The sequence below is a fragment of the Narcine bancroftii genome, chromosome 11 (assembly GCF_036971445.1).
Source record: "Narcine bancroftii isolate sNarBan1 chromosome 11, sNarBan1.hap1, whole genome shotgun sequence".
Classification (NCBI taxonomy): Eukaryota; Metazoa; Chordata; class Chondrichthyes; order Torpediniformes; family Narcinidae; genus Narcine; species Narcine bancroftii.
This window is the reverse complement of record NC_091479.1, coordinates 92061028-92133116: the sequence shown is the minus strand read 5'-3', so window position 1 is coordinate 92133116 and position 72089 is coordinate 92061028. Positions and strand designations below refer to the sequence as shown.

At 39.1% G+C, this 72089-nt stretch overlaps 1 long non-coding RNA gene across 2 annotated transcripts; it reads right to left on the bottom strand.

Moving 5' to 3' along the window:
* Nucleotides 1-49998: 49998 nt before the first annotated feature.
* LOC138745620 (uncharacterized) lies at nt 49999-65037 on the bottom strand. 2 transcript variants are annotated; one of them, XR_011346369.1, is made up of 6 exons: nt 64956-65037; nt 59500-59585; nt 58970-59117; nt 56344-56728; nt 51945-52048; nt 49999-50050 (listed from the first exon to the last, which is right to left on the bottom strand). It is a non-coding gene; the product is annotated as an uncharacterized lncRNA (long non-coding RNA). The 2 variants fall into 2 exon arrangements; XR_011346368.1 differs by lacking the exon at nt 56344-56728.
* Between the last annotated feature and the right edge of the window lie 7052 nt (nt 65038-72089).

Below are 72089 nucleotides of genomic sequence, written 5' to 3'. Positions count from 1 at the left end.
CTCTCATTAAATCTACTGTATATTTTGGTGTATAAGTCAACCTTCAGATAAGCCAGGTCACCATTTTCATGCTTTTATCGTATATCAGGCATATAAGTCGACCCTCCCCCAATTTTCTGCAAGGAGCATGCCGGAGACTGGTGCCCAGGCCTCCCAGTAACAACCTAAACTTTCTTACAACACCCCAATAACCAAGTAACGAATCTGTAAATTAACCAAGTCAAAAAAAAAAACTTTGCTTCTGGCTGGGAAGCTGCCAAATAGTGCTGGGTCCAAGTCTCCAGCATCAGCTACAGCCGAAGTCGGCGACAGTGATTCCATTCTCAAGATTGGATGCGGTAGCAATCCGCATCGAAGACATCCTCTCGTTGCCCAAGTATGTTCCTAGGATCTGATCCTTTTATACCAGATATCCATTAAATGTCTTAATACTAGCAGTTTATACTTTTGCAGAAATGAAGAATTCCATTTATAGATAAAATGTACATTATTTTTAGCTATCTGAACCAACTCCACCTTTGCCCATATTGGGGTTGATCAACATCAAACATCCTATTGATAAATCTTTACTGTGCTGCTTCGTAATAATTCTGAAAACGTGGTAAGTGAGGTCCACCTAATTCATACCTTCATGTCAACTTCTGCAGGGAAACCCTTGACAATTTACTCTTCCATAAAAACAATTGAATTATCCTATTTAATTCCTTTTAAAAATTCCTTGGTATAAAACATGGAATAGGCTGAAAAAGATATTGAACGCGAGGATATTTATTCATTTTAATACAATTTACTCGTCCAGTCAAAGCTTTAAAGGCAAATCTTTCCATCTATTTAAATCAAATTTGATCTTATTTAGTAATGGGACATAATTCAAGCCATACAAATTTTGATATTCTCTATCTGCTATTACCTCTATATATTTATTAGACCATCTAAACTTTACAATCTGAATAATCTTCATCTGATATCGGTAATATCTCACTTTTATTCCAGTTAACTTTATAACCTGAAATTTCTCCTTATTGATTCAACAAATTTTGTTTATGTTTCTAAAGAATTACTGGGATGTGATAAATATATCAACACAGAGTTGATAGTCTTTTCAGGAAAAATCTTTCTTCAATTCAGGTAACAATACTCCTAGGAACCTTTGATTCTTGCATGTCATTTAAATGAATGTTAACAAATTGCATTTAAAATGTGTTTCATAACAGACCATCAAACCTCTGAGATGAAACATATCTCTTTGAACTATTTAGAGCTTCATAGTCTAGACTGGCCCATTACCTTACCTTTCTTGACAGTATTTTATTATTCAGAGGTCAACTACTGGGATTCAAAAATTCATCAAAATATAAAATTAAAGATAATGCAGTCAGTTGGCTTATCATTTAATTCATAATCAGCACTCATTCAGAAAAATGACAGTGCAGTAACAATCTCCTTGCAACTTGTCAATTCATTCCACAAGGCTATCGTAAAGTGTCAAGAGCAATTATCTCCAAAAGACTGACCTGACCAGCTGCATATAAAGTGTTTTTTTGTTATGGTCTGTCGCTTCTTGTGCTCTAAGTGTTGATATTCATTTCCTGTGGAAAATCTCTTAAATTCTCTGTGAAATAACCTGCTCCAATCACAAGCCTGCCTCAAGTAAATTTCTGTTCTTTTGTGCCAGAGACTCATGGTAATTTGGCTTCCTCTCAGAGATACAAATCTATTTAAAATAATTTTATTACGAGTCTATTTGAAGTCTTAGGCATTTAAATCTCAGGATCATTATAAAATGTGTAAGTACATACTAATCAATCCACTCTGATATTACAGATGGGAGCCAAGACCAAGCATTCTCTCGAAGTGAAGGATGGTGAGACAATTGGAGTGCAACACAAATCAGTCAATCTGTCTCCATTTCCTTTTAACATTACAAATTTTGACCTAATTGCTACAATTCCTTTAAAAAATAAACTGCGCAAATGTATAATGAAAGCCATCAGCAAGCTTGTCATGCAACTAAATTATCACTGGTAGGTAGAGTTAATGGTTGTGTGATAAATTTATCTTGTGAATTTTTTTTAAAATTAACACAGATATTTAGAATGATAAATGTTAGCAGATAATGTATATAAACCATTGTTGTTTGTCATATATATCAATGATATTGATGATAATGTAAATTGGATCAACAAGTTTGCAGATGACACTAAGATTGAACATGTTTTGGATAGCAAAGACGCTTTAAAAGCTTGCAGAGGGATCTGGACTAACTGGAAAAATGGTCTGGAAAATGGCAGATGAATTTAATGCAGACAAGTGTGAAGTGTTGCATTTTGGAAGGAGAACTCAAGAAAGGACATACATGGTAAATGGTAGGGCACTAAGGAGTGAGGTAGAACAGAGGGGTCTTGGAATACAGATACATAATTCCCTGAAAGTGGCATCACAGGTGGACAGAGTTGCAAGAGAGCTTTTGGCATATTGACCTTCATAAATCAAAGTATTAAGTACAGAAGTTGAGATGTTATGTTAAAGTTGTATAAGACATTGGTGAGGCCAAATTTGGAGTAATGTATGGAGTTTTGGTCTCCTAACTACAGGAAAGATATCAATAGGATAGAAAGAATGCAGAGAAGATTTACTATGATGTTGGCCAGATTTCAGGAACTGAATTATAGGGAAAGGTTAAGGAGGTTATGATTTTATTCCCTGGAATGGAAAGAATGAGGGGACATTTTTACAGAGTATTTAACATTATTAAGGGGATAGACAGAGTAAATGTAGATAGGCTTTTTTTCCACTGAGGGTATGTGAGATACAAACCAGAGAACATGGGTTAAGAGTGAAAGGGGAAAGGTTTAGGGGGAGCATGAGGGGAACATCTTCACACAGAGGGGGGTGGGAGTGTGGAACGAGCTTCCAGTTGAACTGGTGAATGTGGACTCAATTTTAACATTTAAGAGGAATTTGAACAGGTACTTGGATGGGAGAGGTATGGAGGGCCATGGACTGGGTGCAGGTTCGTGGAACTAGGCAAAAGAAATGGTTCGGCACAGACTGAAAGGGCTGAAGAGGCCTGTTTCTGTGCTGTAATGTTCCATGGAACATTAGATACCACAAACCAATTTCCTTTGAGATTGAGCACAAGAGGCGAGAGGCAACGGGTTCAGTTTTTTCTCCCTGTGTTTGTTGCTAGCAAACCTCCTCTATTTCTTTGGATTTTTTTTACTTCTTTGTGTCACCATCTTTTATTTATTTTCTTCCTTTTGGTTTTGTTGGAGACAACTGACTGGTTCGCTGAGGAGGTGGGTGAGTGAGTGAGGGAAATTCCCTTGCTATTCCCATCCAATCATAAAGTGCTAAATGGTAGGCAACAATGCCATCATACAAAATTCGTGGGAATAATTATCCCAAAGGAAAAATGTACAAATATCTTTTCTATCCCATAATCCACCACACATCATGAGGCTTAACATTGACTCAAAATTTGATAGCCATACATGTAAATGCATATTTACCAGAGCAGGTCAGATTACCTTGGTAATCTGTAACAAGGTATGCCAGGAGTTTTTTTCCATCTGCTTGTATGGGTGCATTTCCATCATCCCTTAGGAAGCTCTCAGCACAATCCAAGCAAACTAATCTGTATTTTTGGCATCTTACTCAGCACAATGATTGACCAGCTGCAAGTATTCCAACAACAAATATGATCCGATGCTGCCCATAAGAAGTTTGCAAATTTTCCCTGTGTCTGTGTGGATTTTCCATAGGTGCCCCAGTTTCCTCCCATTTATTGGGCGATAAGGGTTCAAATGGCCAAAATTGGCTGCTACTGTCTTGTAAAAAAGAATGGACTGTAGCTACTCTCCATCAACAGGACCTTCACATTTCATTTTGATCATCCGGACTTGGGAAATATTTATTCATTTGATCCTTCATGGTTGCTGGATTACAATTCTGGAGCTCCCTATCTAACAACATTGCATTGTCATTGTCTGCACTTAGTTTATCAGGGTGGATTTTACCAATTTCACATGGATATATCAGGACAGTCAAGAAATGCTGTACTTTTCAACAAAGTTAAAATAAATGATTTAAAATTTATCCTCATGCTCCTAGTTCCCGATATTTTTATGGTCTATTGAAGTACAAGCAGCAACCTTCCAATGTCTAAACATTAATGCAATGAAAGGTCAGATGAGTTGCCATCATGGCCATCAATCACTGTCTGCAAAGAGAACATCAGGGGCTCTTTACAATCAGAGGAGTGGTAGTGGTCCCACTTCCATGCTTCTCCATCCACATGAAGTCTGATGCCTGGTCATCTTGGTAAGATCCTCTTCAAAGCTGAGGTGATGGAATCTGCAACGGGGGCATTCATTGTTCAAGGTCCCATTTATGATGGGACAACTTTTCTGCATCATTTGGGGCAGCACGATAGTGGTTAGTGCAACGCTGTTACAGCAATCAGGCTGGGGTTCAAATCCCATGCTATCTGTAAGGAGTTTTTACATTCTTCCAATATCTGCATGGGTTTTCCTCTGGGCATTCTGGTTTCCTCCCACCCTTCAAAACATATCAGGGATTGTAGGTCAATTAGGTGTAATTGGGTATCAAGGGCTTGCTTGTGGTCTGTCACTGTGCTGTATGTCTAAATTTAAAGAGAGGCTAGGTATAATGCAGGTCTGTGGGTGAATAGATAATTGGTCATTTGCACTAGCGCGAGTTCTTCATCCTCCTGGTATCTTCCTTCTACAACTCCTCCTCTAAGATCCAGCATCTTAGTTTCTCACCTGCACTTGATACCAACACTTTCCCCTTATGATGAGGCAGGTGCTCCTTCGAAACAAGCCAAGCAGGAGAAGAGATACTGACATATAGTACCATTGTTTTCACAGTGGGCATGTACAGTTTATCATGAAGCAAAACTAAATAGTCAGCTGTTACCATTTGGTATGCATGGTGACTTGAAGGCAACTGGCACGATTACTTGCTGCTGAAGGAAAGGTTTTTACAGCTGCCTGGTTACTGATAACAATCTATATGATTTGCTACCTCTGCCCGCTCTCCAGCAGGCACTGGAGGGAGTGAACCCTTCTTTGGTCTTGGTTTTGTCAGATTTTACAAGTGTGCAATCAATAGCATTCTGTAATATGGGAAAGCCTTGAATTCTAGAAAAGCCATAGACTGTATCTACCAGTGGAGAATAAACACCATTATGCAACAACATTACAGCGCTAGCAACACGGGTTCAAATCCAGCACCGGGTGCAAGGAGATTGTAAGTTAGAACATAGAACAATACTGCACAGTACAGGCCCTTCTTAAAAAAAGGTGATAAATCGTCCTTAACCCATAACCCCCTATTTTTCTTTCATCCACGTGCCTGTTTAAGCGTCTCTTAAATGCCCCTAAGGTTTCAGCTTCCACCACCATGCCTGGCAAGGCATTCCAGGCACCCACAACTCTATGTTAAAAAAATCTACTCCTGAGGTCTCCCCTAAACATTTCTTCCTTAACTTTGTACATATGTCCTCTCGTGTTTGCTGATCCAGCCCTAGGAAACAGGTGCTGACTGTCCATCTTATCAATGCCTCTCAATCTTTTAGACCTCTATCAAGTGTCCTCTCATCCTTCTAAACTCCAAAGTGAAAAGTCCCAGATCTGCTAAACTTGCCTCATAAGACTTGTTTTCCAATCCAGGCAACGTCTTGGTAAATCTCCTCTGCACCCTCTCCATAGCTTCCTCATCCTATAATGAGATGACCAGAACTTCCTATATTGAAGTTCTCCTCATGTCTGCATGGGTTTTCTCCCACCCTTCAAAATGTTCAGGGTTAAGGGTTAATTTGGGTGTTTGGACAGCATGGGCTTGTCTAAATTAATTTAAAATGTAATTTCATTTAAATGTGCCTCCTCCTCATTGTCTGGATCACCTCATTGCTGGCAAACTGTGAGAAGTTGAAAATAATTCCCCCACAACAACCTTAATAGAGCTGGGTGCAGTAAGCCCATCTTTTTTTCACTCTAATGAAGCATGTCTGCTGGAAACAAATGGCAGCTTGAAACAAGCATTTCCTGAGAGAAGCACGGACACTTACATGGTGCTGCTTGTTAATGTAAAATCACTCCCCAGATTCAATTTCTGAATATAGCCTCCTGCTGAGAGCCTTTACCCCTCCATCTCAATTCATTTGCTATGTTCTCCATTTGTCCCATTCTTGCTGAGATCCGTAGGAAAACATCTCGTGATGCAAAATGTCTGAGAGAAAGTATTGCTGCAAAAGCCTCAAAAGGTAGCAAAGTGTCTTTGTTCCCTAGTACATCAATCACTCTAAAAGGTTTCAACTTGAAACTAACAATGGAAAGTATCAAAGAATTGTGCAATCATACCAAAAACTAGACGAATTCAATCCAAAGGAATCATAAAAGCTGGTGGCAATCCCTTTGAGCACTGGTGAAGAATCCTTCCTGTTACTGACATGTGTATAAATCTGCATCATTTGGAGAATTTAGGAGATAGAGCACTGAGCTCAGAAACTGATGATGCTACCATTCAATTTGCATTGGTCATGGATTGGCAACTTATTTCCAATAGGCATTCATTATGCCTTGTGTTACCGCACCACCTGATGTGGCTTCTGGTATCGTTCACTGAAGGTGCCCAACTGAAGACCCAAAAAGCATATGTGGCATTCACAAAATGAGTTCAATCGAGCCTAGTTACCAATCCTGCTTGCTGCTCAGGTCAGAGAGAAGCATTAAGTGGTAGCCCCAAGGCACCCTACACTTTGGAAATTTATTGCTGAACCAAATTTAAGTCTGGTGAGAGAAATTCAATGTTTGTAGATGATTAAAATACTGGCCAAAAGAGAGGTTAGCAGCAGACCTCAGGAGTTATCAGTTGGGTGGTAAAATTGGTTTACTACTGTACTGTAAGTTGAATCTATGCAGCACATGGTTTAAGAAAATAGCAGTGTGGAAATATTTCTGCTGTTCATTCTAATTCATTTTAGTCTCAGTGAGTGAGAAAAGATATATAAAAAATACTTGGAAAAATATTACCATAAAGCATCAGATTTATGACTTTGAATCATGTGGTGCTTAGAATTATTGACATGAATTTACATCAATTCCGAAATGACATGAATTCAGAAAATTTCCCTTGTTTGCACTTTTGTGTGGAGGCAGAACCATGGTAATGTGCAGCAGATGTTTGCCAAGTGAACATAAAACTGCCAAATGTTTGCATGGAGCATGAATACGTGCGAGTTAAGTTTGCCCAAATTTCCTTGCCCCAGAAATCGATATTACGATAATGAAATAGATGGATTTTATATTCCTTATCTTTTATTTTTATCTCTTTAATTTTATTTTCTGTTCTTATCAGTTCTGCCAAGGGTTCTATAGCTAAAGCGAACAGTGATGGAGATAGTAGACATCCTGCCTAGTTGACCTGCTTAAGTTAAATTGGTTCGATATATATCCATTTACTGTCACCTTCGCCAATGGTCCCTTATATAATGCTTTAATCCAATTAATATATTTCTCTGGCAGGTTGAACCTCTGTAGTACTTTGAATAAATAATTCCATTCTACCCTGTCAAAGGCTTTCTCTGCGTCAAAAGCAACCGCTATTGTTGGCGTCTTATTTCCTTGTACTGCATGGATTAAGTTAATGAACACAGATATTGTCCGTTGTTTTTCTTTTCTTAATAAATCCAGTTTGATCTAGTTTTACTATTTTTGGTACACAGTCGGCCAATCTGTTTGCTAATAGTTTTGATATTATCTTATAATCTGAATTAAGTATTTTATAGAATTGTTGATGCTGAATAGCCTGTGCAGTCCCATTGCAAAAACTGGATTCTAGTTACTCATTTGAATTCTAAACCACAATCTAGTCTTCCATTTCAAAACAAACCTAGTTTTGGGTAAGAACACACACTTGGTTAAGTGATGGGGTGACTGGTAGCTGCACCAAAAACATACCATGTCTTCATCCTGTAGCAATATATATGTACTTTGTCATTTGAGTATTATGGAGATCTATATTAACTTGTTGGAGATTCTGTAGCAAAGCTGCTCAGTCCCATTCACATCTCAGTACCCAAATTTTCCCCTAAAAACATGTTTAATGATGTTCAGCGACCAATTTCTGTGTTCATCTAGGCTGCTTGGCTGTGGTTGAGATGAGCATAGAAAGTGTTAAAATATCATGCTGGATGCATTTGTGTGTTGCCGCGCTAGAAGTGCAGGACCTCAGACCTTCATGTTCTGCGATTTTATGATGTTACCTAACATCATAATTCTAGGAGTCTCAAGTTATCCAAGGTTTGAGTTTGACCCTGAGATCACGAACCATTTGATTCAACTCAGGATGTTGTCTGGGGACGTGGGGGGGGGGGGGGGGGGGGAGGGGAAAGGGGGCTATTAGGGTTGTTGGTTGAAATTGAGTTATTGCATTAATAGAGAATTGTCCTTCTGTCAGGATATAAATTTACTAGATTTCAGATTCAGGTTTCAGATTTATTTTCAGAATGCATACATGATATCATATACAACCTTGAGATTCTTTTATCTATCTAGGCTAGCCTTTGTTGTGTTTCATCAAGAAGAGTTTTGACTCATCCAAAATTCAATGCTGAGGTTATAAAATCAAACCAAATAAGCACAATTTCATTGTTGATCAACAATAAAAAGATATTGGAAGACAATGTGATCAAAATTGTTGCAGGCTGAAGAAGCATGAAGAAGTGCCAAATTAGAACTGCTAAGAATTTGATTTATTCTTTTGCATCAGGACAGTCTAGTATTCACGGTGAGCTGCCTTGCCAAATGGACAGCTTTATATAAAAAGGGATGAATGAGGAGCTGGATGTCCAGAGCATCATGAAGCCCAGTTACTAGGGATAGCAGGTTGTAGATGGATTAATGATTTTCATGGTATGGGGAATTGATGAGATGCAAGGGAGGTGACAGTAACTAGGGTGTGAATGATGTGGCAACTAACATGGAGCCAGGAAAAGTAGGTTGAAAATGAATTGCATCAGAAGAGGGCTAATGAATGAAATTAACTTAAAAAAATGTGGAGAAAGAAAAGCAAGTGAACCGGAGACACACAGGAAACGGCAGATGCTGAAATCGGAACCTGGAGGAGCTTGGTGGGTCAAGCAGCATTCGTGGGGGAAAAACACCATCTATTCTTTTTCTCCCACGGATGCCGCTCGACTCGTTTGTTTCTGCATGCAGATTGTGTTTAGTTGAAGAATGAAAGTAACCGAGGTTTGTGTTTGAGCCTTTGATAAGGATTCTATCTTTTGATAGGTTAAGAGGTGAATACCTCGATGGATAGCTTTCATTTGGATGAAACCTGGGCTAGGATGCTCTCTGGGTATTTAGAAAGTTGATAATGAAAGTATATTTAAATTTTCAAGACGTGTGGCCAGCAAGATGAGATGCTGCCATTGTATTTCTGCATGCACACTCCATGCAGCCCCAACTCTTTCTGGACCTAAATTCTAAATTTAAATTTAGACAGAGCAAGCTAATAGGCCCTTCTGGCTCATAAGCCTGTGCCGCCCAAGTACATCCAATTGATATACAACTCACGGTGCATTTTGAACGGTGGGAGGAAACAGGAGCACCTGAAGGAAACCCACGCAGACACATGGAAAATGTACAAACTCCTTACGTACAACGCTGGACTCAAATCCCAGTCGCTGATGGTGTAACATCGCACAAGCCGCTATGTTAACTTTGATGAATAGGAATGTCTTTACTAGCATGTGAAGCAAAGTCAGAAAAGGATATACAACAAAATACACATGGTTGTTAATCGTTCTTTTCCTGTAGGCTCATTCTTGTTCCTCTTTTTACAATATAAATTATTGTGCCCTTTTTATCCCATTGACTTACTGTGTTCTATTGCTCAACATACAGTTAATTTGGAGAACCTCGCACTCCTTTCTACCTCTTTGAATTGTGCAAGCTTGAAATTGACATTTAATAGCCTTCCCTTTCAGACATTTTTTGTTCTCAGAATTTTAATACCTCTCTTGATTTTTATCAATTCTATGACCATCCAACTGATTTTAAAGCTAAGCCCCACTTGGACAAATTGCAGCTTCCTGATTCAAGTTATTTTCCCTGGTGCAAACAGCTTTGTTGGGAGTTTGTCCATCACCACAGTTACTCAATACAAGACCATGCATTAATGCAGAAAATCAGCAATAAAATGAAACTGGGATATCTTTGTATATTCTTGTCTGAGGAGTTCTATCAGGGTGTCGTCGTCATTGGCAATGTTCATCAGAAGCCCGTTGAAATGCCATATTAATCATAATTTGCAAAAATGTGGTACTGCCAATGGGCAGTTTTTGTGGTGAAACCTTCCATCTCTAAATGCTGTTTGGGTTTCTCTACAATCAGGGATACATTTTCCCTTATTCCATTCTATCCCTGCTGTAGAGATTTTTACATTTACAGTAAAATTCCTGAAATCTGGAATTCGAGCGACAAGTAGGCTCAACCAACCAGCAGAAAAAAATTGCGGAAAATAAATGGGTGGAAAAAAAATTAAGGAAGTTTAAATTTGGTGCGCCTTTCCTTCAGTTCTCCATTTGTGCAACACACAGTCTCAAGTAACCAGAAAATTCACTTATGCGGCATCTTCCAGGATACAGGTTTTTTTTTAACTGTATATTAACCCACGCGTAGATGACAACTGAAGTAGTGAAGCTACCTTCGCAACATCATTAAAAACTCAGCTCCACTTTTAATTGCATTTTTAATAGGTTTGCCTGAGAATGTTAGAAGTAGGAGCAAACGCAGGCTCTTAACACTTGACTGCCATTCAATTTTATGGGTGATCTTATGTCCAAATTATTTTTTTGCCCAGTTCCCACATACTGTAATTCATACTGCTTCCAAAATTCCATCAATCTCAGCCCTAAATATACTATTTGACAGAGAGCAATAAATAGAGAGTGAATTTAGTTTCATCCATGACTCAAATAATTACACAAATTAAGCAGCATTATTGATGGAAGTAAAACAATAAATATGAGTGATGCAAGAGATAAAATGAATGTTAGTAAGTTAGAGCAAAATAGATTTTGTGCTGCAAATGGCGCGATAATGTGGTAAGACCCGAACTAACTCATGGTAGCTTTAGCATTCCCAGTCCTTTCCAAGTCAATTCTTTACTTTCTTTTGGAAAATAAATTGGATTCTTAGTGATAGTTATGAAAAACATCCAACTAATTTGCTTCAATTTTGGTTTTTTTTCTAAAACTATGGAAAGCTAATTCCAACACAGAAATGTTCTTTCCTTAAAAAAACATCGGAATGTAATCTTCCAAGGCTGGAAACTATACCAAATCATAAATTTCTATTGTATGAAACAGTTCAACCCACAAGGAGGACATTTCATCTGTGCTATGTGTTAAGTACACCACGGCTCTTGTTGGATGATTTGTTATCTGAATTGCACTGCCAGCCCACTCAAAAAGGCAACAACATAAACACAAGGATTACAGATTTGTCATATCTCTCAAAAGATAAAAATGGCATATTTTTCTACTATGACCAAAATGTCTGACAGAAATTTAAATTTAAAGTATTACATTACTTTTTTAAACGAAAAACAAAAGGTTCAGTTATTTGAACCATCGCCGATTAATTCAATACATTAATTAGAAAACAAAGTACAGTAAAACCATTGGTATCTACGAGGATTAGTCAATACCAGATAAGTGAATTTTCTGGTTTCTTGTGATTGTGTATGGCATGGATTAGTGAACTAATGGCAAGGTTTGCCAGTTTTAAACTTCTGTATTTTTATCTATTTATTTTCTGCGATTTTTTTTTTGCTGGTTGCTTGAATTCTGGATAACAGGGTACTACTGTACCAACTTTGGCTTAGAATTCTCACCATGTAAAAGTGGATTATTATATCTAATTTTGAACAATTTATCTGCAAAGCATAATGAAATGTGTTTACAGATTTAGGTGAAATGTTAATGAGTACATTGGCAAGTTTATGTTTCCTATCCTCCACGTCTTTTCAATCCTCTCTCAAAACTCTGGATGAATACAAATTATACACTGACAAAAACAATTTCATAACATAAGACCACAGCTGTAAATTTGCTGAAAAGTTTGTTTGAAAGGATGGATCATTTCTCTTCGTCATGAAAATTTCCCAATCAGTGGACCATGATTTGTAACTTATAGTTGAAAGCATTGTACGTTTTCCAGGCTAGTTTCCTGTGTGTGTGTGTGTGTGTGTGTGTGTGTGTGTGTGTGTGTGTGTGTGTGTGTGTGTGTGTGTGTGTGTGTGTGTGTGTGTGTGTGTGTGTGTGTGTGTGTGTGTGTGTGTGTGTGTGTGTGTGTGTTGGGGTGGGGGGTTGTGGGCCAGGGGAGTGGATAACAAAGGAAGAGGAAGGAACAGCTGAGATACTTTAGTGGATATGAATTTATGACAATTCATGCTTTTTAATATAATTCAACTCCTTGTTTTACTTATTCTAGCATTTTTCAAGATGATTAACTGTATTTTTTCAAAATTTTGTATTTGGAAACTTGCCTGGAAAGCATATAATGTGCCATAATTTTGTTCTGGTTAACAGATTTTCCATGTTAAGATCACAGTTACAGCAATATCTGTTATACTCCACTGGAAAAGTACTACACTCATCAGTTGGAAAACATTAATGACACCTCAAGACTTTTCATTTTCATTTCTTTGTCAACCACAAATTCTAAGCAGGATTACTAACAAATTGTATGTTTTCTTAGAAAAAAGAAATATTATCCTAGATTTCCTTCTGAGTAATTGTTATGGCATTAGATATGAGTAAGTTTTTCCATTTACAATATTCAAATCAGTATGGCATATCATTCGTGTTTAGGGATAGCATATTCTTCATGTTCAACTTTAACTTAAATTTAATGGTCTATATTCCCACATAGTACAATAAATAAAATGTGTATCACACACACACACACATAAATTATAGGCAAAAAAAATATCAGCCTAGTTTTTTTTTCTCACTGATGTTCATATGTATGTTAGAGGTAATAGATTGGATTCATAACTTTAAATACAAAACAAAAGTAAGAAAATTAAATATTATCTTTAAAACTATTCTTATTCATTAGAACTATGTGGTTGGTGAAGTGATAGGTTTATTCGGTAAAATTATGAAAGGTTTAGAGCTGCGAGAAGCAGAATGTTTCCATAAGTTTTAAAAAACACACACATGCACATGCTGCTGGATGGACTCAGTGAATTTGTGAGAGGAAAGTAATGGTTAATTTTTTGGGTTGAGGCCCTGCATCAAGGGATGAGGATGGAGAGGGAAGGTAGCTAGAGGGCGAGGAATGATAGATGAACTGAAGGGGGGTGAAGGATGATGGACAGGAGCCAGGTGCCGGTGGGTGGAGTTGAGAGACAGAGGCAGGTGAGTGAGTGATGGAAGCAGACCGAGAATGAAAAGGTAGCCAGACACAGGTGGGGTGAGGTGGGGTGGTGAAGGTGGAAACAGCAGCTGGAGGGTGATAAGCAGACAAAGGTTCAAGGGATCTGAAAGGCAAGGAATGTGATAATGAGAGCCATTACAGGAGATGAAGGGTAGATGGAACTAGGTGGGGAAGGCATCAGCGGGTGGATGGAATCACAAGGAGCAAGGGAAGAAAATGGGTGTTGGGAACTGCAGGTATGGGAAAGGGAATGAAGATATTAGGTCCAGAGGTAGATCAGAGAGATAACAAGAGAAAGAGAGACCAAAGACAGAAAGAAAATAGAAGAGAGAAAAAAAAATCGGAAACTGGATATTCTGCAGATTGTGTCTCACCTCTCGACTACCCAAAGACTCTCCGTCATTTACTAAAGGAGTATACTGGAACAAACTCCAACAATGAAACTTCCTCCAGTGAAAATGAGGAAAAAAGTAATCTTTTGGCAATGTTACATTTGTATTGCGACCAGAAAGAATAAACATGCGTTGAAAAATCTACTTCATAAGTCCTTTAACTTTCAGATTTTCAGCAAAGCTAACTATAATTGCATACTTTTGAAAGGTTGTTGCAATTATATACCAAATTGGTCACGTAATAAATCTTCAGACTAAATTGTATTAAAAGCAGCAATCATCTTGTAAATTTTCTGCCATTGTTCTAAAGACAATCACAACCGCTACATTTTTTTAATATAATGAGGATGTATAATTAAAGTTTAAATGTTTTGATTTTTCCCATCGGTGCTATATCAAAACTAAGCATAACATTTCCAGTTAGTGATTTTACCTACAAGCACACTTTCTGAACACAATAAAAAATGACATACAAATTCCATTTGAGATTTTGATCATGACCGTGAATAAAACTAAGATGTCAAGATAATAGTGAAACGGTTTTAAAAAGGATTATAATCAGCATATTGAAATGAAAACTAAAGGTAGTGGAAATGTTGAGTGCCAGGCTGCATCCGTGGACTGAGAAATAGAGTTGGTATTTCAGGCTTTTCATCAGTTATAGGAAAAGTTTGAGATAAAGTTCAAAGAGAGAGAGTGAAAGATGAGAGAATCAGAGAGAAGAAATCAGAAAATCTTGATAGGATAGAGAACAGAGGAGATTTTATGACACAAATGGTGAAGGTCATGAATAACAAATATGTTTACAGAGGGTATGAACGAGAGGAAGACAAATGAAATCTGACTTTATCAGAAGAGGAGAGAGGACAGCAAAATAAAATGTAGGAATTGTGAGATACAAGCCTGGGAAGATGATTAGGTGAAAACCCTACCTTGGCTTTGAAGGCGGAAAGTGATAAATTGTGGACATCAGAGCAGACATGACTGAAAACCTTGTTAATTTTGATGGACAAGAACACCCCATGGGTGTAGAAGTAGGAAATAGATCAGAAGTACTAATATGGAAGTCATCAAAACAGGTATGACAGAGACAACGTGGGAGAAAGCAATAGAAATGTCACAATAAGTGTTAACAATGTAGCAGGACAGTCGTGAAGAAAGACTGATTAAACCTTTGTCTGAAGAAGTAAAGGGTCCCTCAGAAATGTTGAGGCTATGGATGCCATGGAGAAAGCTGGTTGAGGTTAAGGTGGCAAGAGTGCAACCAAGTGCAGCAAAAATGTTTTGGATGTTCTGGTTGTAATGGATTTTGTAGAAGATGCAGCAAGAAGCTCAAAGTATGAAGCACATTTACACACAAGTGGCTTATCATTTATTGGCATCCCCACCACCCGATGTTAATCTATCATTCTAGAGACCAGAGCCTCTGAGACCACATAAAATTATTTTGGGAGATGCTACAATAACATGAGATCCTTGCTGGTGCTCCAATGCCGATCCATTTCAAGAATTTATAGCGTTCAATAAAGAGAGGGGGTAAAAAAAAAAATCAGATACTGCACTTTCCAATATCCAAACTAGTCTGCTCTGTCCACAGAAAGGTAATAGAAGTAATAGCTCACTTCAGCATCAATATCATCCCCACCCACTAAAATACCATCTTTCTCACACTCCAATACTTGTTCTTTTTTGGTGATGAAAAATACTGTAATCACAGCTGCATATAACCAAAGCAAAATAATTCAGAATTAGAATTTATTGTCATGAGCCCGTCACAAAATTTATTGTTTTGCAGCAGTATTACAATGCAAACATTCCTCTAAATTACTTTTCAAAATAAATAAATAGTGCAAAATAAAATAGGAGAAAGTAGGGTAGTGTCTATGGTTCATTGTCCATTCAGGAATCTGATGGCAGAGTGGAAGAAGCTGTTTTTGTGCCACTGGGTGTTTGTTTTCAGGCTCCTCTACCGCCTTCCTGATGGTAGCAGCATGAAGAGGATGTAACATGGGTGATGGGGGTTCCTTCTTAAGACACCGCCTCTATTAGATGTCCACAATGGAGTGAAGGCTGGTGCCTATGAAGTGGTTGAACAACTAATTTTCCATAAAGCCAGAGATTAAAATATATCAGAAAAAAAAATACCAGGAAAAAATATTAGATGTATATTTTCTTTTTGGAGTGCACCACATTAGTATTTTAAACAAACTACAGAATCATGTAAAGAGTTAATATTCCATTCTTTATAACATACAAATATTCCTCAATAATGTGTTAGTAATTTCCTCCTTACATACTGCTACACTAAAAATTAGAATTCTGAGACTGGACAACACTTCATTAGAATCCTAACATCTCTCTCTCTCCTCTCCCCACCCCCAACAAGGCTCTAAATTTAACCCATATTGATGACAGAAAGCATCTTTGTCCATGTCCCTATTGTTAGGTCTGCTTTGTTCGAGAATGAGTGAGTCTTTTACCTTACACTATCAATGTCTGAAATTCATTTATCCAGTCACACAATCAGGTTTTCAGAAACTTCAGGGAAAAATGAACTTAATTTGTCTTCAATTAGCATAATATTGACAGTGTCTGAGTTCACTGATTGATGTGGTAAAACCAACATTTCATGCTAATACAGCAAGGAGTTACTGTTCTGGTGGGTGGTGAAGCACGTCATTAGCTCTGGACTTGGAAGCTTAACCTATTACTAATCCATGAAAAATCCCCAACATGAGTTGCTTCTTGCTGATTGATCATCCAAAGAAAACAATTAAAAATATCCAATATTGTTGGCTTGCCCAAAACTTACAATTTGTTGGTGAATTGTAAATTTCACGAGGGATTTTAACAGGTGCACCAGAGGTGACAACAATAATGTTTGGAATGCAAAATAAATTCTCAAAACTAATCTATTATTGTTAACATAATATCTAGAATTTCCCAAAATTACATTCACCCAGAAATTACACCAAATTCTTCGGTGATCTCACTGATTGGAAGTTTCACTGATATTTCTTGTGAAGCAAATTGACTTTTACTGCAACACAAAATGAAATTCACTTAATTAAGGGTAAATACAGTATTACCATGGGGGGGGGGGGGGGGATCAGTCAATCTCTTAAGCAAATAGGCTTCTCTCTTGCCACATCTCTATAAAACCCATTACAAGCAGAGCAGGTGCATCCTTATTTTCTCATATCATTCCACCTGCCTTCATTCCCAGAGCATCAAGGCTGATAGCTCTATTTAAAAGTGTTGTTTGACGCAGTATGATCTTATAGAAGAAATTTCACTATCAAACTCCAGAAACCTTCGTGGCCCTGATGTCATAAGCAGTTCTGCAGGAAAAGATTTGGCTATACATCTATACCAGCCCATTATTGACCAATGATGGTTCCAAAGGGGTTTCCACATCCCCTGTGGTTTCCAGTACTCATAAACAACATGGAGCAAAGTACTTCCTGTCATATATCAAGTTTTTCTGATGACATTAAGCTGTGTAGCAAATGACTGGTGTAAGAAAAAATGTTAGAATGTAGCAAGACATGGACAAATTAAATAAACATAGAAGACAAACAGATTTTAACATGGATAAATGCAAGGGTTTCGAATACGCAACATAACAAAAGACACATGTCCATTAATGAAGATGGTAAATAAATCTATACAATTAAATTAACAATCTAATGACAGCATTCATCCATTATAAAACCATTGCTAATAAAGATAATCCTACTCTGCCAAAGATTGCTTGAGGCTAATAACCCAATTTAAAAGGGAGTTGTAGGATTCAGTAAGATTTTATAGAATAAAATTCACTATCAAACTCCAGAAATCTTTAGCCCCTTTTACACAACCTCTTCAAGGCAGGAATAAGTTAGAGGATCCATTATTGTCATGTAATACTAAATTTAGAATGTAGCATATATGAATTTTTTTTTAACTTTTGTCGACTGAAAGGCAATCAGAGAAACCTCACAGAAACCAACAACGCCTGGTCTCCCCTCCAAGTACTGTCCAGTCCTGAGTCTGCTTAGCTTCTGAGATCAGACAATCTCAGGTGTATTCAGATTATTAGGTGCTGTAGGTAAGTAATATTGCGTCACACCTGCCATTGTAGTCCTGCCTTTAGGCCGGCAGTGGAGGTAGTCACAGTGCCAAATCGCATTGTTTGGTTCAGTGTAAAAAAGCAAAGCCTGCTTAATGATGGGTCTTCTTTATGGCAGTATTGCAGGATCTCTGTGTAACAAGGGCTTTAATTGCACTGATGTCAGGTGACTTTAAGTGATTCTTTATTTTAATTTTAATCTTTTTAACACTTTTGCACATGTTGACACACTGAGATCTCATGTTGTGCCATCAATTGACTGCTGAGTCATTGGGGGAAATCGGTGAAAATCGATGCAAATGATCCTGAAAACTGGCACTCTTATGAAAAGTGAGCCACTAAATTTATTTCCGTGAGGAAAAAAAATGGAAGGGAAATATTTTTCAAGCCTTTACATAGTGAAGAAACATGGACATCGTATCTGAAAGCAAATTTGACAAATTATGATTGTAGAATGAGGATTAAAATAAGCTGGTACATTTAGCATGGCAGTTTGAGCAATTCTGCTTCAGCGCCAGCAACCAGGGTTCAAATCATGCGCTGTCTGTACATGCACATTCTCCCCACGACTGCATAGGTTTCCCTCGGGTTCTCGCTTCCTCTTACTTTTCAAAAATGGACAGAGATTGTAGGTTCATTTGAGTAGCTTGGGCTTGTGGCCTGGAAAGGCCTGTTATTGTTCTGTATGTCTAAATTTAAATCAAAATTTTAGCATTTGTCAAAATTTCCTAAATTTTCTAAATGATGCTGTATAAATATTTATCTTTCTATTTGAAAATTATACTAGTGCAACTAGTGCTTCATTAGTGGAAGGTGATTTATTAGATTATTAATATATTGATCTTGGGAAGGCGCCTTCCCAAGATCGTGTTCTATGGCGAGCTCTCCACTGGCCACCGAGACAGAGGTGCGCCAAAGAAGAGGTACAAGGACTGCTTCAAGAAATCTCTTGGTGCCTGCCACATTGACCACCACCAGTGGGCTGATATCACCTCCAACCGTGCATTTTGCCGCCTCACATTTCGGCGGTTAGCAACCTCCTTTGAAGAAGACCGCAGAGCCCACCTCACTGACAAAAGACAAAGGAGGAAAAACCTAACAGCCAACCCCAACCAACCAATTTTCCCTTGCAACCGCTGCAACCGTGCCTGCCCGTCCCGCATCGGACTTGTCAGTCACCAACGAGCCTGCAGCAGACGTGGACATACCCCTCCATAAATCTTCGTCCGCGAAGCCAAGCCAAAGAATATATTGAACATTTTCTAGATTATGAACTTTAAACTTGGATAGGCAGATCACATAAATTTAGGTTTCAGGAATCTTGCCCATGGATGATTGGTTCCCCCTGCTCATGTGGAGAATTAGTTTTATGCTTCTGAGTTAAGTAAAAATGATACAGTTAACCATTAACAATTTAGAGATTCTAATTTAGTCAGGACTTTGATCAAGATGTGCCATTGTAATTTATCCTACTTTCCTCATCAGATTGAATTTTGATGTTCTGAAACATGCAGAGTGGGGAGTTGGCCAAGTCAAACCTTATGTAGCACTGGTTTGGTATCTGTTGAATGAAAATGAATGCAAGCAAGCATGAATGAGAAGCAGGGAAAGGTCATTTAGCTCTCAGAGTCTGTCCTGCCATTTCATTGTCTCGACTGATCTGATTATAACTCAACACTGCATTCCCGCACTCCTCTGATGTCCTTTTACCTCCACCCCCTTATTAAATCTGCCTTTAAAAGTACTCAAAGAAACTTCTTCCATCACTCTTTGATGAAGAGGATTCCAAAGTTTCATGGATATCAGAGAGAGAGAAAAAAAAACTGGCCTCATCTTTGGATAAACTTTTATTTTCAAGTAAATTCTCCCACAAGACTCTGTCAAGACTCCAAACCACATTACAGGAAGCCCGCTGTGAACTGCAGAAAGAAACCATCCAATGCAAGTTGTTTAGAAGTTAACTGATATTAGTTACATGTGTGTTTGATAGGGACATTTAAGCTCCACACAGACAACATTGGAGGTCAGGATTGGGGCTGATTTAGCGGCCCTGCTGATCGTGCCACTGTGCCATCCTCTTAAAATGGAGCAGCCCATCACGCTCATTCTGGAGATTGGCTGTGGGCTCCATATCTCATGATCTTGATGTAGGGCTCAAGCCCAAAACATCAATTATGTATCTTTATCTTTGCTATATAAAGGACACTTGTATAACAAATATATAGCACTTAGAAAGGAAATAAAAAGCTGTGCAAAATAACATCTACAAAAATTATATTTAAATTATTCTCTTCTACTTGCAAAGTCAAAGTCAACAAACTGAGGGAAAGTATTGTTTCCTTCAGTTATCCAAATAGCCAACCTGAAAAGTAAGTTATCCTTTACTTCCTATGAATGCTATGTGACCTGCTACTGAGTTTCTCCAGCACATTTAACAGCATCTGCAGACTTTATTGTTTAACTCTATTACTTATGTTAATATTTCACTCAGTGCTGTACCAGTCACTGAAGCATGGTTGATGGAACTGTTTTTAACTATCAGTGGAAGAATCCTCAGATAGTCTTAGAGAATGACCTCTAATTCATAAGAGCATTTATGGGTTGCCTCTTGATCTCTTCCTATCAATTCACGTAAAAACACAGAAATGCTGGAGAAATTCATCAGGTCTCACAGCTTCCATAGGAGGTAAAGATATACAACTATCGTTTCGGGCTTGACCCGCTGAGTTTCTACAGCATTGTGTTTTTACTTCAACCGTAGTGCCTACAGACTTTTGTGTTTTACTCGTATCTAATTCTGGGCTGGATTGAATGCTGGTTTTTCCCCCACGAATGCCCTCTAACATTTCAGGCAATCCTACCACTGTAACAAACCCTCCATTACCTGAGTCCTGTGGAAGATAACCCACAGTTTGCCCTCAAGGAAGCTCTCATCTGAAATACCTGGCTGCAATCTATCCTACCTGGTTATTGCCACATCTAAAATACAGGGTATATGCTTCAAACCAATTTAGAGGTTCTTAATTTAGTATTTTGATCACCATATGCCCATGAAGGCAAATATCTTCTTCCTCAATATCTTCTTAATCTGGCCAGAGCTATTAAGATTCTAAAGGACATTAGGATTGAGTTGAGAGGCTGTTCAAGGGGAAAAGTAAGTGGTGTTTGTTGACTCATCTGTACTGTGTAAAGTATAAAAGACCATGGGAATAGAGACTTTTGAAACATCACATAAGGTAGATATGAGCATACAGTTGAAAATTCTGTCCCCTCCCTAACCACTACAATCATCACGTCATAGACTACGGCAGCTTTCATGAACCAACACTTGGGATTTAATGAAAGGGTTTGTAAACATCCACCTCCATGCAAGATGTCTATAGCATTACATAATGCCAACTGAACAGATTGCTTTAATTCACATCCAAATAACTTGAAAGTAACTAGAGAACTTTAAGTTTTTTTTTGCATTTCCCAATCTATAGAAATGCCTATATTTAATGAGAACCTGATGTGATCCTGAATACCAGAAGAAAATGCTATTTATTGCTATGCTCCCGATTGTTTTTAGTACTCTCTGCCCGTTCAGAGGGGCATGGTTGCAGGATAAGTAGTTCAGGACAAAGGATACACTTCCTTATGCAGAGGGTTTTAAATCTTTGGAGTAGTCTACCCCAGAGGGGTTCTGTTAGCCTACTCCCCATTCCTCCTCTCTCTTCTCCATCCTTCTGCCTTCTAGCCTCCAGCTCTCCACCCCTGCCCTCTCCATTCACAGATCCATCCCACCTCCCCTTGTTTGCTGGTGTGGCCACTCTCCCTTATTCATCTATGACCTCCTGCCTGTGGTCCTCCCTTGCCCCTCTACCCATCATGTTGTTCAGACACCTGCCCACATTTTGTCCTACATTGATGAAGGGCCCAAGCCCTTTAAATATTTACTATATTAAAGTACACTGTTTGTTCAGCTGAGTTTCTCCAGCATTGTGTTTTCACTATCCCAAAGGGAATGGCGTATTTTCAAATTGATAGATCATTTGGTCACTTAAACAAATTGGTGGGTAGTTGGTCAGGAACCACAGTATGAAGCATGATATCCTGGGTAGTGAAGCAGGCTTGAGAGGCCGCTTCTGGTCTTTCATATCTTCATATGCTCTCCTTTAAAAGAATCAACGATTACACTCAACAACAATTTTGTTTTCAAAAATTGCTTCCTGAAAAATGATTTTCAGATTACGATAAACTACTTCAGATAATTTCAGATTTGCTCTATCATGTAGGAAGTTGGATAAACTAACTTTTATTGAATTTAGCATATTTAATCGCATAATGATGCAGACACATTGTCATCTGACTTAAAAATGTTATGCCACTGACTTTCGTTTCTACTCAATATTTACTCACCAAACAGTTTGCTTTGTGAGCAATATATTAGTAGATATAAAATATGACAAGAAAGCACAAAAATAGGTTTCTATCTATTCTATGTGATAGAAAAATTATTTAAATGATTTTTATGATCAGCCACCCAAAGTCCACAAAATACACCTAAAAGCATCCAGGAAGCAAAATCTTCACTGTCCAGTGTTATTTATGCTTCAATGACTGGAATCATATCCAATGACTATGGCATATGAACTAAGAACCACAGATTCATGTGAAAGCAGAGAGCTGAGAAATGAAGATAAATAATTATGATGGCCATCTTTAATAAATATTCCATCTTGCCCCTTGTTCAAAGGGGTATTTAATCACAAGGCCAATGTCATGGAGCTGAGCTGAAAAATCAGGCATTCGGGAATGAACCTCAAATGATGTAGTGACCAAGCTATCGACTGGGATAGTAGAATCTATTGGTACCACAGATTGTTCACTCAAAGAAGGACACCTTTTCCCAATAGAGAGCCAGGCTTATTGGCTGGAAGCTGATGCATCTGATCTACAGTTCTTGAAAACTCATCAATATATAGTAAGACCAAAAATCTGGACCACATGAGAAACCAGACTTTTAAAAAGCTTTCAAACCTTTTAGATTTAGCGGGCTTTTGTGTGCGTGCATGCATGCGTAAGCGCCACAGAGACTTGTTGACTTTATGTTTATTTACAGCTGCTCGTTTTGATAAATTTGAATTTTAAAAGTACTGCCCGAGAATCGGTATAATCTGAACCAGCCCATCCGCAAGCAGTCCAAATTTTCAGACTTCTACTGTAGATCCTGCAGTTGATGAAGGAGGAAAGTGAATCCTTCCTGGGTACTTGGTGGTGTATTGACCGCTATGAGAAATCTCGCATTCATTTGGGACCTATCCCTTCACCCTGCTACCAAAAGGGATTTCTGTCATCCCAGCTTCAGGTTCCAGATGATAGTCGTAGAAATCCATGCGCAAATTAGCCTTTGAGGTTCTATATCGGGCTCCATGAATGCACAGCACAAAGTATCCCAAATAGATGCAACTCACAACATCATAGAATCACAAACTGGTTTTGGGAAAGAAGGAGATTGTTATTTCTGAAATCTTTTGGAAGAACAACCCAGCTAGAATCAATTTTTTCCTCTTTCCGATAAGTATCCATCATCCTTTGGAATGTTACTATTGATTCTATCAGGCAGTGCATTCCAGTCCATAACCAAAAATTAAATAAAGTTTCTCCTTGTGACCCTTTGGTTCTACTACCAATCATAGAGATTCTTTGTCTCCTGGATCTTGACCATTCTACTAGTTAGGATTTCCCCTCTATCTATATCCTTCAAAACATTAAATATCTCTATCATTCACATTCTTTTCCATGGAGAACATACCCAGCTTCTCCAGTCTAAACAGCCTGGAATCATACAAATAAATATTTTATGCACCTTCTCCAAAACCTTTAATGCCTTTGTATTTTTTAAAGGATGGTGCACAAAATTTGACACAATACTCTAAAACTATGTTTAGAGCATAGAACACTTTAGCACAGTAACAAGCCCACAATATCTGTGCTGAACATGATGCAAAATTAAACTAAATCTGTTTGGCCTACTCATGATCCATAACTCTACATGCCCGCATAAACATATGCCTATCTGTCTTGGGTAAATTTATACCTCTCATTTTGTTCGTTTTAGATTGGTCACAGTGTTTGAGCTACCAAAAGAAAATAGACACACACACCGAGAGCAGTTTAGTTATACAAATGTTTATTACAAATTCAAAAGCTGATTTCAAACTACAATATGCAAGCCCTTCCCAACTATACTTAGCAACGCCTGGACTGGTCCCAACTGCCGAAGCGAGGCAACGACTGTACACTTGTAGTAGATGTTCAGGGTGCCGGTAGCAGCTTCTCCACCTCCCCCAACCGGGACATTGGCTGGACTCTAGAAGTTCTTCTTCTTGCTGAGAGATGTTGTCACCTCTCGGAGAGTCTCAAACTTCAGCAGCGGGACCATGGCTTATATTACCCAAAAACTGCTTACCCAAGCACCTATTCCCAGCACAGCAAGAAAGATAAGTGAGCAAGCTAGCATGCAAGGCTTCTATCGAATAACATAATCTTCAGTTTATCACTTTGAATACAATGGTTTATTTTGCATCAAGGCTAGGCCTCTGACAGTCTGTGACCAAAACAAGCAGGAAGATTAAATGTTCTTGGTACATAGATGTACTTTCGTCAGATAACTGCATCTCTGGCCCCTCGATGGAATTTAGCTTATGTCTGCTGATTCTAAAAAACAAGCAGGTTCTCAGCCCTGCAGAAGCAAAGGCTGCAAAAGCAAGAAACACGGTTAGAATCTTCCATTACACTATCCAAAGCCGCTTCAATGCAGCCAGCTCCAGGCACCTCCCAGCCTCTGTGCAAGAAATCTGCTTTTTGCTTGAAAGTCATGTTTCCCAGTAGCTTTATTACAGTTTGTACTTTGTTAAATAGTTTATCTGTTTTAAATGGTTGTGGAAAAACCTAGTGTACAAAATAGACAGGAGATTGAAGATTGAATGCTGGGTAGGAACAGTGTTGAATGGAAGACATTGCTACTGACAGTTTGGCTCGATCAGAACGGAATCAGGAAGATGCATTCAGTTGGACATTTATGGGGACGATGTCTCTCAAGTGTATACATGTCAATGCAAGGAGCATGGTAAGTAAGGTGGATGAGCTTAGAGCATGACTGACACATGGAAATATGTTATTGTAGCCATCAGTGAAACTTGGTTGCAGGAGGGGCAAGTTTAGCAGCTAAATGTTCCAGAATTCTTTTGCCTTAGGTGTGATAGAACAGGGGAGATAAAAGGTCGAGGTGTCGTATTACTTGTTAGAGGAAACATTACAGTGGTGCTCTGGTAGGATAGATTGGAGGGCTCATCCAGTGAGGCTATTTGGGTGGAAGTAAGGAATGGAAAAGGCATGAAAATACGAGCGGGAGTGACCTCCGAATGGACTGAGAGAATCAGAGGTGCAAATTTGTAAGGAGATAGCATATATGTGCAGTAAACATTCGGTGGTAATTGTAGGAGATTTTAACTTTCCACACATTGACTGGGACGCCCAAACTATAAAAGGGCTGGATGAGTTGGAGTTTGTCAAATGTGTTCAGGAAAGTTTTCTAAATCAATAAATAGAAGAACTGACTAGAGAGGGAGCTGTATTAGATCTCCTATTTAGGGAACAAGATAGGTCAAGAGACAGAGGTTTGAGTTGGGTAACACTGAGTCTAGTGATCATAATACTTAGTTTTAGGTTAATTATGGAGAAGGTTAGGGTGGGCCTAAGGCTGATATTCTTGATTGGAACAAGGCTAATTTCGAGGAGATGCAAAAGGATTTAAAAGATGTGGATTAGGAGAATATTTTCTGGGAAGTTCAACAGATAAATGGAGGATATTCAAAAGAGAAATTGTGAGATTAGAGTTGGTATGCCTATGTAAGTATTAAAGGAAATGTTAGAAAATATAGGGAGCCTTGGTTTTCAAGGGATATTGGGAATTTGGTTTGGAGGAAGAAGGACATGTACAATAAGTATAGACAACAGGGAATAGATGAGGTTCTTGAGGAATATAAAGAGGGCAAAAAACAAATCTTAAGAAAAATATTAGAAAGGCTAAAAGGAGATATGCTTTAGCAGGGAATGTAAAAATAAATCCAAAGAGCTTATATAGGTACATTAAAAAGTAAAAGAATAGTGACAGATAAAATTGGGCCCCTTGAGGATATGAGGGGTTGGCTCTGTGAGGAGTCAGAAGAGATGGGGAAATTTTAAATGTTTTCTTTTCTTCAGTATTCACTAAGGAATGGAATATTGAGTCAGGTGAAGTAAGGAAAACTGGTAGTGAGGTCATGGAAAATATACAGATTAATGAGGAGGCAGTACTGGCTATTTTAAAGATAATAAGGGTGGATAAATTGCAAGGTCCTGACAAGATATTCTCTAGGACTTTGAGGGAGGCTAGTGTAATGGGGGATCTGACAGAAATATTTAAAATGTCATTACTCATGGGGGAGGTGCCAGAAGTTTGGAGGGGAGGTACTGTTTAAAAAAGGCTCAAAGTAAACTGGGTAATTCCCTGAAAATGGAGTCACGTGTAGATAGGTGAAGAAAGCTTACGGTATGTAGACCTTCATAAATCAGAGTATTGAGTACAGGTGTTGGGATTTCATGTTGAAGTTGTGCAAGGCCAAATTTGGAATATTTTGTGCTTTAGCAAGGGAGGTTTTGGTCACCAAATTATAGGAAGGATATCAACAAAATGGAGGGAGTGCAGAGAAGATTGACAAGAATGTTTCCTGGGTTTCAGGATTTGAGTTAAACAGGGAAAGGTTAAACAGGCTAGAATTGTTTTATTCCCTGGAGTGTAGACAATTGAGGGGTGATTTGATAGAGGTTTTTTAATTTATGAGGGGGACAGATAAAGTAAATGTGGATAGGCTTTTCCATTGAGAGTGGCGGAGATTCAAACAAGAGGACATGGATTGAGATTGAAGGGTGGAAAGTTTATGGGAAGCATGGGGGGAAATTATTTCACTCAGAACGTAGTAGGAGTGTGAATGAGCTTCGAGCCAAAGTGGTAGATGCTGGCTTGATTTTAATATTTAAGGAAAAATGGGATGGGTATATGGACGAGAGAGATATGGAAGGTTATGGACTGGGTGAGAGTCTAGCGACTAGGTGGGAAAAGAGGTTCGGTATCAAACTGTCCTACTTTTGTGCTATAATTGTTATAAGGTTAAAGGCTGCAGACAGATTTTAAAAAAAAGCAAGAAGGAATTGATGAGAAACCATAACAATTGCACAGAATGTTTTTCAATTAAGAGGCTTTTCAGAGTTCTGCCTGGGGTAAAAGACCTGCCTGGAGGGAATAAACAATGCATTTGACCCAACAAAAGCAAGGCACAATCTCAGGAAGTTATCATCAATTTAAATATAATATAGGCCCACAAGTCCATGCTGTCAAAATACACCCAATTAACCTACACGGCCAATACATTTTTGAGGACTTTGGAGAGAAAAGGAAAGTGAAATATGGGAAAGATTAAGTATGGAAAGATGCAGGAATGCAGAGAAGGAAGGTGAACAGATTATTGGGAATGGGGAGGAGGAGATGGATGGCACTGTTCAAAAATTGCATGAGGAAATGCATTAGCAGAGAGACCAAATGATATTTCGAGGGCCCGATCTGAGAGAAGCTGGAGCCCAGTGAGCTAGGAGGTACGTGGGATGCAAGAGAAATACTCAGCCAGCTAATTTTGTTCTTGAAGGAACAGAGATGGCAGGGGAGAGGACGTTAAGACGCCAACTTGTGGTAGAGGAAATGAGCTAGTGATTATTTTACATTCCAAGCTGTGCTGGATGAGTTCCAAAGGATTAAAGTAAGAACCCATTTTTGTTTCATGTGGTCTGAACACATCTAATCTTAAGTGACCAAACCGCCGATTTGCCAAATCCTTTCTGTCGGGATTGCTAGACAACATTGGATTTCCTTTAGGAATTGTGTGGAAAGCAGGCACTAACACAAGCAAGAACAAATCTTGAAAAAAAAAATGAAACCTGTTCAAATGTAAACTACAAGCAGTAATCAGTTCTGAAATTAGAGGACAGCTTTGTAAGCAAACAGTACAGGCTCTGAAGAGCAGACCCACTGTAGGAGGGCACTCAAGAGAAATGGTTTGCAAGCTGTCATACACATGAGACATTCTTGTATCCATCAGCCAAATGCAAGTCTACTATGTTAAATGGCTGACATCAAACCAGGCTTCAGACACTACCACTAAATTATTTTACATCATTATGATTGAAATTAAAGAAGGTTCCAGACGGGACTAATATTTGTAACTTAGCACATTAAGCATGGCAAAATGCATATTTGCTCGATTAGTAATAGCATATCTGTGTACTCAGGGAGTTATCCCTCACAACACTAAAAATGATTATCTGTCCCATAAGGCAATAAGATATAGGAAAAGAAGTAGGTCATTCAGCCCCTTGAGTCCTCTCTGCCATTCCCTCATGAGCTGATCCATTCTGTCACTCCCCTGCCTTCTCTCCATAAACTTTAGTACCCTGACAATTCAGATACCTATCAATCTCTGCCTTAAATAATACCAACAACCCTGCTATTATCACTTCTTAAGAGACTGAAAACTCAACGAGTTCATAGCTATTCTACTGTCTCCGAGAGGATGAATGAATGAAGAGCATTTACCTCAAACAGCTTCAGTATCCAGAGATTAGTCACAGACACAACATTTGGGGGCTCGATTGGGATATATTTGTGACCAATTATGTAACCAGCGACCTTAGCAGTTTTAGGTATTTTTAAGTTGCTAACAGGAATGGAAAAAGACTGAGGTTTGGTGCAAGGGTAGGTTAAGTATTTGAGAAGTCTTGGTAGCCAAGAGGTGTGGATTGAATAAAAAGAAGACAGGATGATAGGGAGATAAGTGGGAAGCCAATCAGAAGGGGCAAAGAAATTTGGGTAATAAAAGCAGCAGACTGAGGATTGGAATACCTGCCATGCCTGTAAGGGAGTCCAAATAAAATATTGCCAGATCTGGTTATGTGGGAATTATTACAGCTTGGAGGAGAACAGAGAATAAAAAGTTTTTTTTTTAAAAAATCAGTTATGGCAGGTTATGGTATTTTTGGATCTTCAGATATTGCAAGATCTTTATTATTGTCAAATACTATGCAAAGTTATGGGGAAATTAGATCAACAAAAGAGCCTCAATCACAACTTGTACAAACAGAAACTAAAGACAGAATTGTGTCTGTTCTGTGATTAAATATTTTCATTCGCTTTGGAAAAAAAAGCTGTAAGTGAAACTGTTTTCTTAGCAAAATATATAATGGAATATTTATTCATGGCAAGAATCTTTATTAATTGTGAAGCAAGACAAACAGGTCTCTTACTGATACATAAAACATTTATTTTCACTTAGAATTAACAATTCTTTAGGAAATCCTGAAACGGTTGAAAACAAACCTAAAATCAATACTACCTGACCACCAGGGGAATTAATAAACCAAAACAATTCTGAATTCTTACAGCTTGAAACTATGAATATTCTTCGGAGCAAACAAAATTGCTTGTATGAAATGTTCTCAGTGTTTAAACTCACAAAATAACATTTGTCAAAATTACAATTTTTTTTTTTTTGCTTTCATAAATGAGGCTCAATTTCAAATTCAAATCAAGATTCTCCAAACAGTGTTAGGGTTAAGTCCAGATTTATGAGTCATTGGGCTAAAAACTCAGTTAAACTGTTCATATGATGACCCAGACATTCCCTCCAAGTGGCCACAAAGCAAAACCAAAATAGGGTATCTTTTTGTCGTAAATAGGCTTACATGCACACAAAAATAAAATGGTCCTCAATATGAAAAAAAAATCAAGTGCATATGGGCAAAATAAAATGACTTTAGGACAAAAGCAAATGCAAGACCTCTCGATGTAAGAAATCCAAGCTGCTCTATATGTAAACAGATGATATACAAAAGAGACAAGCTTTCACACAAAACCTTCCAAGAATAATATGAAGAGAAACTGCTCTGGTTGTGATATGAAGCCTATGAGATTAAGGGGAATTAGGCAGTGTGGAATCGATATTAGCAAAGCAGCTGACAACAGTGTCGTGCTGAAAGCTTGTTTTCAGGTGGAACAGAGTGTGCAGTATTGTTTCCTAAGAGTGTGTTAGAATTCTGGTCCATTTTATTTGTATATAAAAGAAAAGAAAGATATATATATTTTTATATATATATATATATATATATATATCTTTACTTCTTTGGCTTGGCTTCGCGGACGAAGATTTATGGAGGGGGTAAAAAGTCCACGTCAGCTGCAGGCTCGTTTGTGGCTGACAAGTCCGATGCGGGACAGGCAGACACGATTGCAGCGGTTGCAAGGGAAAATTGGTTGGTTGGGGTTGGGTGTTGGGTTTTTCCTCCTTTGCCTTTTGTCAGTGAGGTGGGCTCTGCGGTCTTCTTCAAAGGAGGTTGCTGCCCGCCAAACTGTGAGGCGCCAAGATGCACGGTTTGAGGCGTTATCAGCCCACTGGCGGTGGTCAATGTGGCAGGAACCAAGAGATTTCTTTAGGCAGTCCTTGTACCTTTTCTTTGGTGCACCTCTGTCACGGTGGCCAGTGGAGAGCTTGCCATATAATACGATCTTGGGAAGGCGATGGTCCTCCATTCTGGAGACGTGACCCATCCAGCGCAGCTGGATCTTCATAAGCGTGGACTCGATGCTGTCGACCTCTGCCATCTCGAGTACTTCGACGTTAGGGGTGTAAGCGCTCCAATGGATGTTGAGGATGGAGCGGAGACAACGCTGGTGGAAGCGTTCTAGGAGCCGTAGGTGGTGCCGGTAGAGGACCCATGATTCGGAGCCGAACAGGAGTGTGGGTATGACAACGGCTCTGTATACGCTTATCTTTGTGAGGTTTTTCAGTTGGCTGTTTTTCCAGACTCTTTTATATTATATATATAATATATAAATATTTAAATATATATATACTTATTTATTTATGTGTGTGTATACATATATGTATGTGTGTATATATATATATATATATATGTATGTATATATATATATATATATATATATACACATATATATGTGTGTGTATGTGTGTGTATGTGTGGGTATACGTGTGTGGGTATACGTGTGTGGGTATACGTGTGTGGGTATACGTGTGTGGGTATACGTGTGTGTATACATGTGTGTGTATACATGTGTGTATGTGTGTGTGTGTGTGTGTGTGTGTGTGTGTGTGTGTGTGTGTGTGTGTGTGTGTGTGTGTGTGTGTGTGTGTGGATACAATTTCCAAGTTTCCAAACGATACCAGGGTCAGAAATATAACAGGAAAACATGGACCAATTAGTAAAATGGATTACTAAATAGCAGGCAATGTTTAATGCAGAGAAACATGAAATAAAGTGATTGTAGGAAGAATGAGGAAAGGCATTTGAAAATGGTCCAGTTCTAACACTGAAACAGGAAGGAATGGTCCTGGAGTTTATGAATACAAATCTTTGAGAATGTAAAACAAGTTGAGAAAACTATTAAAAGGCACAAGGAGTATATAAAACAAAGCCATTAAGCTTGTTATTTATATATGACAAATTAGGTACCAACAAGGAATTTTGGTCAATCTTGGGCACCATATTAGGAATTTTGTCAGACCGTAGAGCATTAACTGAGTAAAGTAATCAATGTAATAAATCAAAAAGCCGAACTTCTGACTATCCTGGAGAGTTCGAAATTATTTGTTTTAAAGCAGAGCAGATGAAGGGAAGTTTAAAAGGAGAAGCTTGAAATAAGGAATGATTTTAAGGAGAAATTGTTTCCACTTACACCAGGGTCATGAAAGAAGGATATGGATTTCACTTAAATGGCCACATGACTTTTTGTTTAAACATATACATTGTTGAAAGTGTGGTGTAGGTACAATTATATTTAGTCACTAAATGGAGAGGAAGATCTGCTTGAACAACAGGAAGGGAATGGGTTGAATAAAGAAAGTTCATTTATGGAAAAAAAGCTTGGATTAATTTGTCTCCTTCTGTTCTGTCTCAATCGAGGATTTTATATTACAACAACTTCATATTTTTCTGTAAGCATTTTTAGCAAAATTACAGCTCTCATTTCAGCAAAAATAACTATTATTCCTTTCACACAAATTTATCATGTCTTAATGTTGCTCATCAAGATGGCTTTCAGAATTGCTCTATTTTAAATTGTCAAACTTTGATCAACTTGTGGAAATTGATGAGCCTGATGGTGGATCATTTGCAGATTAACTGGAAATTAGCATTACTAATTTAATATGCAAATTGAATTACATAGGAATGGACCTGAGTTTTCTATTTCTAACATTTCTTTCCCAAAAAATGGGATCATTGCCATATCTGTTGTGACAGAAAAGCTGGTGCAGACCCAGGAGATCAGTGAGTAGAGACACAGTGTTTCTCCACAGGATCCAACTGTGCGACCCTGATGTTCATGGCTCAGTACAGGCTTTAAACTGCCTGTTAAACAACCCAATTGAGTTTTTCCTATCATCCTGCAACCATGGAGGTCTGTGCCCAAGATGGTAGTATCTGCGCTAGCCAGCATACCAAGAGGGGTTGCAAACTATGTGAGAGTAGTGGTCCAGTGCAGGGAACTAGAAACAGGGAACATAATGCCCTCGCCATGTTGAGAAGGAGTCTGGATGATAACCATACAGGAAAGGTGACCAAGGCAACAGATCAGTGAGGGGCTCATTGGCTGAAGAACCCACACAGGCTGTGGGCTGCTGGCAAGGTGCGGTCGAAGGACTCACGCAGGCTGAGGGCTGCTGGCGACTTGCGGTTGAAGGATCCAAGCAGGGATTCAAGAGGGTGCTGAGGGGTCTTGAAGGGGCTTAGGCGCTAATGACTTCCTAATCATATCAGAAGCTTGGACCTGAATCTCAGGCTGCCAATTGTTTGAACAGCAATGCAGTTGCAGAGGCTGCAGGAGCACAGGAGGTGAATCCATCGACATTGTGTCTCTGCAGGGACTCTCTTTTGCTTCTCTTTCTCTTATTGTTAGGGATGGCAGGGACACACACATTTTGCACCAGCACTTAAAGGAAATTAATGTACGCACAAAAGGTGAGTTACCTAAAATAATGTAGTAATTAATAATTATACTTATTGAAAATAATCTCTTATCTTAGAATGCAATCATACTTGTATTAAAACATGCCAATGTTTTAATTTTGGCCTGTGCCAAAATTATATTGAAACAATTTCAGGTTTACATTTGTGCAAGCACTCAATGCGCACATACTTGTGGTGATAGGTATATACCAGGGGTGTCAAACTCAAATTCACGGAGGGCCAAAATTAAAAACTTGGACTAAGTCGAGGGCCGAACTAAATATTTATTGAAAATTTTCAACAACATCTGCATGTTTTCTCTTCTTTCAACATATGTAATGTTAAACTTTTTCTTATTAAAATAAATGTTTAATAATAGTTTTGGATAAACTCTTTCATTGTCATTGGCCCATTTCCTTTGGAGCTCTGAAACCGTGCACATGACGAGTCAATGAGGAATGATTAAAGCAGTGGTCTTCAAACTTTTTCTTTCCACCCAAAGACCACCTTAAGCAATCCCTTACTAATCACAGAGCACCAATGGCACAGGGACGCGAGTGGAAAGAAAAAAGGTTGAGAACTGTTGTATTGTGGTAACTCCACATCTGATTAGGTTAATTGTTAGGCAAGTGGTCAGAGAAGGACCCCCTCCCCACCCCAAGAAAGGCTTAAATCACAGGAACAAAATAAGCTTCCATCTCACTGCTCCCAATCTTACACACAGTCCTGATGTGGAATGTGGGGTCGCAGCTCCACCTTCACCCAAGTTCAGGTGCTGTCTGTGTGGAGTTTGTACGCTCTCCCCTTGTCTTGGACCAACAGGTCAGTCGCCTGACAAAGGCACCCGAACCCCCCGTTGAAACGCCGGCGTCCGGGGCGGTGGAGGATTTGGCTGAGAAGAGCGCGTTGCTCCCACCCCCCTCCCATGGTTGGAGAGGGATTAAACTGCAATCTCATGGCGCCGGGCTCGTCTCCAACAAAAGGAGCGGGAGGCAGGGTCCGCCGCGCACGGAGCGAGGGGGAAGGCATCGCCAACGAGACGTTCGGTCCGGCGTCACCGCTGAAGCGCAGACCCAGTGAGGATGGTCCCCAACTCCAGCCACGTCTGTGTGTCCGGGAGCCGGGCAGGCTGAGTGCGGCGCTCCGATCCCCGGGATTCGGGACTCTGAGATCCCTCCACACCTCCAGCGTCTTCATTTTCACCTTCAGTGTGCATGCGCTATACTGGTGCGGCGGCCAGCGGGCCAACTCTAATATTTATTTAATATGATCTTGCGGGCCAAATATAATTATATTGCGGGCCAAATTTGGCCCGTGGGCCAGAGTTTGATATGTGTGGTATATACTGTTCTGTGCTGTTCTGTGATTAAGTGGCTGGTCCACCTACTGATGACTTGATCCCCTGTAATCCCTCCCCCTGTGACCTGGCTATAAAAGTTAACCTCCCTATCCTCTTCCATTCATTTGAGCACATGGAGTTGGGCCCGCTGAAATCTAACGTGTATTAAAGCCCATCGTTCCTCAGTCAGCCTTTGGAGTCATTGATAGTGCAAATCAATACCTTTGTCACAGGAAAAAAAATTTGCACCACACAAGATTTTCCCGCACACTGATTACTAAAAAAATTAAAGGGAACATTGCGTATGGGGCCACTTTGTTTGCCTTACAGCAGATAAAAGTTGAGGTACATCATTTATATTAAGTGACAATAAAAGGAACTTTGAATCAACAATCAGTTGATGTAGTCATAAAGTGTTATGATTTAGCTAACAGCATTAAGCTAAAGTTAGATTTAACAATGACATTTCAGTAAATTGGCCATTCAACACCCTTAATGCAGACTCCATGCATGTGAATCTAAGAAGGGAAAGAGCAAAAAGACTCCAAGTAAGATGATCTGAGTTGTCTTGCATGCTGTTACATGACATTCAATGGCTGGGAGTTGGAAGATTCTCTGGTTGGAAGCTGTTTTCCATCAGTCAAAATGGAATACATTTCCAGCAACTGACAATTTTTATTCCTGAGGAGTCCAAAAGAATAAGCTAAGAGAATGAAATTATATTTCTACTGGGTATTTCCTGAAATTTCACCAAAAGGTTGAAATAATAAATTTGAACTTTAATGACATCCTGAAATTCCATTTTAAATTACTTCACATGATTGGGCAAGTGGGGGGCGGGGGGGGGAGAGTAGGTTCTCTCCTGCCATCTATAGGGATTCACAAATATCTATAAAAAAATTCATTCTGCTGTTGATATACTCCAACGATAAAAGCAATAGGCACAGAGAATGATCAACACCATCTTCTACCTGGGTCAGAGTCATACAACACTCGGATATAGGCTATCTAACTACTTATTCAGTAAAAGCTCTGTTCAAGACCTGAGATTTCACACATGGTGATCCATTGTGCCACCCACTACATTTGCCTTTTCCTATCATGGCTTCAATAGATTAATTCTCAACCCCCACACCCAATGATCTTTCACTTTGAAGCATATTTACCTTTAAATACCCCAAATTCCACTGAAAAAATATTCTACAACATTATGTCATTTCTGATATGCTGAATAATTCCAGTATTTTATTACTTCAGTAACCTGTGAGTCCCACTCTTCCCTATTCTTTAATGTTAGATTACTATTAAAATTCAGGCAGCAAGTTGACTAGCTATTTGTCTAAATAATAGGCTGTCATTCTAAGAAACATTCAAATTTTGCTGTGGAGGTAATATCAGCAGTTTGTTCAAATAAACTATTGATTTAGAAGTTATTAATATACATCGAAAAATTATAGCCCCAATAAACCATCTCATAGATCTTATTGAAATCTTTAGAAATTTATGTAGTTAATTTTTTGCATTATAGATTTTTAGCTATTCATTCCAGCTTTATTTCCAAGGAAGCATTAAAATTATTTCACATAAGGATGGGTCTTTATTGAACAAGTGGAAGTTTAACGAATGAAAAATGCTCCATTAAGGTCTATAGCAACCATATAGCTTTAAATGTTGCGTAATATACTGCAAATTATCTACTTGAACAAGACACAAATTTTCAAAAGAACTGCCACAGTTTGGATTTCCGTCTGTCCTTTTTTTGATGATATTATCGTAATTTTGCTATTACTCGACGCTCAAGGTAAAGCAAGAAGTCGATGGCCTAAATATAATTTCAATTCTCCTGGACAAGTCCTTTACAATAATTAACATATAGATATGAAGACAGGCAGCATTACAACTCCCTTTCTTTCTCTCTCATGAACGTAATAAAAACAAATTTGGAATTTGAGGAGTTGAAAGACTTGCACCACAACTCACACCACAATCAAGAGAAGGGAGGATCATCCGTGTGATCTTATTTTAGTGAGAAAATACAGTGAATATGGTCATATGGGTGTATTTGGGTGGCACAGGCTGGTTAGCCAGAAGGGTGCGTTACTGTGGTATATCTCTAAATTAAGAACAAAAAATAGAAAAGAGAATTGCTGCGAAGTCACTAAGCTGAATCAATCGAGATCTGGCCCACTGCCTGAGCTTACCATGCACAGTAGTTGCCTGTCCACAGTAAACCGTCGCAGACACAGTGGGATTATCGAGTTGACTCATCATGATTGAAATGAGTTCCACAACTTGGAGCAGGCTCTATATGAATATTAGGTGCCAAGCATTGGATCCTGAGATCATTGCCTTAAAATATAGAATGTAGAACAGTACAGCACAGGAACAAGCCCTTCAGCCCATGTTCCTGTGCCAATCATGATGTTAAAATCACGCTAAAACTCTGCTGCTTGCACCCGATTGATATCTCTCCTTGTCCTTCATATTTATGTTTCTATCTAGAAGCCTTTTGTATGCCACTAATGCATCTATTTCTACCATTACTCCTAGCAGCCAGTTCCAAGCACCCTTTTCTCCTTCTCTCTATAAATGCATGCTTCTAGTATGGGACATTTTTAAATGGAGAAGTGAACCTGTCTCACCTATCAATCCCTCTCAATTTTATAAACCTTGATAAGGTCTCCCCTCAGCCTCATGTAATGATAGAGTGCTAGTGATCCTCCTGACCACGAGAGGGAGTTGGAGATGAGTTTGATGGAGCTAAGCTGGATTCAAGATGGATGCCTCCACACAGTCTTGAGTGAGTTCTTCAGCTAATATAGTTGTTATATAAAAAAAATCAAGTTTCTTTATTACAGTAAAGGAAATATCACATCTCTGACACATCAGAAAAGATAGCCCCAGTGTGTCCAACTTGTCCCCCATAAATCATATCTACGAAACAACCTAGTAAACCTCTTCTGTACCATTTCTAAAACTTCCACATCCTTCCTGCAATAAGGAAACCAGAAGTGCATGCAGTGTCCCAGTGCAGCCTACCATGGCTTCTGTTCTTTTGAACTCAATACCCTATTTAACAAAGGCAAGCACATCTTCATTACAAGTCCAGAAGAAGGACACAGACCTGATAAGTTGACTGTCTTTCTTTCTGTGCTGCATGACCTGGTGAGTTTCTCCAGCACTTTTGTGTACGACACTGGACCCTGACATCTGCAGATGCTGTTTACCATCGTGAAATGTCATAAGTTGGACACCATGCTGTTGGCCTTTATTATTGTTTTTATTAATAAAAGTTAATAAATTTGATTCTTCCAGAGAAAACTGAAGCAGGAAAGGCTACCAGCCAGCCTTCTACAAGAGCTTTATCAAAGAATCCTGGCCAGCTACATCACAGTGTGGTATGGTTGCTGAAAAGAAATGGATTGGTGGTCAATCCACAGGACCATAGGAGTGGCAGAGAGAATCACTGGAGTCTCCCTTTACCTCTCCCCCACCCTATCAACATGATCACGTTGCTTGAAGGGGATGCGCAAAATCATTGATGAGCCTTTCCACCCTGCAAACAGCATCTTTCAGCTGCTCCTGTGGGGAAGAGAAAGGAGTATGACCACTAGTCTGAGGAACATCTTCCCACAGGCAGTTGAAAATGCTGAACAACCAAAGGAACTGCTAATATTAACCATCCGAGACTCTCATGTTTATAAAACAAGTATTATGTGAATACTTGTCCTGCAAATGCATTGTTTGTCTACATATGTGTTATGTTTGGTTGTATGTCGACATGTTATGCACAGTGGACCAGAGAAAACTGTTTCATTGGGTTGCAATCAGATGACAGTAAAATTGACTTGACTACATCCTGCATACATGGCATGTCATCATTATCTATCAATTGGAGAGCTCAGATAAAGTATCAGCTGTACTCCTTCAGGTGTAAACATTCAAGGTTAAATGCTTGCTTGTTTTTCCCCCAGCTTGCTATCCCAGATGACTAATGCACTCAAGAGTTCGAAATATTTCTGCCAAAGCAGTAGATGTCTATCAAGATGGTGATACAAATCCACAATTAATTTCTGATCTAGCATTATTAATTCTTGACTGAAAAAAATGGAGCATTTATATAAGGAATAAAGCTTAATGCTGAGCAGGCAAGATAAACACATTCCTCAGATCAGTAAGTTCAGACTAGACAAACATAACTTAAAATGGGTCAATAAACAACTCAGAAGGAAAATAAAGATTAAAAAAAAAATACCTCCACAGAGAAGGGAATGACTTCACTGGGAAAAAAGAGGCATGTGTAGGAACACACAATCTCTGTATGGCATCCAAGGATGATTTTCCATGCTTTTGAGATTAATGCTGTAGCAGAATAACAGCAGAGGTGGTCAAGACAAAAGTAGGAATAGAAAAAAAAATGTAGCATGGGAGAAAAGTACACAAATTCCATCACCAACTCAGTGACGTGAGAGCAAACAGGTGAGAGGTCAAAAGATGCAACTGGACTAGAAAGAATACTGTGAAGTAATTATCTTCTTCCTTCCAAAGCAGAGGATATCTAACAATGGCAGTTGACGTTGTTTCCCTTATGACAAACTGTTTTGGTTTCAGTGAGGAAATGACATTCCATGTGAACAACAGAAACATGTTTACCTTAGTTCAGAAGGTGACCCTGCACCAGCTGTGTCCCTTTCCCTTCCTGTCTTTCATGATTTCCTTCCCCAACCCCCCTCAATTCCCATTCATTTGGCCCTCCTCCACAGTCATCATCTACTGCAGTGCCAAGCCTGCGGTCCAATACTACTATCGAGCACAGACTGGAAATATAAGGGTCAACTGTTTGATTGCATGGGATACACAGAAGTTTCATTATCAGTGGTTAAAACACCTATGTGCAACTCTGGTCACCCCATTACAGGAAGGGTGTGGAGGCTTTGGAAAAGGTACAGAGGAGATTTACCAGGATGTTGCCTGGATTAGAGAGTATGAGCTATCAAGAGAGGTTGGACAAACTTGCCTCATTTTCCTTGGAGCATCAAAGGCTGTGGCAAATTTATAACAGTACGAGAGGGCTTGATAGGATATTCTAGTGGTTCTCAACCTTTTTTTTAAACCACTCACATAACCATCTTAATTAATCCCTTACTAACCTCAGAGGACTTATGCCATAGGTACTCTGTAAGGAATTACCTAAGGTGGTATGCGAATGGGAAAAAAAGGTTGAGAACCATTGGTCTAAGGTGAGTTGGTGGAGGAGAATTTATATGAGGACTGTGGGGAAAGCTCTTCCCCACCCCACTACCCCCTCTCCCAAAGAGTGTGATAGGTGACTGGAAAAGGCTCCCAGAAGCAATCATAGAAATGGATACAAGTACCATAATTGAGAAGCTTCCAAATAGAAACATGAATAAGCAGGGAAAAATGTATAATTAAGGCATCATGTTTGGTGTAGAGAAGTGGACTGATCTATGATTAGAATTTTTTTTTAAGTTAAAAAAGTGGAAAATAAAATAAATATAAACAACCACAAAATATTAGAATGTTGAGATGTGATGAGCTTCCAAATTTCCTCAGCCTCTGCAACAGTGCAGTTGATTAGAAGATGATAAATATTATGCTGTTATTCAAGAAAGGACATTAAAAGAAGATGTTAACATCATTATGACTGTGGCAATCTGGAATTTGAAAAGAATCATAATATGATTATTCGAATTAAGATAGTTCAATGAGGAATTATTGTGTTTGACACTTGCAAAGGATTTGATGACAATTTCTTCATTTAAAGGATGAACCAGTGAATGAAGTACATGTGAATTTTGAAATTGCTGATAACAGGCAGCACAAAGCATTAAAATAAAATAAGGACTCAAGCTTGGGGCACATTGTTAGTGGTAATAGAGTTCAGATTAAACAGGAGAAAACAAAGGTTGACAACTTCCCATCTGTAGTGTGTGACAGCACTGAGCACTTAATTTTTCTGTTTATATTTAACATCACCACCTCAGAGGTTGTGGATTTTCCAGTCATTGATGATATTGAAGATTTTTGAAAATACACAAAGGAAATGGGGAACAGGTGGAAATATCAATGAGGTGTGGGATCAGCTGTGCTCTTATTGAATGAAAGAGCAGGCGCGAGGGTCTGTGTAACTTATGGTTCCCATTCACAGCTCCTCCAAACTCACCTTTTGTTTTTATCTCGTTCGCTCTTTTCTGCATGACATCCTTTTTTTTGTCTCTCTGGTCATTAACCTTTCAGATCTGATTCTATTTTGCTTCCTCCCTTCCATTACAACAATCACCATTCCTTCTCTTTCCACTTTTTTCCTGCTTTTCTATCTGGTTAAAATCCATTACAAGTCTAACTTCCCTCAGTTCCCCAACTGAAAGCATTGACTCTGCTTCTCTCTCCACAGATTCTGTCTGACATACAAAATTCTGAGGGAGCTTAATAGGGTACATGCTGAGAAGTTGTTCCCTCTCAGTGGGAAATCTCGAGCAAGGAGGTTGAGTTTCAAAATAAGGGGTTATCCAGTTAGAATGGAGATAGGAGGGATTTTTTTCTCTCTCTCTCAGAACTCATGAATGTTTAGAATTCCACAACCTAGAGAGCTGGGATAATTATATTCAAGGTTGACAGGTTTCTGATCTAAACAGTTATTGGGAATCAGACAGAACAATTTATTTGAAGTTCAAGTGCCATTCATTATCATCTGTTTGTACAAGTACAACCTGATGAATCATCGTTCTCCGGTCCTCGGTGCAAACACACAACCAGACATAACACATACAAACAATATACATGCAGTACATAAATGAAAATTGCTTAATAAATAGTAGAGCCTCAGAGGGTTAATACGAGCAGTTAATTCAGTGATTCAGCAATCTTATTGTTTGTGGGAAGAAGCTGTTTCTCAGCCTTGTGGTTCTGGCTCTGATCCTCCTATATCTCTTTCATGACGGGAGCAGTTGAAAGATGCTGTGTGCAGGATGGAAGTGGTCCTCAATGATTTTGCATGCTCTCTACAGACAATGATCCCAGTAGATCACATCAATGGGGAGGGGGGTGGGGGAGGGAGATCCCAGTGCTCCTCACTGCCACTCTTATGGTCCAGTGGATTGACCTTCAATCCATCTATCTCCAGCAACCTTACCACACTGTGATGCAGCCGGCCAAGACGTTCTCAATAGAAAGTTGATAGAATGGAAGGTGGTGGCCTTGCCCACCTCATCCTTCTCAGGAAGTGCAGTTGCTGTTATGCCTTTCTGATAAGTGAGGAGATGTTGTGTATCCAGGATAGGTCACTTGTTAAGTGGACTCTGAGGAAAATGGTGCTCTCTACTCTCTCCACTACCGACTTATTAATGTGTAGTCGAGTGTAGTCATTTTTGGTCCTTCTGATGTCCAGAATCATCTCCTTTGTCTTGTCCACATTGAGACTCAGGTTGTTATTCTCTTCTATGTGGTGCAACTCATCATTGTTGCTGAGGAGGCCAATCACCGTGGTGTCATCTTCAAAACTGATGACTTTGTTGCAGCTGGATCTGGTGAGGCAGCCATGGGTCAATAGCATAAACAAAAGAGGACTGAGCGCACAGCCCTGAGGTGCTCCAGTGTTCAGCGTGACGGTCCTCAACATTCTGCTGTTTACCTGGACAGACTGTGGTCTTTTCGTTAGTACGTCCGGAATCCAGTTACAGAGACAGGTGCTGAGTCCCAGCAGGACAGTTTCTCCATTAGCCTCTGTAATAAATGCTGAGCGGAAAACAATGAATTGCAGCCTAGTGTATGAGGCGTCGTCTTTCAGGTGGATCAGAATAGAATGGAGGAGCATCATCATAGAATGGTTTCATCTGTAGGTTCATTGAAAAGGGTCCAGAAAGTTAAGACTCTTGGTATCCATGGAGAGGTTGTAAACTGGATTCAAAATTGGCTATGTGCAAGAAAAAGAGAGTGGTAGTGGATAGTTGCTTCTCAGGCTGGAAGCCTGTGACTAGTGGTGTGCCTAAGGAATCTGTGTTGGGATTATTGTTGTTTGTTATCTATATCAAGGATCTGAATGATGATGTGGTAAATTGGATCAGCAAGTTTGCTGATAACACAAAGATAGGAGGCGCTGTAGACAGCGAGGACAATTTTCAAAGCTTGTACAAGGATTGGTACAAACTGGAAGAATGAGTCAAAAAAATGCCAGATGGTGTTTAATGCAGACAAATGTGAGAGGTTACATTTTGGAAGGGCAAATCAGGGCACAGTGATAGGTAGGGCACTGAGGAAAGCAGAGGAGCAACGAGATCTGGGAATACAGGTGCATAATTCCCCAAAGGTGGCATTGCAGGGTTGTAAAGAAAGCTTTTGGAATCTTAGCCTTTATAAATCAAAAGTATTGAGTATAGGAGTTGGGATGTTTTTTGTTGAAATTGCTTAAGTCATTGGTGAGGCCAAATTTGGAATATTGTGTGCAGTTCTGCAGTTAACTACAGAAAGGATATCAATAAGATTGAAAGAGTGAAGGGAAGATTTACTAGGATGTTGCTGGGTCTTCAGAAGTAGAGTTGCAGGGGAAAATTAAACAGGTTAGGACTTTATTCCTTAGAACGAAGAAGAATGAAGAAAGATTTGATAGACGTTTACAAGATTATGAGATGTATAGACAGGGTGGCTGTGAGTAGGCTTCTTCCACTTAGATTGGGGAGATAAATACAAGAGATCAGTTTTAAGCTGAAAAGGGAAAAGTTTAGTGGGAATGTTCTTCACTCAGAAAGTGGTGGGAGTGTGGAATGATTTTACCATCTGATGTGGTGAATGTGGACTCGATCATACATTTTAAGAATAAATTGGACAAATACATGGTTGGAAGAAGTCTAGAGGGTTATGGAATGGGAACAGGGCAATGGAATGATGGTCCACACAGACTAGAAGGGCTGAATAGCCAGTTTCTGTACCCTAACATTCAATAATGTGCCACAGGGAGCTAGTCATTGAGGCCTGTAACTTTCACCCTCTTTAGTACTGGGATGACGGTGATAGTCTCAAAAGCCGCAGAGACAATGGACTGCTGCAGTGGAGTGTTGAAGATGCCCATAAGTACCTGCATAAGTTGGTCTGGACAGTCCTTCGGTACCCAACCAGGCATGTTGACTGGACCTGCTGCCTGGATTCACCTAGGATAGGGTTCTCCTCAGCTCAGTTATGCAGGGAGTCTGTTCTTCAGAAGGACAGAGTTTTCTTCAGCATCAGACTATTAATCTCATTGAACCATGCATAAAAGATATTCAAATCAGAATCATCTACTGAATGGGAGAGGAAACTATATTATCTACTTCTGCTTAAGATTTATATGCTCTTGAGGTTCAGACCTGTTGAGTGGTTCCAAATTGTAAGTCTTATTTCTGATTTAATCTACAATTTTCATCCTCACAATTGCAAAGCAACCAACTTCTGCTGCACCAGGTGTTGGTACAAACAGTATCACAATTCATACAATACTGAACTCGTACTGTTCACATGATATCCTATAGTGTGAAATTCATGGGTATTAATACTCTATGATCTATCTCAAGACTGTAAATCAATCAGTTCTGTAGAAGGATTTGTACAATGACTAGCAGGCCAATTTGCAGAGTGTGAAATGCATCAGAATGAATGAATTGGAAATCATTTGGTTTATCTGGAACCATTCCAATCCAGTGTTTCACTTTTGTAAATATAATTACATCTATTAATTATTATGGTTTAATAGGCCTGATCATCAGATTCTTTCTTTTATTAAATTTAATTATCGCATTCCATAGGCAGGAAGTTGTAAATGATCACGTGAAAAGTCATATTAGATCACCCCCCCCCCCATACATGTAGCACATAATTAATTCAGTGATTCTCAATGATGGTGATATACAATATCCTGAACACCAAAATCAGCAGAAAATGAACACCTTTCCTGCAAACTTTTCCCTCATTGTTTCCCTACAGTTTCTTTCCTGTAATTGTAAAGAAACTGTGTCGTTTACCTGTTCTACTAATTCATGTTTTGTTTCAAATAAAATGCTTAAATCCAATGCAGCTCACGTTGTATTCCAGAAGGTTAAGTAGAAAATTAATGGGGATTATATGACATGACTTATCTCAGAAGTCTAAATCAATCAATTCTGTAGAAGGATTTAGGTAATGATCAATTGGCAAACGTGCACAGGGCGAAATGCATCAGAATGAACAGCTTGCAAATCAGTGGGTTCATATAAAGCCATTCTCATGAAGCATAGAATTACCCAAGAATTAAGAAAGAACACCTGCTCATGTTGCCCCATTTCTGCACAATTTCGAAAGGTGAGTTAATCATGGGAAGAAGGAGATTCAGAGGAAACGTTACCTGAGAATCATTGGTCACGATATGGCCATAGAATTAAATTTGCAATTGATAGCCCTATGTAGAATTCTTTAATTTCATCAACTCTGATTTTTATATTTTCAGTAAAACCCCTGATGACCATCATGAAATGCTTCAGCAATCTGGTGATAAAATGCATCAAAGCACCCCTTCCAGAGACACTGGATCCATTTCAATTCACCTGTAGAAGAAACTGTTCCAAAGACGATGCTATAGCCTTGTCACTTCACTCCATCATGGCCCACCTGCAGAATGACACCTCATAGGCCAGCCTGCTGTTCATTGACCTCAGCTCAGCATTTAATATGATCATTCCCCAGAGCCTGGTGGAGACGCTGTCCTTGCTGTGACTCAGCACCCCTCTCTGTAATTGGATCCATAACTTCCGAAAAGACCACAGTCTGTCTGGGTCGGTAGCAGAATATCAAGCATCATAAAACTGAGCACTGGCACACCTCAGGGCTGTGTGCTCAGCCTGGTCCTGTTCATGCCACTGACCCATGACTGCATCATCACATCTGGTTCCAACAGCGCCATCAAGTGTGCAGATGACACAACTGTAGTTGGCCTCATCAGCAACATCGAGAGGCAATAAGGAGAAATGGTGGAAAATCTTGTGAAATGGTGCAAGAGTAACAACTGGAGTCTCATTGAAGACAAGAGGAAGGAGATGACAGTGGACTTAAGGAGGACCAGGAATGACCACCCTTCACTGTAGTAGAGAGAGTGGAGAGCACCAAGTTCCTTGGTGTTCATTTATCTAGTGACCTATCGTGGACACTCAACGTCTCTTTACTCATCAGGAAGGTGCAACAGTGACGACTCTTCCTGAGAAGACTGAAGCGGGCAAAGCTATTAGCGATCATTATGTCAACCTTCCATTGGGGGTAATATCGAGAGCGTGATGACCAGCTGCATCATAGTGTGGTACGCTTGCTACAAAGAACTGGGTCGAAAGTCAATCCACGGGACCACAAGAGTGGATTCGGGAATCTGTGTTGGGATCATTGTTGTTTATTGTCTATATCGACAGGACCTACCAGGATCGTTGTCTGAAGAAGGCGTGCAAAATCATTGAGGACCCCTTCCACGCTGCACATAAGCATCTTTCAGCTGCTCCCATCGGGGAAGTGTTAAGGAGGGTCAGAGACAGCACTGAAGAACAACTTCGTCCCACGAGCAGTGAGAATGCTAAACGACCAAAGGAACTGTCCATACTCACCATCCAAGACTCATTTGTACAAAGCAACTTTTTAAAATTTATTTTTAATAGACAAAATGTTTGTTCTCCATATATATTATTTGTCTGTACGTTGTGTTATGTCTGGTTGTGGGTCTGCAAGTTTTGCACCCATGACTGGAGAATGCTGTTTCATCAGGTGGTTCTTGTACAATCAGACGACAATAGATGCTGGATAAGTGTATTTGCTGGTTGCTTGAGACTTACAATGCCTAATATGCCAGCATTAGGAATGAATTGTTTAGTTTGGTCATGGAAAAAATATCATTTTCTATACAAGATAAGATGTCTTTTTATGAGCTAAAGTGGACTCCATTTATTGATTATATACAATTTAAATAAGTTTGAATTAATTTTTTTTTTCATTTTTTTTTCTTTTTTCTTTTTTTTTAAAAAAACTTTTCATTTATATATATATATTTTTCTATATATGTTTTTTTTCTTTCCTTTTTTTAGTTTTTTTTTATTAGTTGGCTTTTTTTTTCGTTTTAAGTTTTTTTTTGTTTGTTTTTGTTTTTTTAATATATAGTTTTATATAATAAAAATTTTGTGGACTAATAATTAATACTTAATATTTTTTAAATATATATATTGATTTTCTTTAAGATATTTTAAAAAAAATTCTCTTATTATACTAACTATTAATTCTTCACTCTTTATTGTGGGGGTGGGGAGGGGTGGTTTAGGGGTTAAAATAGTTTCTTTTCTTTTAGTCTTAGTTTTTAGTTGTCAGGGGGAGATTTTGAGATTGGTATTGTATTAATTATGTTACTTTGTATTTGTATTACTTTGTTTTGTATTTTTTTGTATGTGAATTACTGACTTTCTTTATATGTTAAAATTAATAAATAAAGTTTCAAAAAAAAAAAAAGGAATGAATTGTTTAGAAGGCAAAAGACAAAAATACTATACTGTACTTTCCATCACAAGTAGATCTTCAGAGCCTGATTGTTGTTTAAGTAAACAGCACTTTTCTGAAGCAGTGTAAAATAATTTGAAAATAAATCAGTATTTTAGTATGAAGAGTGTGCCGTCACTCAACCCTTTTATCAGTGTCAGTTTTCATATAAAACACCTTAATTTTCTGAGACTGGGCCTTAGTTTTGTAGATGGTTGACAAGCCATCTTTTTTCCATTCTCTTCCATACCTCCATCTTCTGCTTAAGGAAAAGCACCACACATTTATGACTGCCTGGTTGTTTATCTTCCAGCATGATCAGAGGGGATATTTGTCCAAAATAAAGTTCTGCGAAACAGAATCTCTATTTGTTTATGTTGGTCACAAGGTGGGAACTGGTTGCAGGTGAGTGGTGGTTTGGTGAATTAATGGCAAGAGACACCAATTTTAAACTCATGTATTTTTAATCTTTTATTTTATTCTTATTTATTTTAAGTTTCATTTATTGTCCTCGATATTTTTCCTGGTTGCTTGAAATCCAGATACCATGGACTTTACTGTATATTGGAGCCAAATGAGGTTTAAGCAATTTTATGATAAACACAAAATTGTAGATTTTCAAATTCTCCAGGATTCACTCAAATAGGCTGAACCTTAATTTCACAGCACTGAGTTGTCGGTGACCCATTCTTAATGAATGGAAGAGTTCAATAAAACATTTTTATCAGCTTCCCAGTACACCTTAGAGCTTGATTTAAATCTTGTGGTGGCCAGCAAGTTTCCCTCAGTTGAGGAAACATGGCAGCAGAATTGAGTCGGCAGCAGGGTCTGCTTATCTGGCTGAAGAGATCTGCTTGTGTTGCAGGAGAGAGATTTTCATTTCTTCCCATCACCAATGATTTCTGTTTAATGATATTAATTATGTTAACTTCTTTACTGCCATTAGAACCTTTGTTCCACATTTTTGTTGCATTTACTGTATCTTTTGCAGTGAAGACTAATACAGAATACTTGTTCAGTTTCAGCTATTTTGTCAGTTACCATTTTACTTAGAATTGTGTCTGCATTCAAGTGCATGGTATAAACCTACGAGGCCACTATCTAATTTCTGTTTTGTCTCCAATGGAGAATCAGCTAAGCTGGCCCGAAAGATCTCAATGTTTTCCTGTGGTTAAGATGATTGTCCACCAACAACCAGGACCATTCTCCTTTCCACAAAGTGACAGCAGATATAGATTTTTTTCCCATTGATTCTCATTGGCTAAGCAAATTTAAGCAAGATTTTTAATGCCATCCTTTGACATCAAATGCAATCAATCTCCCTAGGTTTCTTCAATTCAGCTCCTTCATCCATGTTTGTGATGAGATCTGAAGCCAAAGAGTTCTGAAGAAACCCAAACTAAACATCTCAAACAGGTTATTGGTAAGTAAATGCTGCTTGGGAACACTATTTTAATATCGATGCATCACTCTGCTGAAGATTAATAGCAGATGATAAGAAAATAATTGTCCAGATTGGATTTCTCCTGCTTCTTGGGGACAACACTAAAGCTGAGCAAAATTCTACACTATTGGAGATCTGCCAGCGGTCAGCGAGAGGTATATTTAGTGTTGGAGTGAGCATTACCTCTGGGATGTTGCCTGTTCTCCTAACCTTGCAGATTCCATTGATCTCAACCTGGTTGACACTGAACCAAGTGCATGAAATGAGGGTCAGACATATGAAATATAAACTGACTATTCACAACCAGAGAACTACTGTTCCATGGCACATTAACATGAAAGTTCTTAAAATCCTATCAGAATGAAATAAATTATAAAATCCATGTATTTTTAAACATATAATAAATACCTGCTGGCTTCTCCCAGATTAGCATCATATGTGTATGAAATTTTCAAACAGAACGTGCTTGTCTTTCTTAATGGGAACCAGGTCAGCTAATTACGTTAACTGAATTGCTAGACATTTTGTTTCACAGGTATTGACCTTTAAATGCCCACCTGGGTCTTCCAATGCAAGCATTAACCCCAACTGTACATAATTCAAAACTTCCAATGCGTGCATGAACTTGGATTCATTAAAAGGGAAAACTGGATTTCTCCTACTTCTGGAGGACAGCACTAACCTGGATGCACTCTCCCCAGCGTTGATCAAGATTTATGCAAGGACAATGGCATATGACTTGTTGAGAAATGGGCAAGTCCACAGTCAATATCGTTCTATGAAGTAAAATCCAATCCAAAGGACGATGAATGCTCTGAACAATCAGCTACAGCACTGGTGACAGAAATTTACCCATCACGGCAAGTCCAATGGAAAATCCTGAGGAGCATAAATGGACGTTTAAATTTATCGCTGCACCATGCCATCTGCAATACTTGAATGACTTTCATTGTTCTCAGAGTTTGTTCACAAATAGTTTTTTTTAAGTTATTGTTCAACAGAACAAAGGTGGGGTGACTATACCACTTGACCAAGTGGAATTGACTATCTTTAACCCTGATCAAATAACTAAATCTTAGGATATTCAAATAAATATTACAGTCTGAACCTCCATTACACTAGTGTGGAAGTTTCCAAGCTCTATCTGACTGAAATAAGTTGTGAAATGTGTGGTGTGGTATTAAAATTTGTAAAAATTGCCAGCCGTTTTTTCCTTTTGTTATCACCTTGGGATGTTGTGAGCACTTCAGATGTCAAAGGTCAGTATGATTGAAATGTATCCAAATTTGGTAATTATATAAAATTTGGTGCCAGTGTGGCTGTGAGGAGAGAATAGAGAAATTTTGCAGGTTATGTGCTAATGAATAGATAGGCAAATTAAAACACAAGCGGGACTATACTCTGTGAAAACCCAAGGTCCTGTATGTTGGCAGGAAACAAAATAAAACAGAAAATGTGAGGACTTGAAAGGTATTGGTGTTCAAAGGAACTTGGTCATTGCACATGAATGTTAACATTCAGATTGAGAAAACAAAAAAAAAGCAAATTTCATGTTGGCTTTTATTGCAAATGAAATTTGGAAAGTTATCCTTGCTCCTTACCAGATTTGACTTGGCAAAATGTTACATGACCCTTGAGTGGTAGGTGGCAATATATCTGGTATTCCTACCAAAAGGAGAATACAATTGCATTAGAGGGAGTAGGACAAAGATTCAATGACTGAATCACAGAATGTTGTGTGAATTGGAGTTGACCTATACATCCTTGAGTTTGGAAGAATTAGTGCTGAGCTCATTGAAACCTACAAAAGTTATAGGAACATTCACAGGATGACTGCAGAGCATCTCCAGCTGGGACGTCTGAACACCATGGTCACCATTACAGTACAAGGGGATGGAAGTATTTACCTTGGTGGGGGGGTGTGGAGAATCTTTGGAATTTGGGCAGTGGACATTTAATTGCCGAGTTTACTCAAGACAGAGCTTGATATATTTTAAAGATATCAAGGGTTGGAATTTGGGCAGTGGACATTTAATTGCCGAGTTTACTCAAGACAGAGCCTGATATATTTTAATGATATCAAGGGATATTGTGTTAGAAAAGGTAAGGGGCGCCAAGGTAAAAGATTAGCTATGGTCTTACTGAATGACAGGCCAGGTACAAGAGTCCAAATGGCTGGCTTTTGCTTCTATTCTTTAAGTTCTTATTTCCACATTAGAACCTGTTCTAAGAAGGCACCAGCAAGGCAAGTAGCATTCAGGCTCGATATCTCCAATAGTTAAGGTTCCTTTCCACTGGCAGATGCAAATCTGGATTTTTAGATTCAATAAACAGAATGGATTTGGTTTCCAGATTTTGTTCTGAAAAAGATCGTCCACCTAAATTAATTGGAATATTTGATACTTAGACCAGTTATGGTTACATTGGTAGCCATTACAATGTAACTACGTCAGAAGCTTGTGGATGCAAGTCCTATTCCAAAGTAACAATTCAAGCTAGAAAGACAGAAATGCTGGAGGAACTCGCAGGTCACACAGTGTCCTTAGGAGGTAAAGTGACATTTTGAGCCCAAGCCCTTCTTCAGGGAAAGAGTTCAAACTGTTTCAGCTGTGCAGTTTTGGGAGAATGTTGTACTGGCATTCAAAAGTGATGTGTAATAAGAATCTTGTTGGCTCATTAATGTAGCCGTTTCTCTGAGATAAATATTTGCTGATTATTATTGCATTGGTGCTTGCCTCAATGGTCCAATCCACACAAAACTGCTCTGGCATTAACAGCACTTGCAGATGAAGAGTTAACTTTCCCTTAATATCTCACCAGCCACATTCACCCCATTAGATGTACTTAATTTGCAAAATCTTCTCCCTTTCTCAGTTCTAATGTCTGTTTCTCCTTCCACAGATGCTGTTTGACTCAGATTTCTTTTCAGCATTTTCTGCTTTGATTTATTATGAGTGTTTGTGGTACCTCATTAGATGCAAATTGGCTGAATTCCTATGTGACAGCTGTCAATATGCTTCAAACAAAATAACTTCATTATAACTCTGAGATGACCTGAGATAGTGACTGGTACTATACAAATTCAAATCAAAAAAAGAAAACACTGAAAACTCAGTAGGTCAGACAATATTTGTGAAAAAGAAAAGTTGGGACTTTTATCAGAACTGGTGATATGAATTCTTTCAAAGAAGGAAACATTTATTTCGAAGTTCACAATCTTGCAATCATTAACTTTCATACAAATGTTGTTTAATTATTAGATACAGAGCTACCACTACTTATATAACAAAATGAAACATTGAAGACAACTGTGTATCAGAAGTGCTATATCTCAAGTGACACAGAAAACCCCATTTGTTTGAAAATACCATAACAGCTTGCTAGAAAGTTGTGCTAAAACTATTTAACACAGAAGGGATGCATTTAAAATGCCCCTAATCTCTGATCTGACCAACTCTAATTAATTGCTAAAATGGGTTCTGCAACCTTACAGCAAAGCAAACCTGTCTTGGATGGTCAACTTTAGGTGAAAATTATTCTTTTAAGATAAAAAAAAAACCTGTGATTTCTTCTGATATTGATGTACAGCTTTATTGAGAGGAACTTTTTCAACAGTCTGAAACAAGTTGCCAGTCCTCTTTGTGTTACCAGACAGATGGGTTCCTGTCAGGGATGGAGAGGATCAAAGCTTTAGTAACCTTGCATGATAAATCAAATATCAAAGGCATTTTGTTGAGTCCAATTTAGACCATATGTCCTGAATACCAATATTTGTGTGCACAGTGAGTTATTTTAAGTGTAAAATAGATTTCATTCTGATATATTTCTCCACTTTGGAAAGAAATATAATCCAGGCAATTCCCGTATTGCCGGTCTTAGACTATCCCCAAATACAGCAAAAAAATTCCCAGTCCATTCATCATATCTGTCAATTTTTTTTTTGTGAAAAAACAATAACCTGGCAAAATAGAAATGGTTAAGAGGGAAATAATGGTTGGCCAAATTCTAGTAGACATTTTTTTGGTCAGGAATAATTGACTCTGAAAACCTCATATACAGAGGAAGATCATAGCAAAGGTTTTTTTATTAAACTTACAGGAAGTAGATATTTCTAGCAAAGGGTTATATTTTTTATTTACTTTTAGTAAGTAGATATTTCTGGCATTTATTATGTTGGAAGAGAGAGACGAGCATCCTTCTTAAACCGTTGGTAATTCTGTTAAAAGTACGTACACAATACGGGAAGTATCCAGATACAAGTGGAGTTATGATACAGAAAAAATTACATGGTTCAATGGCAAGATAGCACTTGATGTCCAGAGGAACATGAAAACCCATTGCATCTACTGCTCTTCCACTTGGATTTGCATATAGACTTGGTAAGTGTCTGCAGTGAATTTTGTCAAAGGTTCACAGAGCAGCTATGTTGTTATAGCGAGGGAATCAAATGAATATGTAATGATGGGATGGGAAGGCTTGTTAGAGAAACAGAGGGTGTTTTTATTTCCCAATCCTGCACTCATGGAGGTCTGTACTCAAGATGGCAGTATCTGTGCTGGGCAGTGTACTACCAGGAGAGCAGCAGACTAGCAAGAACATCCTCCTCCTCCCATTGAGGAGGAGAAGCCAGGAGATGACCGTACAAGGAAGGTGACCAAGGCAGCAGACCAACAAGTGGCTGAGGGGCTGCCACAGGCTGCTGTCTGTTGGCGACATGCAGTCAAAGGTCTCACATAGGCTGCTGGTGACTTGTGGTCGAAGGACCCACACAGGCTGCGGGCTGGTGGATACTGACTCACGGAAACCAGATATCGGAATCAGGATTTGGAAGGGTGCTGAAGGCAAGAAAGGCCTCGGGCACTGAAAGCTTCCTGATCATATCGGAGGTTTGGATCTGGAGCTTGGGTTGCCAATAGCTGAAACTGGAGTCTGTGAAGCTGCAGAAGCGCTGGAGGCAAATTCACGGACTCTCACCACCTCTGAAGGAACTCTGTTTTGCTTTGTCTTCTCTCATTGTTCGGGGCACAAAACAATGCTCATGGCAACTCTGATTGCCTTATGGCAGACAAAGGTTGGAATAATACATTTTTTATGTATCACGCAAGCTACATTGTTTACGAATTATTAAGTGACAATAAAAGGAGCCTTTGATAAAAGGAACCTTTAATGGAGTTCTCAATGGACTTCTTGATGGAGTTGGGGTCGAGGACAGAGAATTCCTAAGTGCTCCTGACTTGTGTTTTGTAGTTGGTAGAAACACTACCAACTAGTGTTTCATGAAGGGAGTCGTTGTATTGGGAAGATCATTATCAAATATCTTTAGGTATTGAATGTATCAAAGTCCCTTGCTTAGGATATAGGTTTTTAAGAAATAAAAAAATGAGTTTATGACAAAAAAAGCATTGTTTCCAATCTGGGTTTTTCTTTGTTTCAAAGCAACGTGACATTTTGAACAAATTCAAAGATATTTTTTGCAGAATACTACTAATACAGAGCACTAACCAATTACCAGCAAAAACTGCTCTAAAATTAACATTCTGCAGAAAAATGTAGTCAGCTCTTTTGAATAGAGATCTGACTGGAGGAAGAAGCTGAGTATCCTATAAAAGTGAGGGACAGTGTAGCGGAGCAGTCATCGAGGTCATCATCAGAGTGGACTGACAGAGATGTAAGGCTTTGGCAAGGAACAGTAGGAGTTGAAGTCAGAAATGGCCACCCTATTCCAGGAACAAAAATGATTTGGCATGTAGGCAGGTTTCTTGATGTCATTTATTTTGTTTGTCTAGTCAGACAATGGCAGCCAAGGCAGGGGAAGGCTCCTCTTGCAAAACGTGGGTGGTCAGGGAAGCCAGCTACATCCCTGATGACTTCATCTGCGAGGAATGCATCCAGCTGCAGCTCCTGACAAGCCGAGTTAAGGAACTGGAGTGGGATGAACTCCGGATCATTTGGGAGGCAGAGGTGGTGACAGACAGGAGTTACAGGGACACTATCACACCTAGGGGGCAGGAGGAGGGACAGTCAGGAGAGGGAAAGAGAAGAGCAGGGCACCCCTGTGGCCGTTCCCCTTAATAACAAGCATATCATTTTGGATACTGTTGGAAGGCGGGGGGAGGGGTGGGGAAACTACCTACCAAGGACAAGCCACAGAGATCAGAGATCTGGCACGGAGCCTGGTCGTGTGGTTAAGAAGGGAAGGGAGAAGAAGAGGAAAGCTGTAGTGGATAGGGGATTCCATAGTTAGGGGGACAGATAAGAGGCTCTGTGGCAGGTATAGAGTTTCCTGAATGGTATGTTGCCTCTCTGCTGCCAGTGTCTGAGATATCTTAGATCGAGTTTGCAGCATACTCAAAATGGAGGGCGAGCACCCAGGTGGCATGGTCCATGTAGGGACCAATGATGTGGTAGAAAGGGTGAGGAGGTCCTGCAAGGAGAGTTTAGGGAATCACTAGGTTGAAGGACAGGACCTCTAGAGTTGTGATCTCAGGACTCCGACCCATGCCAGGTGCTCATGAAGTTAGAAATAGAAGGATAATGCAGATTAACATGTGCTAAAAACAGGGTGCAGAAGGGAGGGCTTCAGGTTTTAAATTTAAAATTTTAATTTAGACATACCTGCAGCACAGTAACAGGCCATTTCAGCCCACAAGTTCATGCTGCCCATTTTACACCCCATTGAACTACACACCCAGTCCATTTTGAATGGTGGAAACCAGAGCCCCCAGTAGGACCAGGCAAAAATAAAATGGTTCAGCACAGACTAGAAGGGCCAAAGAGGCCTTTTTCTGTGTTGTAGTGTTCTGTGGTTCTATGGTTCTAAAAGAAAATTTCTGTGTTTTATGACTGATCAACTTCAGAATTGAGGTTATTACAATCATACTTCCTATTGCTCTTTGGATCCCTGGTCACAACCAACAAAAAGTTGGAACTGAGTATAAGCAGGCAATTTGTCAGGCTAATGCTTTGTTTTAGATGGTAACTTTATTTTCTGATCGTTTCTAGTGTGAAAGACAACACAGCACATCCATTTAATCTCAACATTTAAACCTGACTTGACCTGATTCTCAATTACACTGAATTGCTGGAGATATGTTTAAGATGTTGTTAAAAATATTATCAATGCACCATTCATCTTCTGGAGTTTAAATTGCCTTATTGCTGTGAATTATCAAAAATCTGCAAGAGGAAAAAAATTAAAATTGAAAAAGAACACCGTAACCTTTGCTGATCATTATTTAGTTTAGTGTGCATTAATCTGCCAAAACAAACGAGTCTGACCCCCACTGAACATTTGGGATATAATCACAGTAATGGGTCACTCTTGTCTTTTTGAGAGAACTTTTACATTTTTTTTCTTAAACAAATTAAACAGATGATGATAATTCTTCATTTTTGACTGAAGATTTTCCAGATTTTACATTTGCTATTAAAGTAGGTATGTCTGAACTCGGATAAGTATGAGGAAGTAAAACTGCATCTTTTTTTTGCAAATCTTTAACATCAAATACCAATAAATAACTCAACAAATGAAAAAACTATGCTTAAACAATTATGCTTTCACACATCACCTGTAGTCATCAGTTTGATCATGACCAATTATTCAACAGGGAAACGTGATCAACTGCAGAATGCAATGGTAGTTTTGGGTTGTAAACTGTTAACTGAAGTTAACTGAGGGAACAAAAGGCAGAACTTGTGCTCAAGGGGCAACACACCACAATGGCAGTGCCACTTTAAATGTTCCCAATGCAGGGAAAGGGGCAACATTGTAACTGGGTTCATTCACAAAGCACAGCAGTAAATTCACCGAAATCAATTCACTGATGGAAAATTCACCCTCGAGAAAAATTATCAACCGTTTAATTCAGCGATGGAAAATTCAATGACGAAAAATTCACCCACAAAATTAATCACCGACCGTCAAATTCACCGAACTCAAAATTCATTAAAATATTCACCTGTCGGCTGGTCCACCCACTACTGGAGTTGAGATGCGTGGCAGCTCTGCCCTGTGCACCCTCTCACTGAGTGCCAACTGCAGAGTTCTCTCTCTTGGGGTGACTGCTTGCATGTTTCTCATTGTTCTTTTGATGTTTTCTGCAGCATGAAGCTTTCCAACTGCTGTTTGACTACATTAATGCTAAAGCCTTCTTGCGAATCATTTCACAAACACTTGCTACTTCAATGCTTGGTGAATGTGCTCATTTGAATGCTTAATTATATTGTCACCAACAGAAGATACTCAATCCCAACATTTACTTTTCTGATATTGTTCATACTTCCACACTTCCTTTGTAGAACAGGTGACTTTTAACAGAAAACTTTTTGTTCCTTTCTAGGACACTACAAAATGAAGAACCATTTGTTTAATGGTGTTGGCAGATGACTGAGCTAAAAGGAGTAACCTATCAAAGTCAGCTGTTAATAATTGACATCTAATTAAAAGCTTTATTTAACAACTAATTAATAGCTTTATTAAAGGACGCACGGTTAAGTGTCTTAAGGTTTCTTCATCCCCATCAGCAACATTTCACCTGTCAGCTGGAATGCGGTAGGATGTAGAGGTGGTGTAAACAGCCTGCCCTTGGCTCAAACCATCGTTGACAGTCCGTGTCTGGCCTAGCCACTCCGGAGTTGAGAGATTCGTGCTCACCTCCAATGTGATTTCATCTGTGTGCGCGAGGGAAGGCCATTTAAGGCACCTCACCACCCTCCTACTGCACCCCAGCTGACAAGTGAAATGTGGCTGATAAATCCTGACCACACAATTTTGGGCAGTTGGAGGGAGGGAGAGGGTTGGGGAAACAGATTCAGAGTTCAACTACCAGCAGCCAGACTGCAAGAGTGGAGTGCATGTGGTCCCTGGGGATGCATGCCAACTTTACACTGAGTCCAGCACATCCTCAGTACAATCTAACCAGTGTGTGATGCTGATAATGCACGCCTCCGGGCTTGTCTTCCATTTCCTCCTATCACTGACTGAAGAGTTCTCACTTGGGTGACATGTTGGGGGTGGTGGGAGGTGGGGGGGGGAAGGAATGGGAGCAGGACTGCAGGACGAAATCAGCCTGGATCTGGAGTCCAGCCGTGTATCCCCTAGAAGAGGGGAGTGGGAGAGACGAACTCCCCAGTTCCCACAGGGAGCAAGTGGGGGGAACTAGCACAGGCAGCAGGAATAATGACCTAAGGGGATCCTCGTTAGACAAATGACCGCAGGAATGACCAATTAACCTCTAATTAATAAAAAGGACACCAAAATCAATTAAAAATTAGAACTATATATTATGTTGATGAACTTGATGGTTGGTGATTTTTCCATTGATTAATTTGATAGTCAGTGAATTTTCATCAATGAATATTCAGTCAGTGAATTGATTTTAGTGAATATACTGGTAACCAGCTTCACGTAACTACCAGCACAAAACCCCGTCCCTGTCTCCCACTGAGACCCCAGAGCAGGGTCCAGATGTTCTTAAGGGAATGATAATTAATTCCAGAGAAAACTTTCAAAATGTTCTCTCAGGATAACAAAATATGAACATATTTAGTCATTTTATTTGACTGGGAGTGGTCTTGGAAAAAGTTGGATATCATTCAAGGTTTGGCCAGTGTTTGAAATACTGATGCGTTTGAAAGCAGCTGCAATGCATTCTGGCCAATTAAATGATTTAATCTCCAAAATTTAGAATAGTAACTCCAAGCTCAAATGCCAGTGTTGAGCGGATTCACTTTAGCATTGTAGATCTCCAAGCCCCATCACAATGAAATTTTGAGAATTTATCTTCTGCTGAGACCATGAGGCAAATGTTGATTTTTTTTTGGTGACATTTTTGCATTAGTTTTAATGCGACAGATGTGAGATCTCAATGGAACAAATGGATTTGGTCATTGGTCTGCCCTGGCAGTGTCTTGCAAAATGCCTTTTATACATCTTTCCCCATCACCCCCCCCCCCCTCCCAATGACCTCGGCTCCTGTTTTGACTAGTGACTTTGAAGACAACAAAAAGGGCTTCTGTTGGAATTATTGCCTGCATATTAAAGTTCAATTTTTTTAAATCCTGCAAATTACCAAAAAAAAACTTCGGAATCCTTATTGTTTTTCGAACAATGGAAATGCTGTGTAACTCAACCATTGCACTGTTAGTTCCTGACAGACTGCTTTCTCCTTCGCGTTCACATCACACAAACTTGCCGGATTTAACGTGCAAAAGGTGCAAATCTGCTCATGAATAGTATCACCCTGCTGTGAACATAAACTGAGTGTAATGGGAGAACATTTCTCTACAACTGCAATTTAATTATCAATAATAATCTGCTAATTGTACAATTAATGGTTCTTGGTATTGTTACCATTCCATAGCGTTCAGTTGCATATCCATAACTAATAAAGTAGCACAGATGTTTGGCTTGCTGATTAGAGAACAAATGGAATAACAATAATGTCTGACTTGCTCTATGCTCCTGTGTACAATTACTATTAATAGTTTCCATCCATGAGTAATATCCACACTCAATAGCTGAGATGTCAAAGCTTCTTGGAAGGGTACATTGAAATGAAGCTTTAAAAAAATGTTGCATCTTACCCAATGTCCCTTAATGAATTCTCTTTTGCTTCTCTTTCTTATCTTGATTGTGGCAATCAGTAGTGGCTACTTGTGTGTCTTTGCAGGACAAACAAAGGATTTTTTTTCTGTGATTCATGTAGATGACAATATAACCTTGGATGGTATACTAAATGGAATGCATGAAATCAAATTACAAGGACTTTTTTTTTACAATGCATTCATCAATCTTATTTAAAAAAAGCAAATGAATTTAAAAAATGGAGCTCAGACTGGGAGATTGAGCACATTTCATTCATTTTTTTTCTCACCGAGATGTAGCAAAGGGAATGAAATAACCCTTGTGTTCTATCGTGATCTATAATTACCAATGTAATTACCTGAGGATTTTATAATTACAATCTTAATAAGCAATGAATATCACTACATTTTGATTTATTTTTCTAGTTTCACTGCATTTGTTAAGATTTTCAATCACAGCTTAGTAACTTAGTTTCCAACATGCCTGCGTTATACTACATTGGCAAAGACTCAGTGTTTAGTCATCATACCAGCAGAATGCCAAGGTTAGCTGTTCATGTAATTTCTCCTTGAGATCTGTCTTATCTATGGCCAGCTGGCTCGGTGATTTCTCAGTCTGTGGGGCAAAGTATACACACAAACCTTTACAACAGTCTGCTGTGTTATTAATGTAATTGCAATAACAAACAGGGGAAATGTGAGCCAAACAGTAAAATTATTTATTCAATAGTTTAGGTCCCGGCTGGAGTATTGTGGTCAATTCTAGATACTACACTTTTGGACAGATGTCAAGGATATAGGGATGGTGTTAAAGAGATGTATTAAAATGGTACCAGTTACAAAGAGAGTCAGGAGGAATTGTGAATGTTATCTGCAGAGCTCAACAAAAGTGTTTCTAACCATGAAACATTTTGATTAAATCCAGTCCATTGACAGAAGAGTTAAGAATCATTGGACACAGATTGAAGATAATTGACCAAAGAAATCTTGGCAACTAAGGGGAAAAAAAATTAATCATGGGCAATTCATTGTGTTCTGGAACAACAGCCAAAAAGGCTGGTCACAGCACATCTAAAGTAATGTCTGATAGGGATCTCATGAATAGTTGAAAGGGAAAATTTTACCTTTGACCAAAGAAATAGAATTAAGTGAGGAGTTTCTTCAAAGAACTGGCATGGATGTGATGGCCTGAAAGCCTTCTGTATGGTAATGTTCAAAAATTCTATTTCACCACCTTAACCTTAAACCTAGGCGATATAATCAAAGCATCTTTATTCACAAGCTATGCTTGAAAGTTTTTCTTAATATCAGTTAGTCTTTCACAATTGAAACAATTGAGACAACTTTTAATTCATGCTCCACCTTGGCTATTATTACAATACTGGTGGAGATGGAAACAAATACTCAAATGAAGAACACCAACCTCCAAGTGAAATAATCATGTTACATTTAATCTTTAATCGCTTCATTATAGATATTTGTCGATGGGGTCTGTCTCTTTACTGAGTTGATGTATAAAATCAGACATTACCTAATTATACCTCAGGATTCGTTCAACCAGCACACTAACATTTCAGGGAATCGGACACCAGATATGTCTAATTAGTGACCAATAATTTTCCAATATCATTTCAGTGCTGTTATACTTGACAAGTAGTTTTTGTGTCAGTACTAGTTACTGTATATTTCAGCATACCAGTTGAGTTGTGAAACCCTAAAATCTTTCTCAAAAAGGGGAGGTCAACTTATACACGGGATATACCTTTCAGACCTTAAATTCACTGAGAAAGCAGATTGACATCAATCGGCGTACAAGTCGATGCTGGAAGCACCTCCCCACTGCCGGCACCGCCACTCCCTGATGCCTCCCAACTGCTGAGTGCCATAACTGTCCCTACCCTGAGGTTGCCGTCATCGCAGGAGCACGATGTTGCTACTCCAGCTCCATTGGCTGTCACCACTGTTGCCTGGTAGGCCAAGGTTTTTATAAAAAAACTTAATTTACAGCTTTGAAACTTGGGTTTAAAAAAAATATTGGGTTGTTCCCGGGAGGCCCGGACAGCCCGAAAAATGGGGATCAACTTGTAATGCTGGAAATACCATAAAACCCTTAAAATTTGTCTGAAAAATGGGGGTTGACTTATACACCAATCGACTTGTATAGCGATATACATGGTATATCCTTTTCAACATCAATTCACCAAACATCCCCCCCCCTCAAAAAAATTAATGCAACCAATCTTCGTTAATAACAATGCATCTTTAGAAGAGTAATGAATAATATAAAAAGTTGAAGAAGGTGGAGGCTACATGACATCTCAAGCCTGTTCCACTATTCATTAAGGAGGCAGGTTGGGAACTTATGACTGCTTTCTGGCTCTTCCCTATATCAAGTGAATATCCAAGTGGCAGCATTTTAGTTAAGATGGGCACCTTGTTTGGCACCAGCATTGTGGGTTGAAGGGTCTGTTCTTGTGCTGTACTGCTCCGTGTTCTGTTAATTTCCTTGACAAAAAATCAATCAACTCTTACTCAGTAGCTCAACAAAAAACAGAATACCGGGGGACAAAATTTAAAAGATTTATGGCTTTTTTTTTAATATAAATGAATTTCTCCTCATTTCTCTCCCAAATGAAAAACTCCTTTAATATAATAAAATGTTGCAAGGTAAATTGCAGAAGCTTGATAAGGCAATAATTGACGTAGAGCCATGTGTGTTTGGAAAGGTAATGAAATGGTTGCCCAAAGGGAGGTCAGATCTAACTGGGCAAGAGAGTAAAAAAAATTAGAGAATTTTATGTTTAAAAGTTTGATTATTAATCATGGGCAATGGAAATTTGAGATGAGAGGTCACATTTGGAGAATGTATTAACAGAGGATTAACATATTTGAAACAGATGCAAAGATAAGGAACACTGTGACATTAAAAGGGTTTGAAACATAAAGGCAGTGTAAAGTTTATAGCTGAATGGAACATTGGGTCAGAGCAGTTAATTAAATTTATATAATTAATTTAACCGAGAAAAATACCCCAAATGATGCTTAAAGCAAATGTAAACAAGTTGGATGGAGCCGAGAAACAAAAAGGTATGATCACCTTGTTAAGAGAGTACTTACTTCAGGCCCCCAAATGGTCAATGGAAATTAGAGGAACAAATAAGCCAGGTGATTGCTGCCAGCTGTAGGTCAGATAAGGTTGTCATAGTAGAGGATTGGAGAGCTTTCCATATATTGAATGGGAAATCATTGTGTGTAAGGTTAGACAGGGTGGAATTTGTCAAATATATTCAGGAAAGTTTCCTCCGGCGATATGAAAAGGATCCCACATGGGGAGGACAAAGCTTGATCTAGTATTGGGAAATTGGGAAGGACTGGTGGATGAAGTGTTCATGGGTGAGCCTTTGGGGACCAGGATCATTGTTAGGTTTGATAATTATGGAGAGAGACACTGCAGGGACCATGCGATAAACATTAATATTGGGGCAAGGCTGATTTTGAAGATACAAAAGAAAAACTCATCGCTTTTTTTTAAATTACTAATTGGTACAGGTTGTTTCGAGGAAGAGGAGTGTTAGGAAAATGGGATGCTTTTAAAAGTGTACTGACAGGAGTCAAGGGTATGCATGTTCCTGTTAGAGGGAATCTTTGTTGACAAGGGAAATTCAAGCTTTGGTCAAGAACAAAGAGGCATGTGGTAGATACAAGCAGTTGGGGTCAAGTGTATACTTTGAAGATTTTCAGGAACTGAGCAAACTTAAAAAAAGGAAATCAGGAGGGCAAAATGGTGACAGGAGCTAGTTCTGGCAGATAACATGTTGGATAATTCCAAGAAATTTTAATCAGTACATAAAGGGGAAAAGGGTAAGCAGATAAAAATGGGACCTCTCTGGAATCAATGTGGTCAACTTTGTGTATGTGAAAGATACAAGGTCCTCTAAGAGTACTTCTGTTTTCTTTCTTGGGGAGAAAGACATGAGGACTGTGGAACTTGGGATAGTGAATAATAGTGTTTTGAGATCAGTAGGTATTACAGATTAAGAGGTGCTGAAGGTCCTGATGTGCATGACAATAGACAAATATTCTGGGCCTGAATATCCAAGGACAGTGTGGGAAGGTGCAGAAGAAATTGCACTGGCTGAGATTTACGAGTTGTCATTAAGTACACTTGAGGTGCCAAAAGACTGGAGAGTACCAAATCTTGTGCCTCTATTCAAGAAAGGCTGCAGGGAAAAGTTTGGGAGCTACTAGAGAGCATTCTGAGGGAGAATATATACATGCACTTGGATGAACAAAGGCTAATTTGGGATAGTCAGCCTGGTTTTGTAAATGGGAGGTCATATCTCCCAAGTCTGATCATTTTTTGAAAATGCAACCAAGATTGATGAGAGCAGAGCAGCAGATGCTATATGTATGGAATTCAATGAGGCATTCGATAAGGTTCTGCTCAGAAGGTTATCCTGAAAAGTTAAATCGCATGGGATCCAAGATGATATAACAGAATGGATGGAAAATGGTTTTCATGGAAGAAAGCAGTGGGAGATAGTAGACGGTTGCTTCTCAGACAGGAGGCCTGTGACTGGTGGTGTGCCAAAGTGTTGGGAGCTGGTCCCATTGCTGTTTAATAATGATTTAGTTGAAAACGTAAATAGCAGGATTAGCAAGTTTGCGGAGAACACTAAAGTGTCTGGTATTGAAGATTGGAAAGATGATTGACAAAGAGCGCAGAAGGATTTGGATTGCTTGGGCAGATGGGCAAAGGAATGGTTGCTGGACTTCAACACAAAGCAATGTGAAGAGTTGTATTTTGGGAGGTCCAATGTGGGGAGTGTTGTTGGCAGATGAATACCAGAGCTCAGGTACATAGTACCTTGAAAGTCACGACACAGGCAGATTGTGTGGTCATAAAGGCTTTCAGCACATTGGACCATCAGTCAGAGAAGTTGGAGGTCATGTTGCAGTTGCATAAAACATTGGAGTATTGTGATCACCTTTGGTCACCATGCTGAAAGAAAGATGTTGTCAATCTTTAGAGGCTGCAGGCAAGATTTAGAGAGATGCTGCCAAGCCTCAGCAGGTGAGGCTTTTCCTTGGAGCACAGGAGGATAAGAGGTTACTCAAAGGCATTCAAAATGTGTCATTTGCACAGACTGGGGAAACAATAACCAGACGACATATGTTTAAGATGGGATTTTACAGGAAAGTGAGGGCCAATTTTTTTTACATATACACAAAGCGGTATAGAATTGGCTGCCAGAGGAGGTAGTTGAGGCAGAGATTATTGCAATGGATAGCAAGGGTCTGGATGGATATGGGCCAAATGCAGGCAGCATCAGTGTGAGTAAGTTGGGTCAAAAGGCCTGTTTCCACACTCTAGGACTTTATTGCACTTCATGTTTATTTTAAAATTTCATTAATGGAATTTCACAAAGCCTACAACATCCTATAAATAAATTGTACAAGAAGCAGATGAACCTCAGCTGAACTAGAAATTGGATTCTAAACTGATTATCATTAATTAACAAAGGGGGAAAAAAACTTTCAGAGATACTCTCGCAATAAGCAGAGCTTTGTGCTGAACAGAATGTCTGAATCCTTACTGAAGAAGGTCAGTAACCTAAACATTTTAAGGAAATAGTTTCCTATAATAACAGAAAACAAGACGAAGTTCAGATGTCTTAAAAGGAAATAAGAACCTTTAGTGAGTCAGGATAATCCCTTCAAACTCAGACACTGCAAAAATGTTACCCTTCATTTTTCCTGACTCAAAAAAAGAGCAAGGTATACGTTCAGAAACCAAGATGAAGTCCAAACCACTGTTGTTTTTAAGTATAAATCACAATAGAGGACCATTATTGTATCACTAGCAAAATAATTACATAAGCCCTATTCTGAGATTTTCAGTCAACAAGGCTTACAAAGATGAATATTGGAATTGACAGTAATATAATTTTGGGAAATATTATTTCTATAATGGAAACTCACTTACCAGCAAGTGAACCAACTCCAAAAATGGTGGGTATGCTGTGAAAAATGCAGGAAATTGACCCTGCATCCAGCACAGGCTTTTATCTGGGCTAATGATGTCACTTCCTGTCCATGTGACAGATGTATATTGGCCCAGCAAATGAGCCTGGAGGTGTTAGTCTTGTACTAGACTCCATAGTGGGTACATCAACTGATGTCTAGTAGCTCAGTATAGAATACTTCCCTACACTGTATAATTAAATTCATATTAAAAATGACTTGATGTATGGAGAAACTTGAGAAGGAGAATGCTTATTATTTAGCCATTTTGTTTAACGGTTGAGATGTTATGAAAAAAATCAATTATTCTTTTTCTTTGAGACACATATATTTCTTGATCATTTTGTGAATGTGAATAACAGAAATCGTGCCTGCTGTCTTCCCACAGTATGGCTGAACCATACCAGTCTGGACTGGGCTAACTTACCTCTGCCAAGGTAAAAGTTGGTGTCAGAATTTGGACATAACAGAGAGCCTAAATCAGCCAGAAATCATTGCCAGTTATAATTCCATGAGTCTCCTCCATGCAGACATAAGTGTGCTCCATCCTGCTGCCCTGCCATTCACAAGTTCCATTTTGCCATGTCAGATTTTTTTTTAAAAAAAGCTTGTTCCCACTGACCAGATTTGCTGATGAAGTAAATACTAAAGGTTCAGGAAATCCTGGATTCATATCTCCAATGAGCCATGAACTGAGGTTAGATTTCTCTCTATACATGGAGGTCTATTTAACCTACTTTAAGAACCCAAATTGGCAATAGATTTAACATTGAAATATACACTAAAATCATGGAAAAGCACAGTATCATGACAAAGTATTTTATAAAGCATATTTTTAAAAAGATCTTCCAAATTACACTTGAAAATAACCATATAACAATTACAGCACGGAAACAGGCCAATTTGGCCCATCTAGTCCGCACTGATCCAAGTACCCTCCTCTAATTCCACTTACCAGCACTCTGCCCATATCCCTCCATCCCCCTCCCATCCATATACTTATCCAACTCTTTCTTAAATGACAAAATTGACCCTGCCTCCACCACCTTTCCTGGAAACCCATTCAACACAGTAACCACTCTCTGAGTGAAGAAGTTCCGCCTCATGTTATTTCTAAACCTTTGCCTGTCAACTCTCAACCAATGACCTCTTGTATCCATCTCTCCTACTCTCAATGGGAAAAGCCTTTTCACATCAACTCTATCTATCCCTCTCATTATATATCTCATTATCTTAAACACCTCTATCAAATCCCCACTCAGCCTTCTACGGTCCAAGGAATAAAGACCTAATTTGTTCAATCTCTCCTTGTATTCCAGATGCTGAAACACAGGCAACATTTTTGTAAATCTTCTCTGTACTCCCTCTATCTTGTTAATATCCTTCCTATAAATTGGTGACCATAACTGCACACAGTACTCTAAATTTGGCCTCACCAATGCCTTGTACAGTTTCATCATTACTTCCCAACTCCTATATTCTATGCACTGATTTATATAGGCAAGCATACTAAAGACCTTCTTTACCACCCTATCCACATGCACTCCTACCTTCAGGGAACAATGCACTGTTATTCCTAGATCTTTCTGCTCCACTGCATTCTTCAATGCCCTCCCATTGCTTTGATTATTCTTTCCAAAATGAAGCACCTCACACTTATCAGCATTAAACTCCATCTGCCATCTTTCAGCCCACTCCTCTAAGCAGTTTAAATCCCTCTCCAATCTTTGAAAACCCTCTTCATCATCCCAATTCCCCCTATTTTAGTATCATCTGCATATTTACTAATCCAATTTACTTCCTCATCCTCCAGATCATTAATATATGTGACAAACAGCAACAGTCCCAATACCGAACCCTGAGGTACACTGCTTGTCACCGGCCTCCATCCTGACAAACAATTATCTACTACTACTCACTGGCACCTTCCTTCCAGCCACTGTTGAATCCATTTGACAATCTCCAAATTAATACCCAAGGACTTAGCCTTCCTAACTAACCTCCCATGCGGAACATTATCGAAGGCCCTACTGAAGTCCATATAGACAACATCCACTGCTCTACCCTCATCAACATTCCTAGTCACCTCTTCAAAAAATTTCACAAGATTGGTCAAACAACAAGACTATGCAGACAAGCAACGCAATTGCTTAAAATGGACTAAAATACAAAAGGAGTGTTTGCATTGGAACTGACTAATAATAACCAAGTCTGGATTTGTAAAAGCATATTTCAAATCTAAACAATTCTATGAGATAAGCAATTTAGCCGAATTTACAAGGTCTGTGAATTGTCTTTCTTTTTACTTGATTATTTTAAATTGGCTTCACATGGACAATTGGTGTAAGATTTTCTTGGAAGAGGATAATTGGCTGACACTTAATATCCATATTGATGATAAAGTAAGGTGAGGTTGCATGGCAAGCAATGACTTCACTGCATTTCATAGGAAATCTTGGATTACTGTTGTGGAGATTTAGCTAAATGCCCTCAGCTTGGTATGAGATGGCACAAATTCCCATCAATACAAGAGATAAAGGCTTCCAGGAGGGTCAGTGCCTCATGAAATAATCAAATAGCTAGAGGTTTCATACTGTCAAGGGATTGATCAACTGGGAGCATGACTCAAGAATTCTTCACCTCCATTGATGATAAATGGCTTCACATTTTTTTCCCTGAACGGGCACAGAGTGGTGAGTAGGGGCGGGGTTGATGGACCTGATGTTCATTTGAATATGACAGTGAAGCCAATGGAGCAGTGAAAGTGCAGAGGGAGCACAGGAGGACACAAAGATAACAATCTGTGATGGTAGGAGCATGAGAGGTAAGTGCCAAAAGTAGTGAGCTGGAGCATTTTGAAACACATAGTCAGACATTTTATAAATTATAATATGTATCTAGGTAAAACCAAATGGTTCACATGCATTAACTTACAGCATGCTTCACAAAGTTTTAAAATGAAGAAGGGTCACATTTGCAACAATTTAGAAATGATATCCAAAATATATCCAAAATAAAGCCTTCACTTTGGTGTTCCATACAATTTCAAGGAACAGCAGTGCTGATGTGCAGGTACAAGAACTATAACACAAAACTAAAGCCACCTTAGCCTTCATTACAAGGGCTGCGCCCTTATCAACAGATATAATTTCAAGGGAGGAGAGGTGAACTTGGCCAATTGGACAACATCTGTGGAAAGATAAATGAGTTAATGTTTTGGGTTGTGGACTCTTTCACAGAAAAGAGAAATAAAATAGAAATTACTGGAAGAACATACTCCAGTTACTGAAACTGTAGAAAGAAAAAGAACAGTGAACATTTCAAAGGGGAGGCAGTTAGCGTGATGCTGTCACAGTGCCAGTGATCGGGTCTTGGGTTCGAATCCCGCACTGTCTATAAGGAGTTGGTGTGGCTCCCCATGTCTGTGTGGGTTTTCCCTGGGGGGTCCGGTTTCCTTCCACCATTCAAAATATACCGGGGGTTGTAGGTTCATTGTGTGTAATTGGGCAGCACGGACTCAAAGGCCAGAATGGACTGTTGCAGTGCTGTATGTTTAATTTTTTTTTAAATTCAGGGCATGGATCTTCCTCAAAATGAAACATTAACTTTTTTTTTCTCTATCGACAAATTTTGATCAACTGGCTGAGTTCTTCCAGCAATTTCTCTTTAGGTTAAGCTATTTTTTTTGTTTCAGTTATTTTATCAATAGTATATGAAACCAGGCAGTTGTAAATTGATCGCAAATAGTAGCCCAAGGCTAGAAAGGATACCAGCATTCTCTGTCAAGGCTCCAGCAATCTCATCTCTTCTCTCTATCAATAACCCGGGATAGATCCTATCAGGCCCTGGGTACGTATCCATCTTAATGTTCTTCAAAAGATCCAACAATTCTTCTTTCTTAATGTAAACATGCCACAGATTATCAGTTTACCTCCTCCCTAATCTCACTATTCCTTTATCCTCCTTACAAAGGACAAATTATTCATTTAGCATCTCAGACACTTCCTTTGGCTCTAGGCATAAATTTCCACTTTTGTCCTTCAGTGGTCCTAACCCCTCCCTATCTACTCTTTTTTTTAACTGTACCTTGGGATTTTCCTGCATCCAACTCAACAAGGTCATAGGCCCTTTAGCTCTTCTGATTCCCTATTTTTCTTCTTTCCTGTTTAATTTTTTTTTTTCATTTTAACTTTAATTAGAGATACAGCACAAGTAACAGGCCCTTCTGGCCCAAGAGCCGATACCACCTAAATACATAAATTAACCTACAAACCCCGTACATTTTTGGAGGGAGGGAGGAAGCTGGAGCACACAAATGAAACCCACACGGACATGGGGAAAACTTAAAGACAGCACTGGATTCAAACCCAGGTCACTGATGTAATCGCGGTGCACTAATCGTGCCAGTTTCCTTTATATTCCTCAATAAATGAAATAGAAGAATTTGTGAATGGGTTTCAAAGGTTGTAAATATCTCTAAGGGATTTCAAATGATGAAAAAACAACAATTGTAAACATGGTCTAGCTCAGCAATTCAACCTTTGTTTTGGTTATGTCTCCTTTGGACTCTTCTCAAAGTTTATAAGCCCCTTTTCCCATGAAGCAGTCAAGTTTAGCTGGTTTCTTCCATCCTTCTCTCCTACCGACTACACCAGTGGTTCTCAACCCTTTTCTTTCCACTCACATACCACTTTAACTCTTCCCTATACCATAGATGCTTTGTGATTAGTAAGGAATTGCTTAAGGTGGTATGTAGGTGGAAAGAAAAAGTTTAAAAACCACTGTTTTTATCGTAATTAATTGACTCATTATGTGCACGGTTTCAGAACTCCAAAGGAAATGGGCCAATGACAATTTTTCTCAAGCAAAATATTTCTGTAACAATTGGGTTTAGAGCAGTGATTCTCAACCTTCCCTTCCCACTCACGTACCACTTTAAGCAATCCCTTACTAATCACAGAGCACCAATGGCATAGGGATTACTTAAAGTGTATGTGAGTGGAGAGGAAAAAGGTTGAAAACCATAGAACTATACAAAAAAAAAAATTATAGTTTCAGTCCATGTCCCCCTTAAATGTGCAGTGGGGGGAGGGGGTGTGGGGGTAGGAAGACCTACCCTGTGGTCTCAATGTAATTAAATACATTTATTCCAATGTAAACATTTGATGTTTAATCCCCATCAGTTTTGCTTTAAAGTGCTTTGTGATAATATTCTGTGGCCTAGATTTTGTAATCAGTAGAAACTGAGTCCTTTCACTGCTGAACTTTCACTTTTTTTTTGCACCTGACTCACTGGATGAAGCCAGCATCAGTTTCAGTGGAGATTTCCCAGAATTCGGTCAAGCTTTCCCCGTTCAAACTCACTCAGCTAAAACAAGCCCCCTTCTTGATTCAGCTCAGAAGCACGTTCAGAAGTCACTGTACTTTACAAGTACTTTCAAAGTCATCGAAGTCCATTTTAATGTAACAGGATGTTCTCACTCAGTGTTAGTTTCTATGGCAACATTGAGTGAGTACATCTTGTTACATTGCCTCATTGGTGATTATGATTTGGCAATGTCCAGATGTGCAAGAGAGTGGGCAGAGACATCTGTAAAGAGATCCCACCAATAAGTCTTCAGAGAAACAATTTTACCAGGAAGTTTTAGATAAGCAATGTAAGCACGGCCACAGGTTTTTCATAGCTGTCATCACCAAGAAATCTAAATTTTAAACATGTTTTCTCTTGGGAACTACTTTCTTCCTGGAGGCCAAGGTAATGTTATTTCTTAACTTCTTCAGCACAATCTCTGCCACAGCAGATTTGGGGAACTTCTGCAGCATCAGAGAGGTCACCCATTGTATCTGGGCAGTAATGAGAATATACACTGAGAGTTCAGTGATCGGCAATGACATATCAGGCACTGGGATTAGCTAGCATTGCTTGCTTTTCATATTCTAGGCAGTCTTTCAAAGCAAATAAGCCCCCATAAAATACTCTCATTAATAAACTGGATCTTTCTATCAACAGGAAAGGCTTCCACTCACTCAATTTTCACATGGTTTTGAATATCAGAAGGTTCTCCAATGGAGACGGCTATATCTCTGGGAAACATTGTGGCCATTCTAAGGCAGAATGAATTGATTGATATTTACCACATCTAAGTGAAAAATTATGTTCCAATTCCCTGACTCCTAACATTAATTCCTATTCTGACAACAACTACAGAGCAGCTCAGCAAGCAGCAAAATCATTATGAAAATCTCCACAATAACCCTTTGGAAAATACGAATCCGGTGCCTGCATAAGTTTGTGGACACCCTCCAGTGCACCCTTTATCTTACTCTTGTTCACGCTACTGCATGGCCAGATCCAGCTCCAACAATATCGTCGTTTGCACATGACGCAACAGTCGTCGGCCTCATCAGCAACAATGATGAGTTGCTGTACAGAGAAGAGGTGGAAAATCTAGTGAAATAGTGTAAGACTAACAACCCAAGTCTCAAAGTGGACACAATGTAAGTGATGATCGTGGACTTGAGGAGGACCAGGAACACCCACCTTCCACTACACATCTAGTAGTAGAGAGAGAGGGTGGAGAGCACCAAGTTCCTTTGAGTTCACTTAACTAGAAGAACACTCAACATTTCACTTGTCAGGAAGGCACAACAGCGACTGCACTTCCTGAGAAGACTGAAGTGGGCAAGGCTACCAGCCACTATTATGTCAGCCTTCTATAGAAGCACTATCGAGAGCAACCTGTCCGGCTGCATCACGGTGTGGTACGTTTGCTGGATCGGAGATCAATCCACAGAATCACTGTCCGAAGAGGGCATGCAAAATCATTGAGGACCTCTTCCACGCTGCACATAATATCTTGCATCTGCTCCTGTCGGGAAAGAGATACAGGAGTATCAGGGCCCCCACCACCAAGCTGAGGAAGAGCTTCTTCCCACGGGCAGTGAAAATGTTGAGAGAAACTGCTCACACAAACCACCCAAGACTCTCATATTCACAAAATAACACTGATTTACTTGTTTGTATAGATGAATACTTGTTCTGCATATGTACTCTTTGTATGTGTTTTACGTCTGTGTATTTTGGATGGAGTATCGG